At 38.3% G+C, this 72,089-nt stretch overlaps 1 protein-coding gene across 5 annotated transcripts; it reads right to left on the bottom strand.

Moving 5' to 3' along the window:
* Positions 1-36,229: 36,229 nt before the first annotated feature.
* On the bottom strand, positions 36,230-55,778 carry LOC104218883 (cis-abienol synthase, chloroplastic-like). Of its 5 annotated transcripts, none has more exons than XM_070165556.1 (14): positions 55,617-55,778; positions 55,430-55,527; positions 54,190-54,478; positions 53,630-53,810; positions 44,447-44,667; positions 43,152-43,272; positions 42,960-43,057; positions 42,491-42,708; positions 42,017-42,126; positions 41,413-41,511; positions 38,795-39,010; positions 38,062-38,203; positions 37,705-37,950; positions 36,230-36,808 (listed from the first exon to the last, which is right to left on the bottom strand). In XM_070165556.1, the coding sequence occupies exons 1-14, from the start codon at positions 55,690-55,692 to the stop codon at positions 36,500-36,502; spliced, it is 2,424 nt and encodes an 807-aa protein (XP_070021657.1). In that variant the 5' UTR covers positions 55,693-55,778; the 3' UTR covers positions 36,230-36,499. The 5 variants fall into 5 exon arrangements, with proteins under 5 accessions (XP_070021657.1, XP_009767772.1, XP_070021659.1 ...); XM_009769470.2 differs by having other exon boundaries at positions 55,430-55,491; XM_070165558.1 differs by lacking the exon at positions 38,795-39,010.
* Positions 55,779-72,089: the final 16,311 nt, after the last annotated feature.

The raw sequence follows: 72,089 nt of genomic DNA, 5'->3' as shown, positions 1-72,089 counted from the left end.
TTTCGAACCTGATCAAGTTACTCCTGAAATTTCAACAGTTTTTGCTCGAGTTGGGATGCATTTTCTTTGGAAACCTTAGTACCATGGGTGACCTCTACCCGTTCAGTTGAGTTTTCCTTTCTGGTGTTGCTCAAATCTTCCATCTTTCCTTTGTTCTTGTTTCTGACGGGACTAGGAGGAGAAGGAGTGGGTGGAGGGCCATTGGATCTTGTAGAATAGGATGATGATGCCAGAGTGCACGAACTAACCTTTGGGGAGGGGAGTAAAACTAAAAAGTAAAAACAAAAAAGGTAATAAGTTAGTGAGGATTATAAGAAAATGTTGCTATATTTAAACACAGTGCAAGAATGTAAATCGTGTCCTATTTTGGGGAACCTCTTTGTGCCTAAGGTAGGCCTAGCGACAAGTAGATTTGGAGAACTCAGAATGCTAAATGCCTCATTTTATTGATTAAAGTAGACGAATCCCAAAACGACACTAAATAACAGGGAATAAAATGTCACTACTGGCCATTGGCCTTACTACAAATCCTAAAGCAAAAAGAAAATTCCTATCTATGTTGTCCCAGAAGGACCTTCCCTAGACTCAGCATCTTTGGCTCCATCGACCAGCTTCACCAACTCGCGAAGTCCCAGCAACAGGTAGGCTCTAGCCAGGTGTCCACCCTCGTTTCCTTCATCATTCTGACAATCCTTGATTCTTTTGAGAAACTTCCTTTCCAGCTCCACTAAACCCCGCTCCAAGTATCCCAGTCGCTTGTTGGCACTGACAGCCATGTCTTTCCACCCTTCAATCAGCTTTTTATTGGCTTCTTGTATCTCACGGTGCTCTCTTCCTCTTGCGTAGTTGGTTGTATTTGACATGTGCTTCAGCCTTTTCATCTATGATCCTGTGACCTCGAACAAATCCAGGTTGACCCAGACCATTATGATTGTTCTCCAGCCAACCTGAATAGTATGGAGTACAACCAGCATGGTATCTGTCTGGCTCGATGGTATACCTTCCCATGATAATTTTGCAGTGCCACATATGCTGAGCTTGGCACTTATAAGGACTATCATCATCCTGAAATTCAGCCCAGAAGTGACTCATATTGTCGACCCTTGGTATAACCTGCCTCCTACTAGCCTGTCTCATAACTCTGAGAGGGACGTAAAGGTAGGTTCCTCTCAAACCAATCAGTATCAGAAATGGTGCATCCCTGGATCGGGCGATGAATTCTTTGATAGGGAACCACTCGAACATCCACTGTACTTGGTCTTCCTTTAGCTTTTCAAACAGCTCGACCCATCCCTTGGCATCTTCCGGCTGAGCAAACATGTTGGGCATGTAATTTATCCACCTTGGCTGATGGAAGGCTATATGATCTTCCCAATCCCTACACTAAATCTCTTTTCAGTATTCACCTTTTTGGAGATGCTCCATGAGCCAGAGCTGGAGTAGCAAATTGCAACCCTCAAAGTGTTTGGCTCCTTGTTGACACTTCTCCAAGGCTCGGTATATCTCTGCAATGATCATGGGTACTATGTTAAATTATTGTCCACCAATTCCCTCCATTAACGTTTTGGTGACCATAGCTAGCCTGGTATGGATCCTTACTTTCTTCATAGGAAACACTATCATCCCCAAGAAGCAGAACATGAAGACAAAGACCCTTCAGTGAATATGCCTTAATGATGTAAGGGCTAACTCCTCTGTATATGTACGGTAATATTTGCTGTGACCGTACCTCTCGTACAAAGAATGTACGACTCCTTTAAACATGTCAAGTCCGGGTTCTTCTTCAGACCCATCATTTTAAGAAAACTTCTACTCTTGTGGTTTTCCGGCATTAACAAACCCGGAGTTTCCCACGGTATACTAGCTAATCCTCCTATTTCCTCTAACAAGGGTGTCATCTTGATATCTCCAAAGCGGAACATAGACCTATCACAATCCCAGAACAGAGTAGCAGCTTCTACAATTTTGTTGTTGGGTTGGATTTCCAGGAGAGAAGGTAGATTTCCTAGGTATTTCTGGACAAGAGTCTGGTCACTAGAATGAATATCCTCCCACCAGCTTAGAAATTTTGGGTGGATGTTGGTGACCATGCCGAATTTGGGGACTTCGTGCCTCATATTTCTGCAAGACAAAAGGGTTAGGCCCTTACCCTCACCAGACTCAACTATTAAATATCAATAATTGGAATAAAATATTTAGTTCTCCAAATAAATGCACAAAATGTGGTAGTGTCTGTTTGGGTTTTAGGGAAACCCAATGGACTTTGGACAAGACTATCATAAAGAGTCATTATGCGGACAACATAATTGACTCGGCTAGGTTTAACCATGATGCATGCATGATTAAATAGAGTAAGGTTTCTTATGGGGTATTAGACTGGTACCCTTGAGCGGACAACTTAAGAGGAAAAGGCACGGAACCGTCGACTACACCGTTGATCGACTGGTTTTACCGCAAATATGCCTTTGCCAGATTTAGGGGATGATAATATCGAAAGAGCACAACCACTCATTATAAGCATTGCTATGGTATTTTGTTCGGCACGAGTGGAATATGATGTTGAAAACATGCTTATGCAATAATTAAAGCAAGTTGTCATTTATTTGCACGTTATGAAAGTAGTAAATACAATAGTTCATCAGAATATAAAACATTAATGAAGGAAAGCGGTAAAGGAAAGAAACAAAGAGACAAGTTAGTTTTGTAGTTGAAGAAGGAATTAATGCTTAAAGGTATTAAACAAATAAAGCCGCATAAAGAAATGTAAAATCACAGTAATAGTCTGAAATGGTAAAAGCCTAAAAGGTTTCCTCAGCAGAGTCGCCATGTTGTCGCGCCCCCTTTTTCTCGCGAAATCGGGTTTATGACATTTGGTAGGACAACTCGTTCCCTTTTCGGAATTGGGTTTTTGAATTGAAGAGTCGCCACCTAATGATTTAAGTGCATTAGACACTAAGAGGGTTTGATTTGAGTAACCAGAGATTGGGTAAGGACTTGAAATTATGCCAAGGGGAAGGTGTTAGTCACACCTAAGGATCCACTAGTGTGGTTCCCGGCCAAACTATTGTTGTGACTTTAGGTGCGAATAACACGTAAACAAATAAAGCTTCAAATAAGAGGGGATTTTCACATAAGGGTTTGCAAACAAATAAGGTTGGAAAGAAATAAAAAGAAGCTGATTTTCTTAAAAGAAAAAAGTTTGAAATTCTTTAAAATAGATAAAAAAAGAAAGGAAAGGGGGTCCTAGGTTTATTAATAATATGGATCACCCCACACAATTCCCGGTAATCACTGCTCGATGAGGGGTTACACGTGGCATTATCGCGTGGTCATCATCTCCATATCTACCCTTCCCACCCCGTTAAGGTATTAAAGCGCGAAATGGTCTCGTTTACTTATTATATGCTATTACCCACCCCAATCCTATCAGTCCCGGAGGCATTTAGGACTACTAATACTAAAGGGGGAGGATGTTAGGCTTATTTGTAGTTTCAAAGGCAAAATTCTAAGGCGACATACAAAAACATGTATAGCAGTTTGGGGGAAAGCACATAACAAGTAAAAGGGCTCAAATAGACTTCCTTTAAACAGAGAAATCAGGTAATTAGCACGACTTACACATACTGTTTAGGGTCTGATTATGAACTTAAAAGTTGAGGCAGACTGATTTATTACATAATTCAGATAAGAAACCCGAATCAGGCCTGCCTGCTAGTTTTAATTAATAAAAAAGATTTCGTTTACAATTTTTTACCCTAAGTCTTGCCTAAGTGTTGGACAAGGATCCTATACGCATGATATCTACTGATTTCATAAAAATAATGAAATAAACTGAATGTGTACTGGTTAAGAGAGGTTGCCAGATTATTAAAGAAAGGCAAGTTTTAGCAAAAGGTTATAAGTTCTGCAGATGATGACACATCGTTATTACTGGTTTTAGCCTTATAAGTGAATGAAGCGATTCAGATTCGATTAATAGTTCCTATGGACATGCTTTCTATGCGTTGTTGATTTTAAAACCTTTTATAGGCATGGTAAAGAATGCAGAAGTCTTATAGTCATGATATCTAGATACTGAATTTTGTTTAAAACCTATAAACATGATTGCTAGATGAAGAATGTATATACGGAATTTAGAAGGACCTATAAGCATATTTCTCTCTATGCATATGCAGAATTCAGATTTCCAAGAACTTATGGACATGATTTCTATATGAGAGCATACAGAATTCAGAAATACTTATAGACATGGCATCTATGTGAGAAAATACACAATACCTATATGCATGATATATATGTGAGAATGCAGAATTTCAGAAATATCTATAGGCAGGATATCTATGTGAGGATGCAGAATTTCAGAAATACCTATAGGCAGGACATTTACGTGAGAATGCAGAATTTCAGAAATACCTATAGGCAGGATATCTACCCTTTGCATACATAGTTACCCGCCCCTTTTCACTAGCCATCCTCAAGAGTTTATTACAAATTATTATATTCCAAAAATAAAGTAAAAGAATACATCAGAAATTAAAAAGTACAACCAAGGGGAGCCTGATTCAGGCTTCATGTTTGAAATATGAGGTAAACCAACTCCAAGAGATCATGATCCAAAGCCTTTCTCCCATTTGGATGTGTCAAAGTTCCCTAAGAGCCTCAAAGGGGACTCCGGGCAATGCTTACACCCAAATACATTATCAGATTAAGACAAGTGCAGTGTGGAAGGGCCAGCCCTCAAGTGTCCAAGTTCAGAGGGAGCTCAAGGACCCAAGGCAAGGCTCACAAGAGGGGGGCAAAACTTAAGGACTAAGAGAGTGTGCAAGTGCAAAAATAGAATTCTGAAAGGGGGAAAGGGAAAGGGAAACAGCTACAAATAAGTACACATAGGGGTACAAGGGGGAATAGGGCAATTGAAAGAGGCAAAAGCAGACTGTGGGCATACCCAGCCATAGGGAGTGCTAGCACACCCATAAGCTTGTTAGAACACACTATTTAGAGGTTAGGATCCCAAGGGATCAAATTTAATTCATGGACAATAACTTTTATATTGCCATGTCTTAAACCATAGCTCAAGCACATAAGGGGGCAGGGGTTTATGATTCATAATAGAAACAGGCAGAAGGAAATCTGCATGCTAATTTAGATGTTGAACTATACAGAAACAGTAAGTAGACACGGATACAACAGCAGTAAATTCACATTGTTGTGGTGCTAATGATTAAATCCTGACATACCAATTTCAAAGAGACAAATTGAGAAAAGTAGTAGGTCTTGCAAACAGGCCACAGTACAGACAAGAAGAGAGAATACTATTGTGTATGAATGTGAGTTTGGAAAGATTGTGAATGTGTTCTTGAGTTTGTGAAAGAGGCATGCCTTTATAGTGTGAAAATCAGGTAGAAATAAGGTAAGAAAACAGTTAAGGAACTGAATATCAATTAAGAATCAATCACACAAGACTTCTTTTAATTAAGGAATTCAGAATCAAACAGGAAAACTAATTAAGGGAAGAAGTCAAATAAACATCTCGTGCAAAGCATGCAATTAGGGGAAAATACATAAAAGTTATTTAATAACAAAATTTGAAATACACGGTTGTACAAATAAGGTAAGAAAATCAATTAGAAGCCAATAAATTAGGAGTCAGAGATTTTGTAATTATTGGTCCATGAATGAACCAAGTCAGAAAAGCTGAAAAAGGTTTTAACTTAAGTCGAATCACAGGGAAATCAGCAAAAAATGGAAAGAAATCAATCAGACCCATTAAGAAGGAAGTCTGAACTAATCACAAATTTGAAAGCTATTTTAAAGGGAAGTTCATCACATATAAAGAGCATACAGACATGTTAAGCTGAAAGAGGATTTCGTGTCATTGCAAAATCAGTAGATAATAGACTATAGGAGCATGGTTGTTACTTACGTCAGCAATGTTTAAGAGAAGTAGCATCTAGTAGCATATAAAATATCCAGTGTAAAAGGCCTTAGAAGAGTTTAGCAAAAAGTCAAAATCATATGAAAAACAAGGATGTCAAAACTCAGTTCAGAAACTCGAAATAGTTATGAAAGAGTTAAGGTTTCTGAAATAAAACCAGTTCAGGTAAATCACATAGCCAATGGCTTCCAAACTTGGAAGAAACCCCCAAATTCTAGGGTTTCTACCATCAATCAAGTGCAGAGATGAGAGGACAAGTAATTAAGTCGAAACGGGTTCAGAGGTTTCAGAAAAGAACTGAAACCTTTAACATGTGTCTTTCAGCAACAGAAACTCATGAGAAACATGATAGAAGAGTAGTATGCGAAACACTAATACGAAACATACTGGAGAAAGTGATAAGAACAGTAGGAGAAACATATTAAAAAATATTAGAAGAAACTTAACTAGAACATAGTATAGGAAACTAAATAAGAAACACTCAAGAACACAGTAGGGGAAAATACAATAGAAGAAACACACAAGAACACAGTAGAGGAAAATACAGTAGAAGAAACATACAAGAACATAGTAGAGGAAAATATAGTAGAAGAAACACATAAAAGAAAGAGAAAATCAGAGACAAATCTAAATATTTCAGAACAACCCTAGATCGGAAAAAGAGTTTGTTTCGAAAGTATAGTTTTTTGAAAGAAAATCCAGGAAATAGTTTAAAACTTAAGGAAAGCATAGAACTGGAACAGATCTAAAGAGATCAGAAAAACCTCAAAGCTAGGGTTTTCAGAGGGACCCAAATGGTGAGAAAGGCTTGGATCTAAACAGAAGGAGTCGTAGCCAGGCTCAACGTAGACATAGCTTGCCGGAGCAGGGTCGGAGATGGTCGTAAAGCTTGAATCAACAGAGGTCTAGAACCAAATATTCATGGTGGAGTCATGAAGCTTCAGTTAACCAAACTTGAGGAGCCATAGGTGGTTTGGTGGGTGGTGAAACCACCTTAGATTTAGGTTAGAAGGTGGCCGGAGAAGATGAACAGAACCCATCGGAGAGGAGAGGAAGGGGAAGGTTCTAGATGTTGCGCCCCCTTTTTCTCGCAAAATCGGGCTTGTGACATTTGGGAGGACAACTTGTTCCCTTTTTGGGAATTGGGTTTTGGATTTGAAGAGTCGCCACCTAATGATTAAGTGCATTAGGACACTAATAAGGGTTTGAGTTTGAAGAACCAGAGTTTGGGTAAGGGCTAGAAATTATCTCGAGGGGAGGGTGTTAGGCACCCCTCAAGATCCACTAGTGTGGTTCCCGGCCATGTTACAATTGTGACTTCGCGTAATCAAATAAGCAATTAAGGGCTCAAGTAAGAAGGGGTCCACATACAACATATCAAGTAAGTCAAAAATTGAGAAAGGGTAAAAAGGGGCAGGAATTTAATGAAAGATTTAAACAATTCTACAAGGAATAGAGGAAAACAGATAAAAGGGAAGAGGAGGTCCTAGGTTTATGATTAATATGGATCACATCAATGCAATACTCGGTAATCACTCCTCAAAAGAGGGGCTACACGTGGTATTAGCGCACCGATCATCATATCCATATCTACCCTTCCCACCCCGTTAAGGTATTAAAGCATGGAATATTATCGTTTCTTATTGCATGCTATTACCCGTCCCATTCCTATCAGTCCCGGAGGCATTTGGGATTACTAGTACTAAAGGGAGGGAGGTTAGTCCTTTTCAGAGTTTTAAAAGGACAAACTTCTAATGCGACAAACAAAACAAATAGCAGTTAAAGGGAGAACAAATAGCAGTTAGGGCTCATACAGGCCTCCTCAATTAAAAGAGAAAATACAGCATGACTTCAGATACTGGGTTGGTCTGAATTAAATTAAGGCATAGGGTGGGCTGATTCATCATATATTTCTCAGATGATGAGTCTGAATTAGCCTTGCCTGGATGTAGTTATCAAAGACTGACACAATTAATTAGTTACCTACTTCTTTCCTAGGTGGAATTATAATGATTTTAAAGAAGGGTTATTGATTATGTTAGCTAAGATCTGCAGATTTATGATTGATTTTAGACTTATAAACGAAATAGACGAAGTGGATTCAATTTATTACTCCTATAGGCATAATTTCTATGTGTCATTGGTTTTAAGCGATTGCATAGATGCAGGAGTCCTATAGGCATGGTATCTAAATGAAGTAGATTATTTTAAACTTAAAACTGTTTGCCTAATGACATGCAGAAATGCAGAAAACCTAAGATCATGATTTCTATATGCAAAACTTATAGGCATAATCTCCAAGATGTAGAAATGCAGAACTTATAGGCATGAGTTCTAAAATGCAGAAATGTAGAAACCTATAGACATAATTTCTAAATGCAGAAATGCAGAAACTTATAGGCGTAATATCTAAATGCAGAAATGCATCACTTATAGGCATAATTTCTAAAGTGCGGAAATGCATAAGTTATAGGCATGACTTCTAAGATGCAGAAATACAGGAGTGCAGAAACCTATAGCCATGCGTTGCTAAAAGTGCAGAAATGCAGAAATTATAGATAGCCTATAGACAGGTTTTCTACCATTTCTGCGTGCATTCATCCCTATCCCTTTCCACTAAACATCCCCAATAGTTATTACAAAATTATTACAGACCCGAATGAATTAGAAAAAAAAAAGTAAAATTACATCAGAAGCTCCAGCTACATCCAAACAGCCTAATTCTGACTCAAAGTCCAACAATATGAGATAAAAAAACTTCTGGGATCAGATTTCCAAAAAAGCCTTTCTCATATTTGGGGTGTGTCAAAGTTCCCAAGAGTATCAAAGGGACTTAAGGCAGTGCTTACACCCCAAACATATTGTAGAATTAAGAGCATAGTGCAGTATGGAAATGCCAGTTCTCAGATGTCCAAGTTCAGAGGGAACTCAAGGTCCCAAAGCAAGGCTCATAAGAGTGGGGTAGAACTTAGAATCTAAGAGTAAGTGTAAGTGCACAGGGGGGAATCAGGGAGATCCATGGCAGGCTAGTGGTCATACCCAGCAATTGGAAATGTTGGCACACCCCTGACCATCCTGTTAGCCAAACTTGGGAGTTAGGATCCATTGTGGATCAGGTTATAGCCTGGGCACTAATTAGGATACTGCCAGGCCAAGACCTTAACTCAAGCACATAAAAGGAAATAGGGGCAGGGATTCATAGTAGAAAAAAATGCAGGGAAAGAACACAGCTAACATAGATAATTGAACATGGGCAGTAGAGTAGACAAAGATGCAGAAACTGTAAAGTAAACACATAGGGATGAGGCAGAAACTTAAAATAAAGGACATACCAGTTTCAAAGGAAAACAAGTAATAAAATAGTAGTCTTGAGAGCCAAGTTGCAAACAAAGTGATTCCAGAAGATCCCAAGCAAGCAGAGTGTTGAATTCAAAACAGTATTGCAAGTGTGCAAGTACTGAGTTGGAAGTTAAGAACTAGCAGTGTCAAAGTGGTGAAGATGAAATCGCAAGGTGTAAGGTTAAGTTCTAAGGTGTCTTAAAAGTGCAAAAGGGCAAAAGGGCATCCCCTTTTATAGTGCATAGAAGCAAGCAAGAAAGGAAAAGAAATACCATTGAAATCAATCTCCCTTTGGTTAAGGGATTCTGATTCCAATAGGTAAAAATTAATTAAGGAAAGAAATTTCTGATTAAAACCTTTCAAAGTAGCATAAAAGGGGCAAATACATAGAAGTTATTTAATGAAAATAGTCAACGGTACACGGTTTGTGCCAAATATGGCAAGGGGGTCAATCAAACAGCCATGAAACCAAAATCACAAGTTCAAATTTGAATGAACCAAGTCAAGAAAGGTAAAGACGGTTCAATCGAAGAAAATCAGTGATAATTCATCAGCCTTATTAAAGGGATTTCAGAATCAATCACTTAGTTGGTAAAAAACTTTTGAAAGAGGAATCTTCTTATATATAAAGCACACAGCTTCAAACAAAAAGGAAGAGTCTAACATTGAAAGTTTTAGAGTCACAAGCAAAGAGATTCAGGTTCAATTACAAACTCATAGTGAGTCAGAAAGACTAGGGTCCCAAAATGGAATCCTAATGCCATTTACTCAAAGAAAACCCCAAAACCTAGGGTTTCTAATAGAGTCAGACAAAGAGGTGAGAAAACAAGGTCATTGAAAGAGGCTAAGAAGTCTCTTTCAAAGACTTATGAGAGGCAAACACACACGATAGAAAGAACACTAATTCAAAAGTCATGAGAACAAGTCTGAGAGAACTTGGGGTCGAAACAAGTTTGAAAGGAAGGAGATGATACGAGTTCTTAAACAATAGTGGAGAAAATATGCTTAGTAGGAACACGAACAGAACTCAATAAGGTGAACTAGATCAAAGAGCTCAAACATAAAGACACGTAGCAAAGAATAAGGAAAACAATACCGATTAATCACGCGAGTAGGAGAGTGACAGCAAAGAACAGAAAAGTCTTGCATAATAGAAAAGAAACAAGAGAGCAATCTCAAGTATAGTAAGAAGCAAACACACGAGTATAAAACACACATAAAGAAAGAACAGGAAGAATAAAAAATATTTGAAGAAACCTTTTTCAGAAACCCTAAAATTGAAATTGAACGATTTTAAAGAGGAAATTTGGGAAAACCTTTAAAAAGTCAAGTAGAACACAAATACGTCACAAATCTCAGAAAACAAATAGGGAAAGAACCTCAACTAGATTAGAGTTGCAGAGAAAAACCCTAGAATGAGAAATGTCTTGAGGAAAGTCGGACCCTGAGTCGAAAAGACTCATATTGCTTCAAAATGTAGGAAAATAGCCGGAGCCGCCATAGATCTACAGGTCTGAGAAAGATCTAAAGAGAAACATCAGAGTCGGCTTCCAACCTCGAGAAGCTTAGGTTTAATGGTGATAGATAGTGAGTATAGGCCACCCATGGCCTGAAACGCCATGGATTCTGGTGGGATTGCAGAAGGAACAGGTAGGAATCGATTAGTGTTTCGGAGAGGCTAGAAAGGATTTGGGAGATGAAGAGAGTTCAAAGGAGGCATCTCTGATAGAATGAGTTAGGGTTAGGTAGGTTAGGGGATTAAAAAGGAAAGGGGGGATCTTGGCCGTTGATCAAAAATGATCAACGGCTTGGATTAAATGGGAGCCGGCGGGTTTTACAATTAGGTCAGGGGCCGGGTTAAATTAGAATTGGGCTGGCCTCAATTTGGGGCGGAATTGGGGTTAAATTGAGGCAAAAATTGAAAAGAATTGAGGCTGTAATTGAAATAGAAATGGGCTAAATGTTAAATAGCTAATTTTCCCCTTTTATTTTATAAAAATAGCGAAAATTAATTTTAAAAACAAATTAAAAGCACTGAGCTAATTAATAATGTATAAATATTAATCCAAAAATACTGGAAATCATTTTATAATTGCAAAATGTTGTTAATCCTAAAATAGGCTATAATTACAATTATATGCAATTTAGCCTTAAAAATACCAAATAAATTTGTAAAAAATATACAAAATCACCTTAATTATATTTTGGTGTAAATATGAGAATAGAAATAAATTATTCACCAAAATGATAATCTTGGGAATAATTATTGAATTTTGTACTGCTAAGATAGACAATAAATTGATTTTAAAATCTTTAAAAATTAGGAAAAAAATACTAAAATTCTTGGACATGCTTATATATGTATGTACATGCTATTTTGAAAGAATTTGGTATATAAAAATACATAGGGAAAAAATTGGGTAACAACAGCTGCCCCTCTTTACCCGGGAAGGATGAAAGAGTTGTCGGGTAAAGATATGATGGACAATTTTGACCGAATGAAACGATTTGAAGAATTTTGACCGAGATCTAGTTCCTGAGTTGCCTACATATCCCTGGTCTTACAGGAATTAGGCCATATGTAGTTCAGGATCCATTGGCGGAATATGCCGATGGAGATTTCGAAAAGCAGACGCGATGTTCGGGTTGAGAAGGATGGTCGGAGTCTGATAAGCTGCGAGTACTGGAGCAAGATCGCCCCTGCTGAAACCGCCGTTACCAGCCAGTTTACCTGCAAATGAGCGTATATTGTGCATAAATTTAAACGTGATGCAAGTTCCCATTGGACCATGAATGCTGTCATTAGACGGTTAGGATGACGTCCTGGGCCATGAAGCGTATGATAAAGGTTTCGCAGGCTATGACATGATGTTCTCGGGCTATGAGAATGATGCCTCCAAACTATGATGCCTTTGATTAATGATATGCAAGAGATAAAATGGGGTCCTCAGGCCATGGCATGGCGTTCTCGGGCTATGCAAATGGTTCCTCCGAACAATGACGCCTTTGGACGATTTGGCGATCTTTCAGCCCATGAAATGCAGAAGGTGGAGATATTTTAGCCGAGCAAGACATAAATAAAAGGTGGCGATATTTCAGCCATGCAAGACGTAAATAAAAGGTGGCGATATTTCAGCCATGCAGGATGGGGATAGAGCTTAGTCTTGGAAGGCAGAACAGTACCCTTATGCAATGTAGAGAAATGCAGGATGGTGACAGTGCTTAGTCTTAGAAGGCATAAAGGTAGCCTTATGCAATGCAGATGGAGGTAGAGCTTAACCTCGGAAGGCAGAAAGGTAGCCTTATGCAATGCAGAGAAATGCATATAGAGGCAAAGCTTAACCTCGGAAGGTAGAAAGGTAGCCTTATGCAATGCAGATGGAGGTAAAGCTTAACCTCGGAAGGCAGAAAGGTAGCCTTATGCAATGCAGGAAATGCAGATGGAGGTAGAGCTTAACCTCAGAAGGCAGAAAGGTAGCCTTATGCAATGCAGAGAAATGCAGATGGAGGTAGAGTTTAACCTCGGAAGGTAGAAAGGTAGCCTTATGCAATGCAGATGGAGGTAGAGCTTAACATCGGAAGGCAGAAAGGTAGCCTTATGCAATGCAGAGAAATGCAGATGGAGGTAGAGCTTAACCTTGGAAGGTAGAAAGGTAGCCTTATGCAATGCAAAAATGCAGATGGAGACAGAGCTTAGTCTCGGAAGGCAGAAAGGTAGGCTTATGCAATGCAGAAAATGCAGATGGAGACAGAGCTTAGTCTCGGAAGGCAGAAAGGTAGCCTTATGCAAGGAGTAAAAGGGCAAAATGATGATAGAATTTTCTTAGCTGATAGCGGATCGAGATATTGCGGCTGCTGGGGATACTATGTCTGCTGGGAGCACTGCGTGCGGATAGCAGTTGTGAGTAAGTGCAACAGTTTTAAGAGTTATATTTCTGAGCAATGTGAGTCTCGTGAGGGTATAGTATATTTGATGATTTTGCAACTCAAGTGCCTGCATTCAAAGAAAAATTGTGAGTTTTGTAAAGGGGGGAGGTTAGTTTGTCTTCCCGCTGGCTCTACTTGACCTACCCGGCTCTGTTCCGATGATATTGGGCATATCATTGGGGTAGCGTTGCTAAACAAGGCAATTTTAGTAATGAACATGCATGTCTTAGTAAAAGCATAATATAAGTGCATAATTAAGAATAATTTTCTTTAGATGAACCGACGACTGCGACGTGGTTCAAGACATTGCAACTTCGCTTGCTCCGGAATTTTGAGGGTTCTCCTCAAAATTCTGCCCCAGTTTATTGGGCTGCTGCTGCTTGCGTCAAATGGCTGAAATAACTTCGGAATTTTGAGGGTCCTCTTCAAAATTCTGCCCCAGTTTCCAATAGCGGGGGGGGGAATGAAAATTTTATTGAATTATGACCGAACCCATAGGGCTGCCTACGTATCCCCTCTTAAACAGGAATCAGGTTAGGCGTAGTTCAAATTACATCATACAGGAAATAATAAGAGTTACACATAGTATCGCTTCATTGCATTTGAATTGATCGGCTTCGGCCAAACTTCACCGTCCATTTCTGCAAGTATGAGGGCTCCTCCTGTGAGGACCCAGTGAACCATGTATGGACCCTTCCAGTTGGGAGAGAACTTCCCTTTGGCTTCCTCTTAATGTGGGAAAATCTTTTTTAACACCAGCTGCCCCGGTGTAAACTGTCTCGGCTTGACTCTTTTGTTGAAGGCTCTGGACATTCTATTCTTATATAGTTGACCGTGGAAAACTGCATTCATTCTCTTTCCGTCTATAAGAGCTAGCTGCTCGTAGCGACTCTCTACCCATTCTGCATCGTCAAGTTTTGCTTCTTGTATGATCCTTAAGGAGGGAATTTCTACCTCGGCGGGAATGACTGCTTCTGTACCATAAACCAACATATAGGGAGTTGCCCCGGTTGATGTGCAGACTGTGGTGCGGTATCCCAACAAGGCAAATGATAACTTCTCATGCCACTGCTTATGATTTTCTATCATCTTCCTTAGTATTTTCTATATATTCTTATTGATGGCTTCTACAGCTCTGTTCATCTGAGGTATGTGAGTTGTAGAATTCTTGTGTTTGATCTTGAAGGTTTCACACATGGATTTATTAGTTCACTGTTGAGATTGGAACCATTATCGGTGATGATTGACTCTGGAATTTCGAACCGACAAACAATACGGTCGCGGACAAAATCTGCTACCACTTTCTTAGTCACTGCTTTGTACGATGCCACTTCAACCCATTTGGTGAAATAATCAATTGCCACTAGAATGAACCTGTGCCCGTTTGATGCGGCAGGCTCGATAGGTCCGATAACATCCATTCCCCAAGCAGCGAACGGTCATGGCGAGCTTGTTGCAGTATGCTCATTTGGAGGCACCTTTGTCATGTCTGCATGTATCTGACAGCGATGACATTTTTGGACATACTGGATGCAGTCCGTTTCCATAGTCATCCAAAAATTACTAGCTCGGAGTATTTTCTTGGCTAAGACAAAGTCGTTCATATGCGAACCGCATGTCCCTACATGAATTTCCTCCAATAGCCTGGATGCTTCCTTTGCGTTGACACACCTTAGTAACCCCAAATCAGGAGTCCTCTTATACAAGATTTCTCTGCTATGAAAGAAGTTGTTAGATAATCTCCGAAGTGTGTGCTTCTGAGTAGGATTTGCGAGTTCTGGATATTCTCCCTTTGTCAAATATTCCTTGATATCGTGAAACCAAGGTTTTCCGTCTGCTTCTTCTTCTACGTGAGCACAGTAAGCTGGCTGATCATAGATCTTTACCGGAATAGGATCAATGAAGTTCTTGTCTAGGTGTTGTATCATGGACGATAGGGTAGCCAATGCATCGGCAAACTCATTCTGAACTCTGGGAACATGTTGGAACTCTCTCTTTGTGAACCTCTTCCTCAATTCCTGTACATGATGCACATAAGGGAGTATCTTGGAGTTCTTGGTTTCCCATTCTTCTCGGACCTGATGTATAAGCAGGTTTGAATCTCCGATCACTAGCAACTCCTGAATGTTCATGTCAATGGCCAGCTTGAGCCATAAGATGCAGGCTTCGTACTCGGCCATATTGTTGGTGCACGGGAACCTGAGCTTGGCAGACACCGGATAATGCTGGTCAGTTTCTGATATTAGGACCGCTCTTATGCCAATTCCTTTGAAGTTTGTTGTTCCATCGAAAAACATTCTCCAACTATTATAAGGTTTTGCAATATCTTACCCTATGAAAGATACCTCTTCATCAGGAAAATACGTCTTTAGAGGCTCGTATTCTCCATCCACGGGATTTTCAGCAAGATGATCTGCCAGTGTTTGTCCTTTGATTGCCTTCTGAGTCACATAAACAATGTCGAATTCTCTCAGCATGATTTGCCACTTGGCTAGCTTGCCAATGGGCATGGGCTTCTGAAAGATGTACTTCAAAGGATCCATTCTTGATATGAGATAAGTAGTATAGGCACAGAAATAGTGCCTCAACTTCTGAGCTACCCAAGTCAGAGCACAACATGTGTGTTCTAATAGAGAATACCGAGCCTCGTATGGGGTGAACTTGTTGCTGAGATAATAGATGGCCTGCTTCTTTCTTCTCGTTTCATCACGCTGCCCCAGAACACAACCTAAACCTCCATCCAATACTGCAAGGTAGAGTAACAGAGGTCTAATCGGCTTGGGCGGGACCAAAACTGGCGGCGTTGACTGGTATTCCTTGATTCTGTCAAAGGCTTTCTGACAATCATCAGTCCATTTGGTAGCGGCGTCCTTCTTCAACATCTTAAAGATTGGCTCACAAATGATAGTGGATTGAGCTATGAACCGACTGATGTAGTTAAGTCTTCCCAATAAACTCATAACCTTTTTCTTATTCTTCGGTGGTGGCAATTCTTGGATGGCTTTAACCTTTGATGGATCCAGTTATTCCTCGACGGCTCACAATGAACCCAAGTAGTTTTCCGGCAGGAACCTCGAATGCACATTTGGCGGGATTCAGCTTCAAGTTGTACCTTCGTAGTCTGTTGAAGAACTTCCTCAGATCTTCCATGTGGTTATTGGCTCTCTTGGTTGATGATGACGTCGTCTACATATACCTAGATCTCTTTATGTATCATGTCATGAATAATAGCAGTCATGGCCCTCATGTAGGTGGCCCCAGCATTCTTTAACCTGAACGGCATCATCTTGTAACAATATATCCCCCACGGTGTAATGAAAGCCGTTTTCTCCGCGTCTTCCTCATCCATCCATATCTGATGATATCCAGCAAAACAATCAATGAACTACTGCAGTTCATGCTTGGTGCAGTTGTCAATTAGAATGTGTATGTTTGGCAAGGGGAAGTCGTCTTTCGGACTAGCCCGGTTGAGATCCCGGTAGTTGACACAGACTCTAACTTTCCCGTCCTTCTTCGACACTGGCACAATGTTGGCTTACCATGTTGTATACTCTACCACCTTGAGAACCTTGGCTCTGACTTGCTTGGTGACTTCTTCCTTGATTTTCAAACTTATGTCAGGCTTGAACTTCTTCAGGACATATCGGATCGGTTGGCAGTTTGTGAGCTATAATAGATGTACTGAGACCAGTCATGTCATTATAAGACCAGGCGAATATGTCATTATATTCCCTTAGAAATTCCTTGTACTCTTTCTTTTTTGATGGTGACAAATGAACACTGATACACATTTCTTTGACATTTTCTGCATCTCCCAGGTTGACAATCTCAATTTCGTCGAAGTTAGACTTAGGTATGTTCTCAAAATCCTCAACCTCTTTAACAACCTCTTCTGGTATATCATCTTCTTCTGAGTCTGTATCCGTTTTTTGCGTTGTCTTGTTGCATATCACAATCGTCGGTTCATTAAGATGAGTAATAGTAATGATGTGTAAATAAAGTAAACGATAGAAAGTAGTAAGGGCAAGATTTATAAGAAACTGAAATGCTTTGATAAATTTTGTTTGAACATTGGAGATCTTATTTCAATATTAATACTGTGGGAAGAAAGTCAACTAGCGAAAAATAAAGATAATGCATGGTGCTTTGTTCAGCCTTGCTACCCCGAAGCTTTTCGGGCCCTGGTAGTTCTGATGGACCAATTGTTGAGGCGTGCTCCTAGGCTCACAGCTTGTATAGAAAGGCCTTCCTCCCCCTCCTCCTCGAAAATGACACAACAGTCCATATTATCATCTTCCAAAAACAAATTCCTCATTGCTGCCAGTGCTTCCTCTTCTTTCGACCCATAGATAACATCGGCTGGTTGGAAAGTCTACTCCAAGCGAGGTATCGGATGCTCCAGTGGGTGGCAGGGACTGCGCCATGGTGGCGACCAGTGGTTGAACTCCTCCCAAGTGTATTCATATCCCAAACCGAAAGTGGTACTGTGTTTCTTTAACTTGATAGGCTTAGCGATTCCTTGGAGATTCTTGCCAAGTCCCTTGCCAGGTTCGTATCCCCGCCAATTTAGTATACTTTCAATTTTGTTATCCCGCCATTTGTCCTTGTCCACGGCATTGACTCGCTCAATGTGATGGTAGGTTTCTTCGCCTATCTTCCTTCTTCCTCCGATTTATGTGATGGTTTGGCGACTGTATATGGGATTGCTATTGTCGCCGTGAATAATTATCTATTGGTGATTCCACTCGAATTTCACTGCTTGATGTAGGGTTGATACTACAGCCCCAGCGGCATGGATCCAGGGACGTCCCAATAGCAAGTTGTGAGATACTGGGACGTCTATCACTTGAAAATCAATGTCGAATCAAGTCGGTCCCATTTGCAGACACAAACTGATTTCCCCAATAGTGGACCTTTGGGATCCATCGAAAGCTTTGACATTGATGGCTTCATCCTTGATCTCATGCAGGCTCTTTCCCAATGTTCTAAGAGTCACCAATGGACAAATATTGAGGCTGGACCCTCCGTCAATCAGGATTCTGGTAATGAAATAATCTTCGCACTGCACAGTGATGTGCAATGCCTTGTTGTGGCTTAGCCCTTCAGGTGGCAGCTCATCTTCGTGGAAAGTGATTTTGTAACTCTCCAATACTTTCCCTACCATGTTTGCCATTTCTCCTCCAGTTATGTTGTTGGGTACATATGCATCGCTCAGCACCTTCAATAAGGCGTTCTTGTGTGCATCAGAACTTTGTAGCAGAGCCAAGATAGAGATCTAGGCCGGCGTTTTGTTCAACTAATCAATGACCGAATACTCGTTGGCTTGTATCTACCTCCAAAGATTATCAGGCCCAGTTTCAGTGATTATTGGTCATCCAGAGGCCTGCTTACTAGACTCGGCTAGATGTTCTGGGGTATAAACCCTGTCAGTTCTTGTCATACCCTGTGCTGCAATTGCTTCTTCACATTTGGTTTTCCCTTTTCTCCTCGCCTCGGCTATGTAATCCCAAGGGATGGCCTTCGTATGGAATGGTGCTATGGCTGACATAGATACTGGAATGGGTACCTTTGCCGTGGATAGAAGCACAGCCACTTCAAATGGTACAGGTACCTTTGGGGGGCGAAACTCGACCTCAATAGGTCCGGGCGTCTTTACAGAAGAAGGTGCTTCGAACTCAAGTGGTATGGACATGTTTACTTCAGTGTCTTCAGAAGGCTGAACCTGGACCACAATCGGATTAAGTGTGACTGTTGGTTTCTTTGGCTCGTCACCTTTAACGATTAATCTGATCGACCCTTCGGGGTCCCAATCGTCCTCTATCTCAATCATGTGAACGCTTTCACCCTTGTGGTCAGGCAGAGGGTTGTTGCGGACATTTGGAGCTAGCTCCTTTACTACGATGATCTTGTTGTCAATCAAAGCTTGGATCGTATCCTTCAGAGAGAGGCACTCATCAATGGTATACCCCTTCATACCGGAATGGTATGCACAGGTTTTGTTTGGGTTGACCCATTGGGAGGGGTTTTTGGGGTTTATGGCAGGGATAGGGGTGATGTAACCAGCAGCTTTGAGCCTTTCATACAGTTGGTCGATAGGTTCAGCAATGGCGGTATACTGTTTGGGAGGTCTGCGGTCAAAGTTTGATAGGGTTCTAGGAAGGTTTTGGTGGGTAGGAGGTGATTGATAGTGAGAGGGTTGAATATTGTAGGTTTGATAGACATGTGCGGGTTGGGAATATCTGGGTGAAGTAGGCTGATATGTGGGAGGTGGAGGTGATTGGTAAGTAGGTGGTGTAGTTTGGTAAGAGGGCGAGTGTGCTTGGTAATTTGGGGTAGGTTGATATGTGAGTGGAGGTACTGGGTAGGTTTGGTATTCAATTGGGGATTTTGTTCTTTGTGCAACCATCACGGTGCTCACGTCCCTTTTCTTGGACATGCCGCCAGACTGTCGAGCCTTGTTGATGGCCTGTAAAGCTTCCAACTTAGTGACCATACCACTTTTGATACCTTTCTCTATCCTTTCCCTTAGCTTGATGATGTCAGAAAATTTCTGGCTTTCAATCAGCATTAACCTTTCATAGTATTGTGGGTCTTGAGCTCGGATGAAAAACCTGTTCATTTGTTCTTCTAAAGCCGGTCTGACCTTAGTAGCTTCTGATCTCGAATGAGTGGAATACTCGCGGAATGTCTCTGTGGGTTTCTTCTTTAAGTTCTGGATGTAGAACACATATGGTGCATTTTTCGTGTTGAACCTGAACGTGTCCATGAAATTGGATGTCATACATACCCAATTCGTCCACTTCTTCGGGTCTTGGCTAATGTACCAAGATAGAGCGTCTCCTTTCAGGCTTCTCATAAAGAGTTTCATGCGAATCTTTTCATCCCTTCCTACTCCGACCAGCTTGTCGTAATATGTCCTTAAATGGACTCTGGGATCCCCTGTGCTATCAAACATCTCGAACTTGGGAGGTTTGTACCCCTCAGGAAGTTCGACATCTGGCTGAATGCAAAGGTCCTCGTAATTCAGTCCCTCAATCCCCTTTCTTTCTTCGACACCCTGAACTCGGCTAGTCAGCTTCTTGAGTTCCGCGGCTAGATTCCTAAAAAGAGTCTCTTTATCATCAGGCTCAGGTGTGCTTGAAATAGGTTGAGTATAGTGTGGTGTGATTTCCACATAGATGGGGGTGTTGTGGGGATGATTATTTGTGGAGTTTAGTGGTTCAGGAATGAGTAGTGGGGTGTTGTTTTAAGTGTGGCATATGTCGCAGTGGTGATGGGGAGAGGGTTGGTTTTGTGGTTTCGGGATGCTTTGTGGAGGTGTGGGGTTTTGAGTGTTGGCAAAGTTGACATTCGGGGTAGTGAGGGAAAATGACAAATTCGCCAAGTTCCGAACTTGGTCCAGTTCTTCCTGAAACTTCAATAACTTCTATTCGAGTTGGGAGGCACTTTCCTTGGACACCTGAATACCCTGAGGAACCTCTACCCTTTCGATTGAGCTCTCCTTTTTTATGTTGCTCAAATCTTCCATCTTTCCCTTGTTCTTGTTTCTGATAGGACTCGGAGGAGAAGGAGGTGGAGGGCCCTTGGATCTTGTGGAGTAAGATGACAATGCCAGAGTGCACGAACTAACCTTTGGGGAGGGGAATAAACAAAAGGTAAAAACAAAAAGGTAGCAAGTTAATGCGGATCATGAGAAGAAAACATTGCAATATTTAAACACATAGTGCAAGAATATGAATCATGTCCTAATTTGGGAGCCTCGTTGTTCCCGAGGTGGGCCTAGCGACAAGTTGATTTGGAGAACTTATAATGCTAAATGCCTCATTTTATTGATAAAACTAAGACGAATCCCAAAACGACACTAAATATCAGAAAATAAAATGTCACTAATGGTCTTTGGCCTTATTACATTTTTAAAGAAAAGACTCCTAACTACTTGGTCCCAGAAGGGCCTTCCCCAGACTCGGCATCTTTAGCTCCATCAAACAGCTTCACTAGCTCACGCAGTCCCAGCAGCAAATAGGCTCTAGCCAAGTGTCCACCCTCATTGCCTTCAGCATTCTGGCAGTCCTCAATTCTCTTGAGAAACTTCCTTTCCAATTCCACCAAACCTCGCGACTAGCGCTCCAAATACCCTAGTCGCTTATTCGCGCTGACAGCCATATCTTTCCATTCTTCAATCAACTTTTGATGGGCTTCTTGAATTTCACGGTGCTCACTCTCGCATTCCTGAATCCTCTTGCACAGTTGGTTGTACTTGACCTGTGCTTCAGCCTTTTCATCGATGATCTTGTGACCTCGAACAAACCCAGGTTGGCCCAGACCATTGTGATTATCCTCCAGCCATCCTGAATAGTATGGGTTGCAGCCAGTATGGTATCTTTCTGGCTCGATAGTATCTCTTCCCATGATGATCTTGCAATGTCATATATGCTGAGCTTGGCACTTATAAGGACTGTCATCAGCTTGGAAGTCAGCCCGGAAGTGACTCATCTTGTCGACCCTTGGTATAACCTGCTTCCTACCAGCCTGTCTCATGACCCGGAGGGGGATATAAGGGTAAGTTCCTCTTAAACCGATTAGTATCAGAAATAGTGCTTCCCTGGATCAGGCAATGAACTTGTCAGTAGGGAACCATTCGAACATCCATTTTATTTGATCCTCAATCAGATTTTCAAACAGATCCACCCATCCTTTGGCATCTTCTGGCTGAGCAAATATGTTGGGCATGTAGTTTATTTGCCTTGGTTGATGGAAGGCTATATGATCGTCCCAGTTTCTCCGCTGAATCTCTTGCCGATATTCACCCCTTTGGAGATGCTCCATGAGCCAGAGCTGGAGTAGCAAGTTGAAGCCCTCGAAGTGTGGGCTCATTGTTGATACTTTTTCAAGGCTCGGTACATTTTTGCAATGATCATGGGCATTATGCTAAAGGGTCGCCCACCAATTCCCTCTATTAAGGTTTTAGTGACCATAGCTAGCCTGGTGTGAATCCTTGCTTTCTTCATAGGAAACACTATTATTCCCAAGAAGCAGAACATAAAGACAAAGACCCTTCTGTGGATATGCCCCAATGAGGTGAGGGAGAATTCATCTAGGTAAGTGCGGTAGGACTTACTATGGCCGTACATCTCATACAGATAGTCGAAAGGAATGTAGGAATCCTTCAAATAGGTCAAGTCTTTGTTTTTCTTTAGTCCCATCATTTTGAGAAAACCCCTACCCTTACGATTTTTTGGCATAAGTAAACCTAGAGTCTCCTACGGAATACCAGCTAATCCTCATATTTCCTCGAGCAGAGGTGTCATCTCAATCTCCCCAAAGTGAAACACAGACCTATCACAGTCCCAGAACAGAGTAGCACCTTCTGTGATTTTGTTGTTGGGTTGGACCTCCAGGAGATAAGGCAAATTTCCTAGGTATTTCCGGACAAGAGCCTGATCACTGGAGTGAAGATCCTCCCACTAACTTAGCAACTTTGGGTGGATGTTGGTGACCATACCAAATCTGGGGACTTCGTGCCTTATTTCTGCAAAACAAAGTGTTAGACCCTTACCCCGCCAGACTCGACTATTTAAACCAATAATTAGCATAAGCAGCATTTAGTTCTCCAAATAAATGCACAGACATGGTAGCGTCTATTTGGGTTCCCAGGAAACCCAGTGGACTTTGGACAAGGCTATCTTAAAGAGTCATTATGTGGACAACATAACTGACTCAGCTAGGTTTGATAGTGATGCATGCACAATTGAACAGAATAGGGTTTCTATAGGGTATTAGACTGGTACCCTTGAGCGGACAACTCAAGAGGGAAAGGCACAGAACCGTCGACTACACTGTTGATCGACTGGTTTACCGCAAATATGCCTTTGCCAAATTTAGGGGGTAATGATATCGGAAGGGCACAACCACTCATTATAAGTGTTGCTATGGTATTTTATTTAGCGCGAGTGGAATATGATGTTGAATTTGCAATTACAAGAATGAAACAAGTTGTCATGTATTTGCACGTTCATAAAGTAATGATTACAATAATTGTTCGTAATTACAACAGTATTGAAGGAAAGCAGTAAAAGAAAGCATTAAAGAAAAGAAACAAGGATCCAAGTCAGTTTCGTAATAGAAGAGAAATAAAGACATTAAATAAAGGCAATATAGAAGCAATAAAGTCACAAATAAGATGAAATGGTAAAAGCCTAAAAGAAATATCCCCAGTAGAGTCACCACGCTGTCGTGCCTTTTTCTCGCGAAATCGGGCTTGTGACATTTGGGAGGACAACTCGTTCCCTTTTTGGGAATTGGGTTTTGGATTTGAAGAGTCGCCACCTAATGATTAAGTGCATTAGTACACTAAGAAGGGTTTGAGTTTGAAGAACCAGAGTTTGGGTAAGGGCTAGAAATTATCTCGAGGGGAAGGTGTTAGGCACCCCTCAAGATCCACTAGTGTGGTTCCCGGCCATGTTACAATTATGACTTCACGTAATCAAATAAGAAATTAAGGGCTCAAGTAAGAAGGGGTTCACATACAACATTGCAAGTAAGTCAAAAATTGAGAAAGGGTAAAAGGGGCAGGAATTTAATGAAAGATTTAAACAATTCTACAAGGAATAAAGGAAAACAGATAAAAGGGAAGAGGGGGTCCTAGGTTTATGATTAATATGGATCACATCAATGCAATAATCGGTAATCACTCCTCAAAAGAGGGGCTACACGTGGTATTAGTGCACCGGTCATCATATCCATATCTACCCTTCCCACCCCGTTAATGTATTAAAGCGCGGAATAGTATCATTTCTTATTGCATGCTATTACCCGTCTCATTCCTATCAGTCCTGGAGGCATTTGGAATTACTAGTACTAAAGGGAGGGAGGTTAGGCCTTTTCAGAGTTTTAAAAGGACAAACTTCTAATGCGACAAACAAAACAAATAGCAGTTAAAGGGAGAACAAATAGCAGTTAGGGCTCATACAGGCCTCCTCACTTAAAAGAGCAAATACAGCATGACTTCAGATACTGGTTTGGTCTGAATTAAATTAAGGCATAGGGTGGGCTGATTCATCACATATTTCTCAGGTGAGGAGTCGAAATTAGCCTTTCCTGGATGTAGTTATCAAAGTCTAAAACCATTAATTAATTACCAACTTTTTGCCTAGGTGGAAGTATACTGATTTTAAAGAAGGGTTATTGATTATGTAAGCTAAGATCTGCAGATTTATGACTGATTTTAGACTTATAAATGAAATAGACGAAGTGGATTCAATTGATTACTCATATAGGCATGATTTCTATGCGTCATTGGTTTTAAGCGATTGCATAGATGCAGGAGTCCTATAGGCATGGTATCTAAATGAAGTTGATTATTTTAAACCTATAACCATTTGCCTAATGACGTGCAGAAGTGCAGAAAACCTAAGATCATGATTTCTATATGCAAAACTTATAGGCATAATCTCCAAGATGTAGAAATGCAGAACTTATAGGCATGAGTTCTAAAATGCAGAACTTATAGGCATGAGTTCTAAAATGCAGAAATGTAGAAACCTATAGGCATAATTTCTAAATGCAGAAACTTATAGGCGTAATTTCTAAATGCAGAAATGCAGCACTTATAGGCATAATTTCTAAAGTGCGGAAATGCAGAACTTATAGACATGACTTCTATGATGCAGAAATACAGGAGTGCAGAAAACCTATAGGCATGCGTTGCTAAAAGTGCATAAATGCAAAAATTATAGATAGCCTAGTCTATAGGTAGGTTTCCTACCCTTTTTGCATGCATTCATCCCATCCCTTTCCACTAACCATCCCTAATAGTTATTACTAAATTATTACAGACCCGAATGAATCAGAAAAGAAAAGTAAAATTACATCAGAAGCTCTAGCTACATCCAAACAGCCTAATTTAGACTCAAAGACCAACAATATGAGATAAAACAACTTCTAGGATCAGATTTCCAAAAAAGCCTTTCTCGTATTTGGGGTGTGTCAAAGTTCCCAAGAGTTTCAAAGGGACTTAAGGCAGTGCTTACACCCCAAACATATTGCAGAATTAAGAGCATAGTACAGTGTGGAAATGTCAGCCCTCAGATGTTCAAGTTCAGAGGGAACTCAAGGTCCCAAAGCAAGGCTCATAAGAGAGGGGCAGAACTTAGAATCTAAGAGTAAGTGTAAGTGCACAGGGGGGAATCAGGGAGAGCCATGGCAGGCTGGTGGTCATACCCAGCAATTGGGAATGCTGGCACACCCCTGACCAACTTGTTAGTCAAACTTGGGAGTTAGGATCCATTGTGGATCAGGTTATAGCCTGGGCAGTAATTAGGATAGTGCCAGGCTAAGACCTTAACTCAAGCACATAAAAGGGAATAGGGGCAGGGATTCATAGTAGAAACAAATGCAGGGAAAGAACACAACTAACATAGATCATTGAACACGGGCAGTAGAGTAGACAAAGATATAGAAACTGTAAAGTAAACACATAGGGATGAGGCAGAAAATTTAAATAAAGGACATACCAGTTTCAAAAGAAAAAAAGTAATAAAATAGTAGTCTTGAGATCCAAGTTACAAAGTAAGTGATTCCAAAAGATCCCAAGCAAGCAGAGTGTTGAATTCAAAACAGAATTGCAAGTGTGCAAGTACTGAGTTGGAAGTTAAGAACTAGTAGTGTGAAAGTGGTGAAGATGAAATCACAAGGTGTAAGGCTAAGTTCCGAGGTGTCTTAAAAGTGCAAAAGTGCAGCCCCTTTTATAGTGCAGAGAAGCAAGCAAGAAAGGCAAAGAAATATCATTAAAATCAGTCTCCCTTTGGTTAAGGGATTCTTATTCTAACAGGTAAAAATTAATTAAGGAAAGAAATTTTTGATTAAAACCTTTCAAAGTAGCACAAAAGAGGTAAATACATAGAAGTTATTTAAGGAAAATAGTCAATGGTACACGGTTTGTGCCAAATATGGCAAGGGGATCAATCAAACAGCCATGAAACCAAAATCACAAGTTCAAATTTGAATGAACCAGGTCAAGAAAGGTAAAAGAGGTTCAATCGAAGAAACTCAGTGACAATTCATCAGCCTTATTAAAGGGATTTCAGAATCAATCACTTAGTTGGTGAAAAACTTTTGAAAGAGGAATATTCTCGTATATAAAGCACACAACTTCAAACAAAAAGAAAGAGTCTAACATTGAAAGTTTCAGAGTCACAAGAAAAGAGATTCAGGTTCAATTACAAACTCATAGTGAGTCAGAAATCCTAGGGTCCCAAAATGGAATCCTAATGCCATTTACTCAAAGAAAACCCTAAACCTAGGGTTTCTAATAGAGTCAGACAAAGAGGTGAGAAAACAAGTTCATTGAAAGAGGCTAAGAAGTCTCTTTCAAAGACTTATGAGAGGCAAACACACATGATAGAAAGAACACTTATTCAAAAGTCATGAGAACAGGTCTGAGAGAACTTGGGGTCGAAACAAGTTTAAAAGGAATGAGATGATACGAGTTCTTAAACAATAGTGGAGAAAATATGCTTAGCAGGAACACGAACAGAACTTAATAAGGTGAACTAGATCAAAGAGCTCAAACATAAACACACGTAGCAAAGAATAAGGAAAACAATACCGATTAATCACGCGAGTAGGAGAGTGACAGCAAAGAACAGAAAAGTCTTGCATAATAGAAAAGAAACAAGAGAGCAATCTCAAGTATAGTAAGAAGCAAACACACAAGTATAAAACACACATAAAGAAAGAACAAGAAGAATCAAAAATATTTGAAGAAACCTTTTTCAGAAACCCTAAAATTGAAATTGAACGATTTTAAAGAGGAAATTTGGGAAAACCTTTAAAAAGTCAAGTAGAACACAAATACGTCACAGATCTAAGAAAACAAAATGGGAAATAACCTCGACTAGCTTAGGGTAGCAGAGAAAAACCCTAGAATGAGAAAGGTCTTGAGGAAAGTCGAACCCTGAGTCGAAAAGACTCATATTGCTTGAAAATGCAGGAAAATAGCCGGAGCCACCATAGATCTACAGGTCTGAGAAAGATCTAAAGAGAAACATCAGAGTCGGCTTCAAACCTTGGGCAGCTTAGGTTTAATGGTGATAGATAGTGAGTATAGGCCATCCATGGCCTGAAACGCCATGGATTCCGGTGGTATTGCGGTAGGAACAGGTAGGAATCGATTAGGGTTTCGGAGAGGCTAGAGAGGATTTTGGAGATGAAGAGAGTTCAAAGGCGGTGTCTCTGATAAAATGAGTTAGGGTTAGGTAGGTTAGGGAATTAAAAAGGAAAGGGGGGATCTTGGTCGTTAATCAAAAATGATCAACGGCCTGAATTAAATGGGAGCCAGCGGGTTTTACAATTGGGTCAGGGGCTGGCCTGGCCTTGATTTGGGGCAGAATTGGGGTCAAATTGAGGCTAAAATTGAAAAGAACTGAGGCTGTAATTGAAATAGAAATGGGGTAAATGTTAAATAGCTAATTTTCCCTTTTATTTTATAAAAATAACGAAAACTGATTTTAAAAACAAATTAAAAGCACTGAGCTAATTAATAATATATAAATATTAATCCAAAAATATTGGAAATAATTTTTTAATTGCAAAATGTTGTGAATCGTAAAATAGACTATAATTGCAATTATATGCAATTTAGCCTTAAAAATACCAGATAAATTTGTAAAAATATACAAAAATCACCTTAATTATATTTTGGTGTAAATATGAGAATAAAAATAAATTTTGGAGATGAAGAGAGTTCAAAGGCGGCGTCTCTGATAAAATGAGTTAGGGTTAGGTAGGTTAGGGAATTAAAAAGGAAAGGGGGGATCTTGGTCGTTGATCAAAAATGATCAACGACCTGAATTAAATGGGAGCCAGCGGGTTTTACAATTGGGTCAGGGGCTGGCCTGGCCTTGATTTGGACGAAATTGGGGTCAAATTGAGGCTAAAATTGAAAAGAACTGAGGCTGTAATTGAAATAGAAATGGGCTAAATGTTAAATAGCTAATTTTCCCCTTTTATTTTATAAAAATAACGAAAATTGATTTTAAAAACAAATTAAAAGCACTGAGCTAATTAATAATATATAAATATTAATCCAAAAATATTGGAAATAATTTTTTAATTGTAAAATGTTGTGAATCGTAAAATAGACTATAATTGCAATTATATGCAATTTAGCCTTAAAAATACCAGATAAATTTGTAAAAATATACAAAAATCACCTTAATTATATTTTGGTGTAAATATGAGAATAAAAATAAATTATTCACCAAAATGATAATCTTTGGAACAATTATTAAATTTTATACTGCTAAAATAGACAATAAATTGATTTTAAAATCTTTAAAAATTAAGAAATAAATACCAAAACTCTTGGGCATGCTTATATATGCATGTACATACTATTTTGAAAGTATTTTATATATAAAAATACGTAGGGAAAAAATTAGATATCAACACTAGAGAGAATCAGAAGTAGAGAGATAGAAACGAGTGAGGAATGAGAGGGGTATTGGGGGGTCGTTTAGTTAAAAAGGTAAGGACGGATGAGGGTCGTTGATCTTTTTTATCAACGTCCAGGATTTAATAAGGTTTTGAGTCGGGTAGGGGTAATTGGAGCCTCGGTCGGGTTTTAATTGAAATTGGGCTGAAATTGGGATCCAATTAGAGGTAAGATTTTAGGCTAAAATCGAAACAAATTGGGCTATTATTTAAATAGTCAATTTTTCACATTAAATATTATACAAAATAGTATATTAATTTCTGGAAATAAATTAAAGCATCAAAATGATTTATAATACATAATTATCAATTTAAAAATATAAAATCTCATTTTATGAATATGAGACGAATTTAAACATAAAATGGCTAATATTGCAATTATGCAATTCTATCCTTAAAAAATACCAAATAAATTTGTAAAAATATGTAAAAAATACATTAACTATATTTTAATATAAACATAAGACTCTAATAAATGAATCACCAAAATGATAATTTTGGGGATAATTATTGGGGTTTTTTGATAAAATAGGGCAGTAAATTAATTTAAACATCTTTGATATAAATTAAGAAAAAATAATGTAGCCTTGGAAAATACTCATATATGCTTATACATGCTATTTTGAAATGTATTTTACATATAAAAAATATAGGGAAAAAAATTGGGTATCAACAGGTGTAGGAAGAGCGCAAATACGCCAATCCGAATTTAAAGGATGATATATAGGAAGAGCGCAAATACTTATCAAGTGTTGATATAGGATTGATTACGCACGAGTGGAATATGGTGTTGAGCATGATTTATGCAGCAACAAATAGCATGTTGTCAATTATTTGCACGTAAACATGATAAATGCAGTATTTAAATAATTGAAAGACAGTTACGAAAAAAGAAGACAAAGAGACAAGTCAATTTCAGGAAAATAAAAAATCATGAATGCTTAAAAATAGACAGTTCAATTCAAATAAGGGGAAAGGGTACGTGGGATCGAACATGCTTGGACTAATTTAAAAAAAATAAGTTTGTTATGGTAAGACTCTAAAATATCCCCAACACAGTCGCCATACTATCGCGCCCCCTTTTTTTTATTTTTCCGGGGAAGTCCGGGTTTCGACATTCATGGGGGAACAACTCGTTTCCTTTTGGGAATTGGGTATTTTAAGAGTCGCCACCTAATGGATTATGGTGCGTTAGAGCACCTACAGTGATTAACTCATGTAACTAGTTTGCATTACCAGATATTAGGGTAAGTGCTCGAAATAACCTTGAGGGGAAGGTATTAGGCACCCCTTGCGGTCCACAACTGTGGGTCCCGGGCGAACTTAAACTATGTGAATTAGTCATTTTAACAAGTAAACGGTTTCAATACATATTTGCAAATAAAGGCATGTTTTCACGTTCTAAGTACATGTATGATTCAGGTAATGAAAGTAAGAGAGAGGTATGAACAGCTTACACATGCATATGTAAGGAAAAGAAAGTTTAGAGAATTTAAACATATATGGGAATTGGGAAAGGGAAGTCCTAAGTTGATTAGCCTACAGGATCATACCCATGCAATGACCGGTAATCACTCCTCAATGAGGGGCTATACGTGATATTAGCGCGCAGTCATCATATCCTTTTACCACCCATTACCCTCCCCTTAGTGGTTATATAAGTGAGTTTAATTAACGACCTCTAAAGCGTGCTGCTACCCGTCCCTTACTTATGGTCTTGGAGGAATTTAGGACCTCTAAATCTGGACAGTTCTAGATGACCTAAGGTTTTAAAAGGTAAAAATCTAGGCGACAGGCAAATAACATGTAGGACAAGTAAATAGGAACAAACAGCTAGAAGGCTCATATTTACCTCCGCATGTATATAGGCAATCAAACAGCACGTCTAAAACACAGATTTTCAAAAGACGTTCAGAAATCTTAAGAACATGATATCTAGATGAACATCACAAAAACAGAACATGCAGCGTTTGTTTTTTAGGGAAGTGGCTGGATCCTAACCAGTTTGCCTATTGGTTTTACAGCTTGTTAAACCTGGACAATTTCACATATAAATAGAACTTGTTTCACGATTATTTACCACCCTAAGGCCAGCCTAAGTGCGTATATGCAGTCACAATTCTGAGAAGACATTTTTTGAAGTCATTTATCCTACAGGCATGCTTTCTAATGAAATTAATTAACATAACGCTGAAGGCTATTAAAGAAACGAGTAGGATAATTGATTAAACTGATTCAGAACCTACAGGCGTGAGTTCTAATTAACTGGTTTTAGATCCTATAGATATGATTTCTAAAGAGACAAATTTGAATATATGTCGTAAATGAAATTGAACCTTAGTTATTTTATTCCCTATAGGCATGGTGTCTAATCATGTAAAGTAAAGCAGGCAGAACGTATTTGACCAAAGCAAAACCCTATAGGCATACTATCTAACAAAACACATTTGAACCAAAATGAACCCTATAGGCATGTTATCTAACAAAACACATTTGAACCAAAAATGAACCCTATATGCATGTTATCTACCCAATGGCTATCCTGGGCAGTGCTCATACACAGACTTTCTCAAATAAAGACTGATTATGTGCAGTGTGAAAGAACTAGCCCTGATATGCCAGAGTTTAGAGAGATCTCATGGATCTCTAAGTAGTACACATACCAGAGGGCCAGGACTTAATAAACTAAGAATAAGTGAGAGTGCATAATTTTGAAAAGGTTTTGGTTAACAGTATAAAGAAGGGTCTTAGGAGTGAAAAGATTTTCTAAAAACAGTACTAGTTTGGTAAAACAACAGTTAGAAAAGCATGAAAAATATTTTGAAATCAGAACACAAGTCACAGAACAAACAGCTTCAGAAAACACTTTGGAAAACAAATTCCACACAAGGAGATAGGGGTTGGGGACACATAGAATACACCTTAGTGTATAGTGGAGCATATAAACAACAAGGTACATAGAATTCTCATGGGGTTCTACAGAACTAATAGGTCAGCTATAAGGTAGGTCATTAAGACAAAGAGCAAGGATTACAGTAAAGCCCGATTGAAAACACATGAACACTAGACAAAACCAACAACACAACTAAAGTTACCTAAGGGACTAGATGACTTAACATGAGCAATACAGAATGGGCAAGAACTTAAATGGACAGGCTAGGCAAATATCAACAAGTAGACATAATGTAGGCATGTTGATCAAACAATATTTAAACATGCTAGGTAAACAATAGACAAGCCAGCATAATTTAGACATGCTAATCATATATGGAACCAAGCAGTATTAGGCATGTTAGATAAACAGTAGACAAGCAAGTAAGTTGAGACATACTAATCACATATTGAACAAGGTGTATTAGGCATGCTAGATAAGCAGTAAACATAAGCAGGAATGAACTCAGGTCTGATGAACTAAAGCAATAAATAAACACATAGGTTTAGATTCTAAAATTTAATTAGAGGCATACCAGTTAAGGGAAAGAGAATACAAGATGTAAGACAGGTGTTGTGCAGAGATTCGAACAATAAAAATCATAGAAAGCGAAACATGAAGTAGCGCAGTGCTTAAAAATCGGTTAGTAGTAAAGAAGTAAAAGGACCCAAAAGAATAGCCATGGAAGTTTGAAAATACTTCAGATACCCAGAGGTTCGACCAACAAACAACAAGAAAGTAAACCCTAATATAACAAAAAATGTTCAAAAATTGATTAATCAGTAAAAAAATGAAGGAGTCTTAAGGAAAAAACACTAATGAACTCATATTGCTCCAAATCTACAAGGATCTGGACGGATTCAAGTCCAAATGCTAAGATTTTGAAGAAAAGAGAAAGGGTTAAGAGAATGTGGCCTTTGAATCAAAGATTTGAGCCGTGAAACTTTGATAGAAAGCACTCACAGCCCATGGACAGGCTCTTTGAAGAGTTTTAAACGAGATCTGGACCAGATTTCTTCGAGGTCCTTCCACAAAACCACACAATCGAGCAACCAGGGGAGATAGGAGATAAGTAGAGGCCTCGTACAGCCATGGGAAGCCATAGGTCGAGTAGTAATCACAGGGATTAGGGCTAGTTTTGGGTGGCGGCGGATAGGGTTTAGCTTGGTTTCAGAGACAATTTGAGAGGAGAGGGTTTCATGGGCGGCAGATATAGGCAAATGATTTAGGGTTAGGGGTTATTAGGAATAAAAAAGAAAAGTTTTACGGGGGCCATTGATCAAAGGGATCAACGGCCACGATCTGATGGGGTTTTGAGTCGGGTATGTGTCATGAGTTTGGGTTGGGTAGATTTTAAGCCTAGTTTAACTGAATTGGGATTGAGGGGAGGTTGAAATTGGGCTATATAATTAGGCTAAATCCGAAAATAAGAGGGTCATTTATTAAATACTCATTTAATTGGTAATACAATTTTAAAAATAGTTAATAGGTTGTAAAAAATAATTTTCTTGCCTGGAAATATTTTAAAAAATATAAAAGTCTATTTGTGCAATAATTGAAACTTAGTACAAATGCAAATGATAAAATTAAGCCACAAAAATTATTATAAAACTATTTGTGATGCAATCAGTGATTGTTTTATAAATAAAATATTGGGAGAAATTAATTAAAATATTTTAAAATGCAAAAATTGTATGAAAAAAATATTAATTGATGTCCAGGCATAGTTTTAATATATTACGGAAAAATTGGGTATCAACAATAGTAATTAAGGTCCGTTAAAGGAGATTAGGGGAGAGGTTTATATAGTAGTAAAATTGAACGAACAAATATGGAAAATAGTAAATCAAGCACAAATAAGGGAAAAATTATCACATGCAATCACTAATAGAACCAATGAAGGAGAAATCGGAGTTCAAACCCTAATCGGAATCGGATTCAGGGCATACTGTTCACAGACCCTAATCACGACGGAATCAACGGAGATATGCCACAAACTAGAAGAAATTTACTCTTTCTGAGTGTATAGAATTACAATCTCATCCAGAACCATAGAATCGAAGCCAAATCTGTTAGAATCGAACTTGCCATAAGTATTAAGGTAACAAAAGTTACCAAAAGTGAATGATGATAGCAAAAAAGGTAAGTAAGATCCATGTCTAACGCGTATGAGAAAGGGAAAAAGGGGGTATTTTAGGTTGGTTAGGGTTTGGTATCTGAAGGAGAAGAGAGCAGGTGAGGGCGGCTGCGGAGAGATGAGTGAGGGCTTAGGGTTTGGGTGAGTGTAATTAAAAATGGGGGAATGATTGTGAGTCGTTGATCATTTAAGATCAACGGTCATGATTAGAGGAAAAGCGGGGCGAGTCAAATAAACGGGTACCGAACGGGTTAAGATTAAAGGGGTCGTCTGGTTTGGGCTGGGGAGATTGGGCTTAGAGGTTTTGGATGTTTGGGCCATTAAATTGGTCCAGAATTGGTTTCGAATTAGGCTACAAACTAAATGCACAAAAAATTATAAAATATTTATGAAAAGTAATTAACAAATAGTAAAAATTATTGTTTGTCTAGTAAGATGCTTGAAAATAATAATTTAACATTATAAAAATATAAAATACTATTTGGACACAAATAATGTAATAAAATGTAATTATGCACGACATATAGGCTATTATTGCAAAACTGGGTAAATAGCTTAAAAATACAAATATACTTATATGAAAAATGAGATAAAATATTATAAAATATATATATATGGATGCAAATAATAAATTTGAATGATTGAGTCATCATAAAATAATTTAGAGGGTAATTAATAAATATTCGAACAATTTAAATGCAAGAAAAATCAATTTTAAAGCTTTGAAAATTATGAATTTTTTAGAAAATAAGTATGTGACTCTTGTAAATTAGGTAATGATGCAAAACGATATTTTAAAAGTATATATAATATTTGGAAAAATATGAGGGCAAAATTGGGTATCAACAGCCTATGCTAGATTGTTGCTTTTGGATTGAACACGGACTGAGAAAGCCATGATTAAATCTCTCATTTCTGACTACACCTCCTATACCAGCTCTATCAGTTTCCATAACATAACTTCCATCTGTATTAACCTTTACCATAAGGATGAGAAAATTCCACAGAATTAAAATATCTTGCTAATTCTCGGGATTAATGAAATAAAACATATAATCCTAAAGATAACCAAATTACATTTAATAGCAAGATTGATTAGATTTCTACAATGTTTTCCTTTTTTATTGGTTGTTTTGATCTTTGCTTCATTATTCCATGAAAATAATATGAATACAATGTCATAGAAAATCTTGTAATCTAATGCATCTTCTGGATTTTCTGTTTCTATTTAAAAATAATAATAAAACCTTGGCTACTCTAAGGGATATAAAAATTATTGAAGCAACTTCAATGAAGTTGCCCAATTTATCCTGGAATAGACATATTAATTGACATATCTTGTGAGTGTACGCGTGGTACTTTACAAGATGATCGTGCGTGCATAATTAGCCAGGCCAAACCTGATTCCAGAGGAAGGCTTCTGTCTTTGGTTAGCCAGTACCGTAAAGGCTAGATTCAGATTCAGAATTTAAATTTAGGATGTATTTGGTATGAAAAAAAATATTTTTCAATTTTTTTATATTTGGTTGGCTTAAATATTTTGAAAAACATTTTCTTCATCAACTCATTTTTCTTCAATTGGAGGAAAATATTTTCCTTATCTAGAGAAGGGAAAACATCTTCCAAACATCTTTTTTAACATTCCCCACCATATTCCCCATCCCTATCAACCCCCCCTCCCCACACCCCATCACATCATACCCCACGTCGCCCCCACTCCCCACCCTCTCCCCCACCCTAAATAAAAATATTATTAATAGTACTTTCTTTTCATGATGTATAAAAAGTGTTTTATTTCATTTCAACAAAATAAGTTTTTTCTTTTTATCTTGAGCCGAAGTTATATTGGAAACAATTTCTCTATCGTCACAATGTAGGGGTAAGGTCTACGTACACAATACTCTACCCAGTCCTTACAGTGTTGGATAATACTATGTATATTGTTGTTGAGTTTTTTTCTTTTCATGATGTAGAAAAAGTATTTTCTTTTATTTCAATAAAATGATTATTTTATTTTCATGTTGTAGAAAGAGTACTTTTTTTAAACCAAAAAAGAGTATTTTCTTTAATAATTATGGAGCATAAATTTCAATGTTATTTTGCGCAAAAAAGTAAAGCAACACATTAGTTCTTTTGTTTTTATATGAATTTTTAGAAGAATAATTAAATTATTGAAGAAAATAAAATCCTGAAAATGTTGGGTATTTAGAGGAGGAGGGGGGGAGGCAATGAAACATGGGGACTTAGGGGAAGGGGGTGAGGAGAGTAGCATAAAAATATATTTTCTACTCTCTAAACAAACAATAGAAAATATTTCATGGAAAAAGTTTTCCACTCACCAATCAAATAAAGGAAAATAAGTGATAAAACCACTCATTTTTCATGAAAACATTTTCTAGGCAAAATATTTTCTTTCATACCAAACATACCTTTCATGGGTTCGGTTTTTAAGATTTCTAGCATTGAATTCATTAAAATTATCCGTTCAATTCAAATATATACTTGTCGAGATTATAGTAAGTTTTTACATAAAAATTCATAATTCATGTCAAAAATTATGGGTTCAATTGAATTCGTAGCTGAACGACTACATCCGACATCAATAAGGCCGCAAGCTATCTCTTTTACCCGAAGCTTTTCTTTGATTTGTCTCTTTATAGATCCATGGATAGAGTTTCTCTTAGTTTCACATTCATTTTCAAATAAGTAAATCAAATATGGCTTCAGGACAGGCATGTTATGTAGAAAGATTGATTGGTTTGTAAATTACTTCAGTAATATGGTTTTTCATTTTCTCCGGGAAGCGAAACTCATCGCCATGTGAATATAAGCAATAACACAATTTGCTTGTCTTCCAAAAAAGATCCCTGCAAACTTGTGGCAACTGTCTTCCTCTTCTTTGAGAAACAACCATCCCTAGCAACTCTCTTCTTTGACTTTCTAGCATTTCCTTTATTTGTCTTGTAGCCACTTCTTCAGACATAGTTCCTTGACTTTGTGTTATTAAAATTGAGACTATATTCGGTGACCTTTCTGCTTGTTCTCTCTGCAGGAAAACACAAGAGGATTTAAATTATACTTCTATACGCTTATAGTGTAATAATATTCTTATACTATCAATATAGATTATAACAGTTTACTTATCAATTATTCCAGGTGATGAACAATAAAGTTCAGTCCTGTGCACTAAGTTCCCACTATTCGTGGTGTCGGGGGAAGAGCTGGACCATAAGGGTCTATTATATGCAGCCTTACCCTGTATTTTTGCAAGAGGTTGTTTCCACAGCTCGAACCCGTGAACTCCTGGTCACATGGCAGTAATTTTACCAATGTCAACAATCAATGCTAGTACTAAATAGAGCTACTCACAATTACCTTTAAGTGACCATGTTGGGTGTGGAAATAAAGTCTCATATTGGTAGCTGAAAAGATTGAGAAAAACCAAACAGGCTTGGCGCAAAGTGGACAATATCACACCATGCGAAGAGTATATTCGGGCCGGTTGAGCCCAACAGCTGGTATTAGAGCCCAAGTTCAGAGGGACGAATATGGCGATGGATGAGCGATGGTGTGGGGCTCGGTTTGTTTACCCTTACGAGTTTGGAGACGCGCATACAAGATGAAGCTAGTGGCGGGCTTCGGTTGCCATAATACTCTAACAATGTAAGTTGCAAACAGTGAATCTCGGAAATTGGTTCGTGGATCATAGTAATAGGCATCCACATTGGTAGCTGAAAAGATCGGGAGCCTACAAGTATATAGATTTCCTAATCGTGTGAGGCTTTTGGGAAAACCGTGCGTGCTTGACTGAAAGCGGACAATATCACATAATATTAAGAGTATCTTCGGGCTAATCGAGACCAACAGACCAAAGTAGTGTTTAATACTTTTTACACCTTTTAATTCAAACTTAAACGCTAAATGAATTAGCAGTAGAATTACCTTGTAAGTTCGTATATCATTATGGAGTCGAGCCACCATACTTGTGCGATTGCATAAGGCACTGACCTCAGAACATTCTATGAAATTTTCGGACAATTTTGGTCCAAGAAGATATTGTGTTGTGAGGACAACACACGGAACACCAATAGTCACACATGCAACAGACAAGTACTCTTCTATGCTTGGGGTTGTCTTACTTTTCCACCAGTCGAATTCCATCAGCATACACTTCACCAAATCAAACCACTATACAAAAAATACGCATATATTTCTAGTCAATTGAAAAATATATAATAGGAATATATATGCATGAATTTTTTTACAGAATATATAATTGCTGCATACACTTTTTCGTACCATCTTAATAAAATGATCTTTGACAGATTGACCTTGTCTAATTTCTGCTTTTGCCGCAATGTCCTCTATTGTTTGATAAAGTGCTGAAAAGAAAATGTTAATCCTCTCTGAATGGAATCCGACAGTTGAGTATTCATCCCACCTGTAATAGGTAAAGTCTAATCATAAGCTCAAGTGCCTCCACAAAATGTGAATTGAACAATATAACACATGCAAGTTAAGGATTTAGAGCCGGTGCAAGAATGAGTGTGACATTAAGATATGTAAAGCCGACCCAGGATTTGAAAATGGAGGGCACCACTATCGAATAAATATTTGTGAAATGCTAAAGCTGGAATCGAGCCCAGGCAAGGCACAATAAGTCAAGTTGTGTCCCCTAAATCGACCAATTCAACTGCCTAAAATTTGAATCGTAGGGTGTCAATCAAAATATATAGTTATTCTAGATATATACATATATATACATACATTTTTTCAAAGTTACCGCGTGCCAGTGAAAGTACTCTAGCCAAAAGATAGGTCCGCCTCTGAAGATATGAATATACCTATATATATATATATATATATATATATATAATTCGAGCTAAAAGGAATATGTTCAGTTGAACTCACATATCATTTTCTAAACCTACCTTTGAGCGCAATGTGAGTTGAACGACGTGGTTAAAAGGATTTTCAATATATATATATATATATATATATGTTATATCATAACGGATACGGAAACAAATACCTCTCTAGTAATTCTATGATGTTATGCAGTTCTTCTTTGCAAGCAAAACCATCGAAGAAATCATCCACTAAAGTTATAAGCATGGTGTTCTTTGCATAAGCGAGACGAGCATCAGAGTATTCAGGTTCGAAGAGAGTGGAAGCCATTAGGAAATAAGAAGTATATAAATGCTGTTGTGAAAAGTCAACTTGGTCCAGTCTGCAATCTTCGAACCACCTACAATCGTTATTTATAAGAATGACAAATTCGTGAATGGTCACTAAAGTTTCAGTTTATTGCACCAAGAATTGCTAAATATTATATATAAAAAAAAGTCACTCAGCTTTACCTGAATATCATAAAAGTCACGAAGCTATTTTTTTGTAAGCAAAAAAGTGAGTATACTTCGGTTACATAGCACAGAAAGTTGTCGGTAGCAAACAAAGGAGGTATTTTTATGATGTTTGGGCAAAGTTGAGTGACTTTCAGATTTAAAAAAGATAGTTGATACTTAGGTAACACATAAGTTGAATAACTTTTTCATTAAATAGTTTAATAACGTAAAAATTGCACAGGCGTCTTATTTGGTCGCCCCCATTTAATCTATACCCATTTTTTAAAAAAATTTTAATTTGTACCTACTTTTTAAACAATTTCAGTCCCTTTCTCCTCCTCCTCCTCAAAGTTATTTCCGCTCTCAATCCGATAGACCACTCCTTTTTTTATTGCATGGACAAAATTGAGCTAAAATTTTCTCCATATAGCCTAGGGTTGTTATTCAGCTGGTCCCACTGAATGAAAATTACAGTTGAAAAGAGAGTAAAAAAGTCCTTACGCACAAATAAAAAGGTAACACTACCAAATGAAGAGGTTTCAATTCTATGTAGTAAAGTGTCACAGGGGTGATTTGTGTCACTCGAACTCAGCCCGAGGTTCACCTCCGTGCGGCAGTCAAGCCCAGCCTTGACTTCAGCCTTTCCAACACTTAGTTTTATTTTTAGGGACGTTTGAACTTGGAATGAAAATAGGCAGCAAAAATCTGTAAATAAAGGCACACGATATACAGGAATTTCTTCCCAACTTGTATTAATAAGTGAATACAAGAACACAATAGCCAACCCTATGGCCAAGACAAAGAATTCCCTAATTCCCTGCCCAAAATAGTTTTCCCACCCTTAGGAAAATAACTTAGACGAATTTTGGCTAACACAATGCCTTAGACTAAGTTTCTGCCCCGTTTTGGGACAGCCTAGGCAAATATTTAAAGCCTACAATCAGTTGACAAGCCCCCAACTGATGGGCAACAAGTTAAGACAAAGTACAAAAACGTGGGCACACTTTTAGGCCATGATTAGCATGTCTTGGAAGAGGTTGCAACTGCCAACGGCTTCCCATGTGTTTGGCACATGTTTTCCAACTGCTGCTTGTGCACAGCTTGGTCTGATTTTCGCCCAGCTGCTTTGTGCCAAGGCTGGCATTGCGCCCAACCTTGCCTTTGACACTGCTCCGCGCCAATGTCATTGCCACAGCTTGCCACCCACTGACTTAGCCGCACACGTTCATTGTCAAAGCTGCCCGCCCATGTCAAGTCGCCCCCGACTTGATCAAATCTATCCGTATCATTTGCCTTTGCTTGTCCCGTCTTGCCTTGCCTTGCCTTGCCATGTCTTTGCCCCTGCTTGACATGGCTTTGCCTAGCCATTGTTTTGCCAACCCGCACATCTAAGTAAAATGCGCCTTGCTTCCGTTCAAGGTGCCTTTGTCGAACTCCGCATTGTCCGTCATGCCGAGCAGCCCTTCATGATGTTGCCCCATTTTTCAGGTTGTGTGCCAAGGCCATCATGAAAATCCTTGTCACAATCCACACCTGCCGAGGACCTTTGTCAGGGGGTTAACATAAAGTAATATAGCACTATTTTGTGAGGTTGATAGTTCAGTCTGAAAAGACCAGCAAAAAATGAAAAAGGAATGGTAATGGCAAAGATAAAAAATCAAGATTCTGTTTGTACCGAAGAAGTCTATCGGAGGGTTTGAAAGGGATGATTTGTGATTGAAACTTGACAAAATATCAAATGTAAGTTACAAAAAAAAAACTTTAGCTCTAGAGCTGAAGTTCGTCAGTTACAAAACAAAAACTCGCCAGTTATAAAAACAAAAACTTCAGCTCTAAAGCTGAAGTTCGCCAGTTAAAAAATAAAAATTTCAGCTCTTCGCCAGTTACAAAAACAAGAACTTCAGCTCTCGCCAGTTACAAAACAAAAATTTCAGCAATTACAAACAAAAATTTCAGCAGATAGAGAACAAAACTTCAGCTACTATGCTTAAGTTTAACAATTACAAACAAAAACTTCAGCACACTTGCTACTTCAGTCTCATCTACTAGAATGCTGAAGTTTTGCGTGATTGCCTTTGCTACTTCAGCCCCGTATGCTGAAGTTACGCGAAAAAGTGGGTACGCTTGCAATTTTTTTTTTTGCAAAGCGGACACAAGTTAAAAAGTGACCCAAAAAGCGAGTATAGATGCAAATGCCCCTTTAATAACTGTGATACAAAATAAAAATCGAGCACACAACACCTAAGAAATTACCGTTATTTAAGAATGTCTAGTTCTAATTAATCGAGTTAATTAGTGGAGATACCTCTTGAGTTGTTGAAGTTCTTCTTTGTATCGGGCTTGGCACAAGTTAAAATCGTGTAATGAGAACCTTTGTAAGTCTACGTTTTCAATGTTACGAAACCTAAAAATGAGAGAAAACATAAAAATGTGACCTTTTTTCATATAACATCATGTAATCTAACATATATATTTAGAAACAACTCGTGAAAAAGCAAATGAAACAGCAGTCCAAGAATGTAAGGTGTCCCTTCTTTTTCAGGGTAAGAAGAAAATACCTTATGTTCGAATATCAAGCGCTACGATGAAAGAAGGTGTCCAAGTAATTACCAACTAATTAAAAGTAATGGGTTATTCTATATTCTAGTCCGCCTATAAGTTTGAATGCATAAAAGCTCAAAACAAAACAAAAAAAGCATATACTTACTCTGCCTAAATTTGTGTGTTTTACTTTCCATTTTAATATTTTTAGTTCAAGATCATAATATTCACAAGTTCCCTTACTTAAATTCGGTGCTAGTCAAATAAGATACATAAAATGAAACGAAGGGAGAAGTAGAACTATACAATATATGATATAAATATTGCTTGAAAGAAGGAAAAAAAAGACACTGGTGCTAGAATTGTACCTGTAAGCTGCTTTTAAGATTTTAAAATTGTTCACTTCATATGACTCGATGTATCGCCTGCTTTCTACCCGATCATGTGTGGCATAAAATTTCCTCAAAGCAAGTTCCACCTGATATATTTCATAAGTTAGTGATGGAATATCAAAAAATTGAGGTGTAATACATAAACAGGCCCTTAAACTTAGCCTCGGCTGGCAAGTACGCCATTTAACTTTGGATGTGCATAAGTGGGCAACTCAACTTGTATAGAATTGAACACGTAACACAAATGTTGGCGTGGCACTGATGCGGCACATAAATTGTGGAGGTGTCTAGACGATTTTGTAAGTTGGAGTGTTCAACTGATAAAGTAAAGATAAGTTGAGGTACTTACTTGTGCACACCCAAAATTGGAGGACATAATTACCGGCTGAAGCCAAGTTTGAGGGCTTGTTTATGTACATTCTTTATTGATTAATATATTACAGGTGATACCTCCTTCTTTGAGCTATCAACGATGTCCTTGTCTAAGAGTTTTTGCTCCATAAAAGTTCTTGTCCAAGTATTAATTTTATCTAAAATGTGATCTTTCTCGTCATGAGTAGCCATTTGTGAAGCTTTGTGGAGTTCAAGAATTGCAACATCACTCGCAAGTTGCCCTCTTGATGTTCTAAAGAAACATTCTTCATTGACAAATCCAAATAATAGTTTTTCTGCACAAATATATAAAATTAATTTATTGACAAGGGATGGTTGCTCATATGGTCAGTTTCCCACATCTACCATCTCAGAGTCGTGAATTCGTTCGAGTTATCAAATAAGCAATAGCTCAAACAAAGAAAAATCAAAGGGTTGGTCGAGAAATCAAAAAAATTATATATATCAAATTAATCTATTGATGATGCATTAGAAAGAAAAAAAAAAGAAATTACTGTACTAAATTTTGTGAGATTCAATTACGGACCTGTGGAAACTTCATAGTTGTTCATCCGTAAAAGTCGAAACGCCATGGCACAACGGGCAACATCAGAAAAAATTTCGTCATTCTTTTGTTGCCAAAGCCTATTCATAGTTTACCATTAATATAATAATTAATAATTGGAGGTTTTTGGAAACAAATTGTACAAAATAAACGATGATTATCAACTCTAATTACCTGTAAATTTCATCTAGAACACTTTTGACTTGTGTTTTAAAATACCGATCTACTCCAAGATTTTGAAGGGCATCAACCAAGCAGAGACATGAATGTATCTTTGTAGGGTATATAGTGGGAACTATAAGACCATCAATTGAAAAAAAAAAATTATATTAGTAAAGCTAACGATGGGTGTATATTACCAACACACATACGAAATTTAATGTGCTGAACATATGGAATTTTCAACTTATTCCTATATACAGCAACCCATTTAAATCTTGTCAATTAATAATATTAACATCATAATATAATTTCTTTTTTTGTTTAACCATCCTGTATCCACAGCTCACTAGCCCGACTATTAAGGATTTGGGTCGGGTAGTCCCTCTACAAGAGTAAATTGCTCCTACTAAGAAATTTCGGATAATTGCACTGGAGGGACCTTTTTACAATCATTGTTGAAATTTGGATCCCATTAAATAAAGTTTTAAAAAATAGCCTTGTGTCAGAAATTTAAAGCACATTCTTCAAAATGTTGAAGCACTATAAATTGTGACGATCAACCGAATTTTTCGCCACAAAAAATCATAAAAATAGCACGGTACAGCCAGGTTTCGGATTGGTAATTCAAAAATAGTCAGTATTTACCAAGTCAATGAAAAATAGCCACTATTTTGCTGCAACAGAGACCGGTCCAGCATAATATACTGGAGTTCGGTGCACCTGTGTATTAACTCCAGCATATTATGCTGGACCGGTATACTTTGCTGGCACCAGTATAATATACTGGAGACTGGAGCACCGGTGCTCCAAACTCCAGTATATTATGCTGGACAGATAGACTTGCTGGAACTCCAGTATATTATGCTGGAGTTCTAGTATACTTATGCTGGAAGTCCATCATATTATGCTGGAGTTCCAGCATTCTTATCCTGGAACTCCATCATAATATACTGGAGTTCCAGGATAAGCATGCTGGAACTCCAGCATAATATGATGGCGTATTTTCCGGGTTTTGAATAGTGTTTTCGCTCAGATTTATCTTTACATGAAAAGTAACTAAATTTCGATTACTTTTGAAGCTGGACTATTTTTGAACGACAAGGGCTATTTTTGAATTTCTCCCCAAAAAATCCTGCTGGCTTTTCTACCAAAACTTCTATTACTGGGCCCAAAAAATCAATAGTGACGCGGAATAATCCTATTTAAATCTCCCCCGACTAGTTCCTATAACCACATCATATATGGAGTAATATATTTGTTTGCTTAAACAAATAATCTCAAGGTATTACAGTGAACATGGTACGTACCCCAATTTTTGTGCAGTTCCAAGATTGAATTTAAATATTCAAAGCATTTATCATCGTGCTGATGGTAAATCAACGCAGCTGCGGTAGTGGCTGGTGAATCAAAAAGCGACCCGTTGTTTCTTTGATGAAGCATTGTTGTTTTCCAATTACATAATTCCCCAAGCCCTTCAGCAAAATATTCAAGATTCTCTATATTCCCCTTCAAATCATTCTTTAGGGCTCTAGAAATGGCCCAACAAATTAAAATAATAATGAGTTTAGAGAAGTAAGATATGTTCATTAGGATGCAATTATATATGATGAAGTCTAGAGTATCAAATATATAGTCTGTCACATATTTGCAATATCCTCTCTTTTTTTATTCTATAATTAATTAAGTACTTAGGCGTCATTTAGTTATCGGGATAAGAATATTAATTACGGCGTAAAATTTTGGATTGTATTTATCTCATGTTTGGATATGAGTAGGGGTGGCAAACATGCAGGTCGGGTTGGATATGGATAAGTTGAAAACGAATAATGTTAAAATAGATAAATTATCAGACCCTATTCATATTTAATACGAATAGAAAATGGGTTAACCTAATATGGATATCCGTATTAATTATGGCTTTTTGAATATGACACTCTTGAGAAAATTCCATATTTGACCTATTTTTAAAAAGTTCATTATCCAACCTATTTTAGCGGATAATATGGGTAGATAATTACTTTTTTTTTTATCGATTTTGCTACCACTAGATATGGGTATTAGCTAATATCGATATAAATTTAATACTATAAGGATGGTATTAGTTACCCTAAAATCATATTATTTATCTCATATAGAAAATGAGATAGCTAATCTTATGGAATATCCCTACCTATGAGATATCTTTGTCTATCCCACAATTGAACCAAACGACCCCTAATATATGGAGGGATGCTCGAATCATATTTTCATTGGGGCAAAATGTTGCGGAAGCCAAATGTATATAGTGTGAATAAGTCACAACTACTATACCAAAAATTATGACAACCACCAAATAATAAATAAGACAATAAAACAACAATAAAGGAAACACCAGAATTTACGAGGTTCGGCTAATTTTGCCTACTCCTCGGACACAACCAATATTTTATTCCACTCCAAAAATACAAGTGAAATAATACTAAAGAGAGAAGATACAAATGCCTTAAACAGATGAGAAGGCAAATGAGAGGTGTGTTTCAATCCTAAACATTAGGCCTTCTTTTATAGGGGAAAAATCCCCCCAAACTTAACTCCCAACCAATGTGGGACTTTGGCATTTTGCCAAACTTCAACAAATCTCCACCTTGGCAAAATTCCACATTTTCAATTCTCTCTCAATAACAAATTTTGGTTGTGTCTTCATCTTCAATCTTCAGTGTTCAACAATGTTGATCAAATCCAAACAATGTTGAAACTTGACCGCAGTCACCACCTTTGTCAGCATATCAGCAGGATTCTCTGTAGTATGAATTTTCTTCACCGTGACTCCACCTTCTTCTATGATTTCTCGTACGAAATGATACCGAACATCAATGTGCTTCGTCCTTGCATGATAAACTTGGTTCTTCGCTAATTGAATAGCACTTTGACTATCACAAAAAATTGTGATACCTTTTTGTTCAACACCAAGCTCCTTTAGCAATCCTTGAAGCCAAATTGCCTCTTTCACAGCATCTGTAATAGCCATGTACTCTGCCTCTGTTGTAGACAAAGCAACTGTTGACTGCAAAGTAGACTTCCAACTAACTGGTGCCTTTGCAAAAGTAAACACATAACCAGTAGTTGATCTTCGTTTGTCCATATCACCCGCAAAATCTGAGTCACAATATCCAACTACAAACTGATTGTCTTCCTGCTCAAAAACTAACCCGACATCTACAGTATTATGAATATACCGTAGAATCCACTTCACAGCTTGCCAATGCTCCTTCCCTGGATTGTGCATATATCTGCTAATAACTCCAACAGCTTGTGAAATGTCAGGCCTTGTGCAAACCATTGCATACATCAAGCTACCAACAGCATTTGCGTATGGTACCTTTGACATATACTCTCGTTCAGCTTCATCCATTGGCGACATAGTAGTACTTAGCTTAAAATGGGAAGCAAGTGGAGTACTAACTGGCTTAGTCTTGTCATCTATGCCAAAACGTTGAAGTACTCTCTTCAAATATTCCTTTTGAGATAAACAGAGTTTCTTTGAACGTCTATCTCTAATTATCTCCATGCCAAGAATTTTCTTTGCCTCACCCAAATCCTTCATCTCGAACTCCTTCTTCAGTTGAATCTTCAACTTATCAATTTCTTCCGAATTCTTGGAAGCTATCAACATATCATCAACATATAGGAGAAGATATACAAAGGAACCATCTTTAAGCTTGTGCAAATACACACAATGATCGTATTTGCTTCTCTTGTACCCTTGCCGCAACATAAACTCGTCAAATCGCTTGTACCATTGTCTAGAAGATTGTTTCAATCCGTACAACGATTTTTCAAGTTTGCACACCATATTTTCTTTTCCAGCAACTTTGAATCCTTCTGGCTGAGTCATGTAGATTTCCTCCTCCAAGTTTCCATGTAAAAACGCAGTTTTTACATCCATCTGAACTAGTTCCAAATCCAATTGTGCTACCAAAGCCAACATAATTCTAATGGAGGAATGTTTTACAACTGGAGAAAACACTTCATTGTAATCAATTCCCTCCTTTTGAGCATATCCTTTGGCCACCAATCTTGCTTTGTAGCGAACATCTACTTGGTTAGGAAATCCTTCCTTCTTTGCAAATACCCATTTGCACCCAATTGCTTTCTTTCCCTTCGGGAGATTGGCCAATCTCCATGTATGATTCTGATGAAGGGACTGTATCTCATCATTCATGGCAATCCTCCACTTATCTTCTTCTGAACTTTGAACAGCGTCTTTATAAGTAGTAGGAACATCATCAGCTACAATTGAGGTTGCACAAGCAACCGTCTCTATGAGACGAACAGGTTTCGTTATTGTTCTTTTTGGCCTGCTGGTTGCTATTGATTCAAGTTGTTGTTGAGATTCCTGAGTTGGAATCTCCTCTACTGGCTCTCCTTCCAGAGGGTAATCTTCATTTGTTTCCTCCTCTGCTTCTTGTGTAGGAAAAATAAATTTTCCCTCAAACTCCACCTGCTTAGAAGCACCTTCATTTTGTTTGGTATCTTCTGTTACCTTATTTACCATAGCAAATTCATCAAAGGTAACATCTCTGCTGAATATTACTTTCTTTGTCATAGGGCACCATAAGCGATATCCTTTGACTCCAGAAGTAATTCCCATAAAAATAGCCTTCTTTGCCCTTGGATCCAATTTTGACTCCGTCACATGATAATATGCAGTTGAGCCAAACACGTGCAAAGAGTTATAATCTACAGCAGGTTTTCCGTACCATTTTTCAAATGGTGTTTTGCCATCAATAGCAGCAGATGGTAGACGATTAATGAGGTGGCATGCATATGTAATTGCCTCAGCCCAAAATTCTTTGCCCAAGCCAGCATTGGACAACATACACCGTACCTTCTCCAGCAAGGTCCGGTTCATACGTTCTGCCACTCCATTTTGTTGTGGTGTATGTCTAACAGTGAAGTGTCGGACGATGCCATCATTTTCACAGACCTTATTGAAATGATCATTTTTGTATTCACCTCCATTGTCTGTGCGAATACACTTGATCCTCCTGCCTGTTTGATTCTCCACCATCGTCTTCCATTTGAGAAAAATTCCCAGCACTTCATCTTTGTTTTTCATTGTATACACCCACACTCTTCGAGAAAAATCATCAACAAAGGTTACAAAATAGTGCTTCCCACCCAATGAAGGTGTTTTGGAAGGACCCCAAACATCAGAGTGTACATAATCCAAAATGCCTTTAGTATTATGGATCGCTGTACCAAATTTAACCCTTGTCTGTTTCCCTTTGACACAATGCTCACAAAACTCCAAGTTGCAAGCCTTTACTCCTTTTAACAATCCTTGATCTGATAGAGTTTTCAAGGATTTTCCTCCAGCATGTCCCAAGCGCATGTGCCATAGCTTGGTTGCTTCTGCCTCTTTGTCGTCACTGGATGTTACTGTCGCTGTCCCAATAACTGTACTGCCACGATAGCGGTACATATTATTATTCTTCCGATTAGCCTTCATTACCACTAGTGCACCGGAGCATACTCTCATCACTCCATTTTCTGCAATGATTTTGAACCCTTTTGATTCTAGGGCTCCCACAGAGATGAGATTCTTCTTCAAATCCGGTACATATCGAACATCTATCAATGTTCTGATCATTCCATCATGGTTCCTTAATCGTATTGAACCAATGCCATATGAGGTAAGAGGGTTGTTATCCGCTGTGTGGATGACTCCATATTCTCCTTCTTGAAATTCCATGAACCAGTCCCTGTTGGGACACATATGATAGCTACAAGCCGAGTCCATCAACCATATGTCTGATGATGTTGATGACTCTGTTGTAACTAATGAGAAGTCTGAATCATCACAATCAGCTACATTTGAATCCATAATAGCCTTTCCATTGTTATGTTTGGCCTTATTCTTCAACTTCGGACAGTCTTTCTTCCAGTGCCCTTTTTCTCGACAAAAGGCACATTCATCTTTACTGGGTCTGGATCTTGACTTGGATCTTCCCTTCTTTGTCCTCGTTTGATTTTGAGGACGACCCCTCACAAACAGTGCTTCTCCTTCTCCGCCCTTCTGTTTTTCTCGCTTTCTTTGTTCATAGCTGTACAAAGCTGAACAAACTTCTCTGAGAGAAATTTCGTCATTTCCATGGAGTAGAGTAGTTTCAAGGTGCTCGTACTCATCAGGAAGTGACGCCAACAACATTAAGGCCAAGTCACCATCATCATAAGTTGTATCCATATTTTGCAAATCTGTGACCAACTTATTGAAACTGGTGATATGTTCATTCATCGTGGTACCAGGAACATAGGTGAAGTGAAACAGTCTCTTCTTCATGTACAATTTATTTTGACTGTTTTTCTTCAAAAATTTATCCTCCAGTGCTTTCCATAATTTACTTGCAGAAGTTTCCTTTGTGTATGGATATTTCTGCTCTCTAGCAAGGTAGGATCGAATGGTACCGCAAGCAACACGGTTGATAATTCTCCAATCTTCTTCTCCAATAACATCTGGTTTCTTTTCTTCAATGGCCAGATCTAGCCCTTGTTGAAAAAGGACATCTAGAACCTCGCCTTGCCACATCCCAAAATGTCCGGACCCGTCAAAAATTTCTACCGCAAATTTCGCATTTGACACAATTCTTGTCATAAGCGAAGATGCCAATGATGACGTATTGTTGACACTTGATGTAGATTCTTCTTGTTTATTGTCCCCCATATTTGACACAAATATTATTTAATAGCTGACGACACAAATCAAGATTATTTCCTTTCTGATGTAGAAGATCAGACTAAGCTGCAACTACAGAGCATACTCAGACAGAACCTTGACTCAGTTACCAAGATAAATCTTTTCTGATGTGGAAGATCAGACTATGCTGCAACCACAGAGCATACTTAGACAGTACCTTGGCTCTGATACCAATTGTTGCGGAAGCCAAATGTATATAGTGTGAATAAGTCACAACTACTATACCAAAAATTATGACAGCCACCAAATAATAAATAAGACAATAAAACAACAATAAAGGAAACACCAGAATTTACGAGGTTCGGCTAATTTTGCCTACTCCTCGGACACAACCAATATTTTATTCCACTCCAAAAATACAAGTGAAATAATACTAAAGAGAGAAGATACAAATGCCTTAAACAGATGAGAAGGCAAATGAGAGGTGTGTTTCAATCCTAAACATTAGGCCTTCTTTTATAGGGGAAAAATCCCCCCAAACTTAACTCCCAACCAATGTGGGACTTTGGCATTTTGCCAAACTTCAACACAAAATACATATTTTACCCATCGACCTTATACCCAAATCCCTCGTACACACCCGTTAAATGCGGGAATATTATTACACACCAAAACTTTTAAAAGTGTGTCAATTACACACCACTTTGGTGTTTGACCACATTTGCTTAAAGATTGCTATTACGTACACGTGTCAATCAGCATCTGACACATGTCATAAATTGAGGAAAAATAAAAGAAAAAATGAAAAAGAAAACCTCTGCCCCCCCCCCCCAAAATCTCCCCAAAAGAAAAAACAGAAAAGAAACCCCCTCTCTTCGTCTTCCCAACCCCATTATTTTCTCCACCACCGCCAACTCTTTCACCACAAGCACCTTCTGCCCAAACTACTGATTCAATTCTTTGTCGATTTTTAACAAGCTTTAACAACATTCATCACAAATTCTTATACAAATTTCAAATTCAAGTTCAAACCCAAAGCTTCAAATTTGTTAATGGTGTTTTTGAATTTTATCAAAATTAATCACCAAATTTTCAACATATTTTTAGTAAATTTTTACTCAACAATAATCACGAATTCAAATTAATTTTCTAGGTCATGGAATACCAAAATCAAATTCTGAAGCTTTTTCAAAAGGTCAATAATTGTGATTTTTACAAGACCCAATAGCTCCCTTTTTCTTCTTCTTTTTTTCTTCTTAGTCATGGGGGGTGAAGAGGCAAAATATGAGGGGTAGATAAAATTAGAATGGGGATTGGGGAAGAAGACGAATAGGGGGGGGGGAGAGCGCTGGGGTTTGGAGTTGAGGAAGAAGACAAGGGTTTATATTTTTTTCTTTAATTTAAAAAGGAAATAGTTGAAAACAGAAAAACAAAACAAAAAAAACTTAATTTCAGATGACTTTTTTAGTTTTCACGCGCCTCTTTTACGTGTAATGCACACGTGTGACACATGACAAAAGAGGTGTGTAATACTATTTCCGTGTTTAACAGGTGTGTAAGAGGGATTTGAGTACAAAATCAATAGGTAAAGTATGTACTTTGCCTTTCATTGGAAATAAAATACTGCACTCAATAAATTAAAATTTTCCACTGCTTTCTTGCTCCGTAAAGTACACCCGTATATTTTCATAATTTTTAACTTCTATATGTACTTATAGGATAAAAGAGTTTTTTACAACATGTTAAAATATATTGATAATGCAAAAATTTTTTTACGGAAAAGAGCCAAAATTACTCTCGGTATATTTGACTTAGTATACATTTGTCCTCTGTCTACCTATCGAGCCAAAAATACTTTTACCATTATTTTTCTGGTTCACTTATGCATTAAAACTAGCAGTCCTATCTATATAAAAAAATCAATTAATATCCACGTATCAATTTTCTATTATCTGAACTTAAAATCCACCCTGAATAGAATCAAACCCACTCGTATGTGAAGACCCATATGTGCATGGAGGATATTGTTGTACCAAATCCAATATCTAGGGGTAGTTTTGATCCCTTTGTTATTTTTTTTATTAATAATCTTCTTTCTTTTACATTTACTATTGGAACGGTCACTTTTTGAAAATGTTTGTCAAGAAACCTTAACTTTCACAGTCAAATGTCATTTACGATGATAAATCTCATTTCCTTTCTCATCAGGTAAGATGATCGAATAACCCATTATGAATCTATGGGCTTTAAATTTCTGAATAGTCTAGTTTTTTTGTTCACAATTTTTTTAAGTTTTGCAAAATCTTAGTAATATGCTAGATCCACATGATTTATTGTAGAAAATGAAAATTTTAAGGCCTAAGTACTCATCATTGAACGATATCCCAATTTCACAACAAAAAAAGACAAAAAAAAAAAAAAAATTCTAATCGGACAACCCTTTCGATTAGCATAACGTTCTTGCTGTTATTGTTTGGAAATGAAGGAATGGAGCAAACGTAAGAGTCATGCGTATGCTGGCCGCGTGGTTGCGATGGAGAAGAAGTGGTGGTGGCAATCATGGTAGTGGTACTGGTATAGTTGAAAATATGGAGAAACTAATTTTTTTTTGACAATCAAGAGCTTGACCATTTTACAGGCGGGTCGGATTTTTGAATTGGGTAAAAAATGGGTTATGAGTGCGTTTATTTAATTGGGGTCATCGTTTAAAATTAAACCACTAAGAAGTTGCCATGTATAAGTTAGATAAACTTTTTTATTTGGCGTTGACCGTTAGTCATAGGGGAATAAATTAGTCAGAAAGATAATGGTGGCGTCAATTTTGGATCAATAGGTGGACAGAGGGCATATTTGTACCAAATCGAGTAGTCTTAGTGCATTTCTTGCCCTTTTCAATACTTTTTATACTGTCAGTGTATATAAGTTAAATCTATATTAAAATACTATCATAGAAGCAGGGACGGACCCACGATAGTTCAGGGGGTTCATTTGAGCCCGCTTTGTAATTTTTCTCTGGAAATTATCTTTTCTGGCCCTCCTGTTTCTTAATTTGCACTTCACTATTTTCAAGTTTAAGAGTGGAGCCATGGTTGTACATTTTTTAAATGTATAATATTGATTTGTTTTTTTTATTTTTCTTCATGTTTGTTCCTTCAAAATTTGACACCCTCTGGATATGAAACTTTGATATTGCTTCTTCGTCTTCTTTCTTTTGTTGTTTATTTTAAATTAGTTTCTTTTCATAGTTTTGGAACTTTTTTAATAAAATTATTAATTTACATTTGCTTATAGCTTTCTTTCATTGTGTTTTGTTTACTATTAACCCGAGTTAAATTAGAACTAATAAGTAATTTAGTGTTTTAATATAGGTCACATCGATGATTGTACGGTTAAAGCTTGTCTAAGGTTTAATAAATTTTTGACTTTATAAAGGTAAGTAGATTTGTTGTTAAAATTTAGGAAGCGTTATTAATTCTTTTTTGAAAAGGTCGCTATTTTAAAATAAAATAAATAGTAGGTGGCAAACCTCTTTTCATGTTTTGATAAAAACCAAAATAAAGAGAGTATGGTAAATTATGTTTGTTAACTCAGCGTCGTTTGTAGTGTCGATTGTAGCCGAGGATTTTAGTATGTGTCTAAACCGTGTTGCATAAAGTTCTGGGTACTGTATAGGAGTTTTATATGTCAATTAACAGATCTGAGGAGTTTAGCTATAAATATGTGGAGTGCACTAATTAATTGTTTAGTAAATTAATTATAAATTCTATATATGTGAGAATATATATATTAACCATTTTACAAAGAAGAACCGTACCTTTCAATTGTCAAATCACGTTTAAGGATCATCAGATTTACAAGGTCAGGATCCAAAGGCAGATTCAAATTCAGTTCTTTTGCATAATTGATCATATTGGGAAATATGATATTAAATCCTTGAGGTGAAATCTGATTCTCCTCTTTAACTGCCCAACCATGCGTCTCAATAAAGCCAAGGCCTGAAAAAAATTGAATGAAGCAATTTTTTTTTTACATCATTCTTAATTTAAAAGGTAATACTAACAAGTAACAACTCAAAATAAGTGAAAATTGTACATAATATATATATAACCCTTAGAATATATGATATCTAGCTTGTTATAATATATAATTAGACCCCTCTATAACAACCTCTTCATATAACAGTCATTCACTATAAAAGCTAAGTTTTTCTCGAAATCGATTATTATGTTATGTTATAATATATGTCCTCTATAACAGCTCTTAACTATAGCATCCAAAAACTATCATAACAAATGAGTCTGTTATAAAGAGGTTTGAATATACTAATCGTATAAAATTCTAATTTATATAGTTTGTGTGTATAAGTCTAATTACCTCTCTCAACTTGTGTATCCCCAATTCTCCATTTGGAGAGGGCAAGCAAACATGCAAGAGTAGAAGAAAGAGAGTCCTTGACGAGCAATGGATGGCTAGGATTTAGCCCCCAAGATCCATCTTCTCTTTGATTTTCAACAATCCAATCCAAACACTGAGGAAAACATGGCTTGTTTAGGGAAACTCTTGAAGGGACCATAGCCACCCATGCTGTGTCATAGAAAGAAGGAGATAGCTCATTTTTTCCAAACGTTTCCCTTATTCTCTCCTTTGCATCATTGAAACCATCCTGCGCAAGCAAACATGTAAATATAAAACTTCAGTAATTGGTTGGTCGGGTGCCAATGGACGAGTCAGGTCGGATATGAACCGATCAAAAATGTATAAATAATTTTTGTTGTTGAGAAGATTGAAAATTGGAGAGGATTAGGCTAAACAATTTTTTATTTTTTTTTGGGGGGGGGGGGGGGAGGGTTGATAGAGCAAAGTTTGTTTATCGATGGGTTGTATTGAGAGAAGAAGATAAACAATTAACCCAAATAGTCGTCCACTCAACCACCTCAACTAAAAAATGGCAGTTGGAGGTATAATGTATGCATAATTTATGTATTATATGTGTATAATTATGTCTAATCAATATATAACCTATGTCTATAGCTAGAAAAAGTAAACAATGAATATGATCGAGTAAAGATCCTGAGAAGACACCTAGATAGAGGCGGATGCAAGGCATCAGTATCGGGTTCAACTGAGCCTAGTCAAAGGCGGATCCAGGATTTAAATCTTTGGGTTCAATCTCTAAGTCTTTTAGCATTAAACCCATTATATTTTTAAAGTTATAGGTTCATACCTACTATTCGTTACTATTTTAATAAGTTCTTATACGTAAATTATGCTTCGCGTTAAAAGTACTAGGTTCAGATGAACCCGATACCATAAGGCTAGATACGCCCCTAAACCCAGTACTTTTGGCGTGGAACATAAATTTATGTATAAAAATTTATTAATATTGCAATATATAGCAACATGAACCTATAATTTTAGAAATACAATGGGTTCAATGCTGAAAACATTAAAAATTTAACCCAAAAAATTTAAATCCTAGATCAGTCACTATACCTAGAGTGCCTCGATGATCTTAGCTGAGAGAAAATGGTTGTCTAAACGGACCGACCAAAGTTTGGTCCAAAAACTTTTTGGAATGACTTTAAGACATAAACCTATTTTTGGAGACTCTTACCATTGATGAAGCTGCATCGATGCTGCATCTTACTATAGATGGTCTCTGGTAAATTGCATATTCTTTGCATAATGAGCAAGAAAAACAAAAAGGAAACACTGAAATAATTAGAAATGAATAGGTATCTCAAGAAAACAAAAATATATGTATGTATGTATATGCAATAATCAAAGTGCCTAGCTCTTACTAAATGAATCCAATTTGTCATTTCCCAGTTTATGATCAGGGAGCCAAATGATTTTGTTTCTGCAGCCAAGTAACATTCTGAGATGCACAGTACTCCTGATGAAGAGAGAGAAAGAGCCTCGAGAAGGAGAGATCTAGAGAGAGAACCAAGAGGAAGACATATCAAGAAAAAGATAATGTATAAGCTATAATGTTCGCAGTGCCCGCCACCAATGGCGGTGTCAGAATTTTTATTAAGGAGTGTCAAAATATAAAAAAATAAACACACCAAGAAATCAAACGATGTCATTATATAATATATATACATATTTTAAAAAATAATTACCGAGCTAAATAATATAATTTTCTGACGAATGGTGTCGGTTAACACCCCTAATTAGGTGCATGTGGCTCAGCCACATTACACTACTGTCCAAGTCAACGAACTCCCAAATAGAAGTAATTAAAATATTACTTCCTTTTCGTATTTATGAAAAAGAGTTTGGCTAAACACAAAGTTTAAAATACAAATTAATGCTAGCTTTTGAAGTGTAAGATATATGCAAAGTACAAAGCTATTGTTACTACGAATAATTACATGATTGGTGTTTCACACGTCTTTTTATTTTCCTCCTCCTAATAAAATAATAAACTTTATATTAAATGGATTCAAACCAATCATGTTGTTAACGATAAAATTGTATACTAAATTTTATTTTTTTGGTTTCTATCTCTCTTTTTTTTCAATATTTTTCGCGGTCTTTGTCGCAATCTAAAAATCGGTGAGCCATGACCAACGTAACACCTAACGAGCTCTGAATCACATCGTTCAATTGTTATTAAAATTATCTAATCGAAAGAGTATGATCACAGATTGGTCAAATTCTAATTATATATTTTGTATTAATAAAAAGACAAATTAAAATAATTTTATTAAAAATAAAAGAAAATAAGCGCAACATCATAAACCACAACTAAAGGTAGTGTTGAAGGCAAATTAAAGGAAAGTCTCTAAAATAATTATTTCAAAAAATTAATACAAAATAAGATGCTTAACTTAGTTAGAACGTGGGGAGTATTATTTAATTGTCAAGTGTTGATGCATCTTTCTCCATAATTAATTACAATTGTACAATTTCATAACTTATGGAGTATTGTATTTTTTCGAGAAACATTTGTCTTTTATGTTGTTATATAGTGGTGGCTTTTTAATATACCGGCAGGAGATAGATTAAGTCTATAATAAAGTGAGAACAGATGAAGTATAGCCGAGTCCGGAACCAAAATGTGGTTCTTTTGGACTCAAACTATACAAATAGGTGAGAAAAAAGGTTACATTTTTATATATAACGTCACAATACCTGGCGCTATACATCAACAGTAACGACATCGTTACTATATAGCGCCAGATATTGTGGCGTTATACTGTAAAATTTGACACAGGCAGGTATAGCGCCACAATACATGGCGTTATACATAGAGCATTAATGTATATCGCCAAGTATTGTGGCGCTATACTCCTTTTTCCTGGCCCCACCAATAATTCCGGACTTCAATAATTCAAAAGCGTATAGTGCCAACTTTTTTGGCGCTATACATATAAAAAAAAATCCGGCTAGCCATTTCCTATATAAAGAGGTTAGGATTGTATAGAAATTCATCCAAAAATTTGTTAACTCTTGTTGAAACGTTTATTGTTCTTAAATTCTCCAAAAGTTTTTCATTATGTCTGAAGAACGTAGAATAAGAGTTTCATTATATTAGGGGGGGGGGGTGAGGCTGTGATGGAGAATAACACTGTGGGCTACAATTTACCTGCTCAGTGTCATGTTAAATTGCCACTTACAATATAGTACGATAAATTGATATCGTTGTTATGCAAAAAACTGAGTGTGAGGAAACGTTCAGTTATAGTTAAAGTAACCGGAAGATATCCGTATTCCGTCACTCCGTAAGGGGTTGCTTTTTACTCGGAGTTTAACATCGACGATGATGAAACTTTGAGTGATTTTTTGAGGACTCCGGACGAATGCCGGGAATTTCTTGTAATCACAATGTTGGAGATGTACGTGAAGGTCGAAGACGTTCCCAAAAACGAGGTTGTGTGTAGCAGAGATAACCCTCAGTCATCGGGTGGTTATTCTGGAGCAGTTTTTGCCGGACAGGTTCTGGATGAAAGAGTTTTCATTGATTTAAACTTATCACCGTCGGCGAATGAGCAACGAGAAAATAATTTATACCTTGCTTTCCATAATTCACAAGATGAGTGGTAAACTTTAGTTTTCATTTGTGTTAATTATGTATATTTTTAGCATATTGAATTTGTATTAACGCTCATATATTTAATAGGGGGTGCCAGCCGGATACGAATTTTAAAAGTGGCTCATCCGGTAGTCATCACCTAATTGAAAACACCCATCATAGAATTTCATCACATTACGACTTGTAAGTGAAGTGATATAAAGCCATATGGAAATCATTTATTAATTCAGTAGCTTATATTTTTGTTGGTTGTGCAGTGAAAATGTCACGACCCAAACTGGAGGGCCATGACTAGCACCCGACCATACTTGCCGAGCACCAACATACATTTCATCTAACCTTATTTATTATCATTTAAGGCTGACGAGATCAATATAAATGGTAGATCTGGATCATGGACAACCAGCAATAAGATATGACGGCATGAGCATACATAGCAGGGGATGACCAGACAATCAAGAAACTACATATAAGGTATGAGCTACCACACTACCATGAAAGACTATACAACAAAAACTAGCCGACAAGGCATACCAAACTATACATGAGTCGACACTTGTCTATGAGCCTCTAAAGGAACATAAATGCTGCAACATAGCCAGAACACGGCCCCGACATACCCATAATGTCTATAACAAAAATGCATACCAAGACCAAGGCAAGTCCGGAGAAGGGATCTCGCCAATCACCGCTGAACTGGACAACCTACTATGGTGGGGGAGCTGCACTTGCTTGTCTATTAGGACCTGCAGCACGACATGCATCGTCCACTAACAAAAGGACGTCAGTACGAATAAAGTACTGAGTATGTAAGGCAGGGAACCATAAATACGAACAGTAATGTAAGCAAGGATAGAGAATATACAACCTGTAACATCTTAGTACCTCTGAGGGCTACTGACATGAAATGCATGATACATATGTATAAATACATAAACCTTTAAAACATTCACCTCTGTGGGCACCATCATTATCATATCGTACCCGACCAAAATAGGCTCGGTAAAAAATGTACCCGGCCATCATAAGGCTCGGTAGAATCGTACCCGACCACGTGGAGCTCAGTAAAACCCAACTGATCAGTGGTTGCACAATAGGATCCGTACTCGGCCAACTATAGCGTGGCTCGGTAGAGTAAAATAGATACATATATATAATGCATGCTCGACTCATGGAATCACATTCTAAACCTTTCGGAGTAACGTAAGGTCGGTATCCTCTGTACACATTATTAGGACTAACTCTTCACTATGAACCTTATAAGAATTAGGAAGTACCAACAACATTGATAACATAAGAATAAGAGAAGCAACATTAACATCAATCGTTCCATAAGAGGGAAAGCAATGGAAGTACTGCTAGCTTCTAAGAGTAGAGTATCTTTGGAAGCTCGTTCAATACATTATGCACAATCGGAGTCGTGCAAAAGAAGAAAAGGGATAGCCTCACATACCTTGTATATACTGCCCCAATCACAAGCTATGCAATTGTCACAACTCCTTAGTCTACAATAAGAGAAACGATGCAATCGTTATCATTTAATCATCATAACTATTATGTATTGACCACAACCTATTTTACGTTGAAACGGACAACACCTCCCCTATATATATGACTTCACACCATTCCAAACAATCACCAAACATATTGAGCCTCCCAAAATAGTCCACGCACAGCCTAATCACTCCATACATATGACGACCACCGTAGTCGTGTCAAACGACCCGGAAATGTTACGAATAACTATAATACCAAAACCTATATATATATATGGTGTTTCTACACACCATTCCTCCTCCAAAACTCCACAAAAAAGTAGTAAAATACGCAGCCCAACAGCAACGCAAAACAGTCCACAAAACAATAACATTATTACCACGCCTTTCGATATATATTTCACAAGTTCTAGCTTCAATGGCTTAGCCGCAACTTCGATAATCTTAAATACATATAGAGTAAGAGGTTCCTTAACTTTATACAGAAAGAACAACTCCAATTTGACCTTAAATTTCCATGAAATATCCCTCTAATGCTGCCACAACCACAAAAAAGCGAAACTAGCGATCAATTAGTGTTTTTCGGCACTAGAATCACTTTAGAAGGCTTGAAATTACCTAGGATTGATATTAAGAACATGAGCAAGTATTTACAGAATATGAACCCTTTAAAACAACCTCCCACATGAGCTGGAACGACACAAAAATGAGCAACAACAAGAAGAACAAGAGACTTACTAGCGCCACAGAATTCCCGACACTTGATTTGTGTTGTTTGCATTTTTTTGGGGTCTTGAATCTTGAGAGAACCTTGAGAGGATGTTCCTAGGGTTCTAAGGTCTGAAAATAGTGAGAAGAAATGACTTAAAACGGGTTGGAGGAATCCTATATAGGTCCAAATATCTTAAACCGCCTTAGTGGGCCCCATAGAGAGGTGCTTGGCGCAGTCTCGCGAAAATACGAATATCTCTCTACTCCGAGATCGTATCGATGAACAGTTTAATGCGTTGGAAACTAGACTCATAGATCTTTAATTTTGTTGGTATATCACCCAGTAATTCCTTGTAAATTAGGAGAAAATGTTAGAAACATTTGACCTAATGTTTAAGTAAAATTATGAACCTAAGTTGCGACAACTTTTGTCGACTTTTGTTTCATAGCTCGTTAGACTTCAAAACTTATGATACGGATATTATATGATTAAAATACCTTAATCTATGACCTCTTGAGTGTATTAAGCACCGCTAGATTTACCTGAAAATACGAGTTACAGCATCCTTGATTCATTTAACTTCTAATACTTGTTAATCACCCTTATACACTCTTGTATCACTTAAGACCAATAGGATTGACTTCTTATCATCTCAAAGATAATTCCTTCTTGGATTTATGTTAACTAATATATGGAATTAACTAACACATGTGTATATGAGTTGTAACACCCTCCCCCCCCCTTAGGAACATTCGTCCTCGAATGTAAGGGTTCATGGGGAGTTTAAATCATCGTGGATTCCAATGGAAATTTCCGATCAATTTCCCCCTATAAAATGGTCACTAGCAAAACTTGCAAGCAATTAAGCCCAACATATGGCTTCACAAGGCTACACAAAGCATTATGCATATTTACATTCTCTACATATCACCATTTCGTATTAAGGAGGAGTATTCTCAAATTATTGCTTACCTCATAGAGCCGTTTCACCTTCCAATGTATCATGTCTTCCACCAACATCCTTGTTATCTTCATCCTGGAATAGGTAAGGGTATTTAGACTTCATCTCCTCTTCTTCTTCCCATGTCATTTCTTCCATATTTTTGTTCCTCCACAATACTTTGACGGAAGCTATATCTTTTGTTCTCAGCTTGCGGACTTGTCGATCTAATATCGCCACTGGCACTTCTTCATATGATAGGTCCTCTGTAACTTGTACATCTTTGATAGGGACGACTCGAGAAGGGTCTCCAATACATTTTCTCAACATAGATACATGGAATACCGGGTGGACAAATTCCAATTCGGATGGCAATTCTAACTCATAAGCAACCTGTCCAATTCGTCGAAGAATTTTATACGGCCCGATATACCTTGGACTCAGCTTACCTTTCTTCCCAAAACGCATAATACCCTTCATTGGTGAGATCCTCAGGAAAACCCAATCACCAACCTCAAACTCTAGATCACGACGTCGGACATCAGAATAAGATTTTTGCCTGCTTTGTGCCGTCCTCAATCGCTCCTGTATCACTTTCACCTTCTCAATAGCTTGGTGAATCAAATCTGGCCCATATAATTCTGTTTCACCGACTTCGAACCATCCAACTGGTGATCTACATCTCCTCCCGTATAGTGCCTCATATGGGGCCATTTTAATACTGGAATGGTAGCTATTGTTATAGGCGAATTCTATGAGTGGAAGATGATCATCCCAATTCCCCTTAAAATCTAGAACACATGCTCGTAGCATATCTTCCAGTGTCTGAATGGTACGTTCAGCCTGTCCGTCAGTCTGCGGATGAAATGCAGTGCTGAGATTTACTTGTGTGCCTAAACCCTTCTGGAAAGACCTCCAAAAGTTAGCCGTAAATTGAGCTCCTCGGTCTGATATAATAGATACGGGCACACCATGAAGCCTAACAATCTCCTTGATATACAACTTCGCATAATCTTCAGCCGTGTAAGTTGTCTTCACTGGCAGAAAATGGGCACATTTTGTAAGTCGATCAATTATCACCCAGATGGAGTCAAACTTATGATAAGAGCGAGGTAATCCAATAATGAAGTCCATATTAATCACCTCCCACTTCCAGGTCGGAATCTCTATATTTTGAAGCAATCCACCGGGTTTCTGATGTTCTATCTTTACTTGTTGACAATTGGGACACTGGGCTACAAATTCTGCAATAGACTTCTTCATATTATCCCACCAATACTGCTCCTTGACATCATGATACATCTTTGTCGAGCCGGGATGGATGGAATATCGGGATTGATGAATCTCATTCATAATCTTCTCTCGCAACCCTGCCACATTAGGCACACACAATCGGCTCTGGTATCTCAGTGCCCCATCTTTTCCGATCCCAAAAGCCATACTTTTACACTGTTGAATGCTTTCTCTTAATCGTACTAAGATAGGATCTTCATATTGTCGTGCTTTTACCTCGGCTACCAAAGATGATTCTGATGTATTCTGTACAGTAACACCTCCGTCATCAGAGTCTAACAATCTGATTCTCATATTGGCTAGTTGATGAAGGTCTTTAGTCAACCCTCATCTACCTTCCTTAATATGTACTAAGCTTCCCATTGATTTACGGCTGAGAGCATCTGCCACAATATTGGCTTTACCGGGATGATACAATATCTCGACATCGTAGTCTTTCAATAATTCAAGCCACCTACGCTGCCTCAAATTCAACTCTTTCTGCTTGAAGATGTATTGTAAACTCTTGTGATCTGTGTAGATGTCAACATGGACGTCGTATAAGTAGTGCCGCCATATCTTCAAAGCATATATTACTGCAGCCAATTCCAAATCATGGGTTGGATAATTCTTTTCATGCTTCTTCAATTGTCTTGATGCATAAGCAATCACCTTCCCACGCTGCATCAATACGCACCCCAAACCTATACCTGAGGCATCACAATATACCACATAACCTTTTGTTCCTTCAGGAAGAGTGAGCACTGGTGCGGATGTCAATTGATTCTTCAGCTCCTGAAAACTACGTTCATAAGTGTTAGACCACTGGAACTTGGTAGCTTTCTGTGTTAACTTAGTCAATGGTGATGATATAGAGGAAAACCCTTCCACAAACTGCCTATAATATCCTGCTAGCCCTAGGAAGCTGCGGACTTCTGATGGTGTTGTAGGTCTCGGCCAATTCTTTACTGCATCGATCTTCTGATGTCGACACTAATACCCTCGTCAGATATCACATGGCCAAGGAACGCTACTGAGTTCAGCCAAAATTCACATTTGGAGAGCTTAGCATATAACTTACGATCCTGAAGCGTCTGTAATACTATCCGCAAGTGGCCCGCATGTTCCGCCTCCGAACGAGAATATACTAGAATGTCATCAATGAATACAATCACGAACACATCAAGATAGGGCCTAAATATAGTATTCATGAGATCCATAAAAGCTACTGGGGCATTTGCTAGCCCGAACGACATCACCAAGAACACAAAGTGCCCGTATCTTGTCCGGAAGGCCGTCTTTGGAATATCCTTCTCCTTAACCCTCACCTGATGATACCCTGAACGTAAATCAATCTTGGAGAAATACTTGGCTCCCTGGAGTTGGTCAAATAGGTCATCAATTCTTGGAAGTGGATAGTTGTTCTTTATAGTAGACTTATTCAACTGTCGATAGTCGATACACATTCGTAACGACCCGTCTTTCTTCCGCACGAATAGGACTGGTGCACCCCAAGGTGAAGTGCTAGGCCTAATGAAGCCCTTATCCAGCAAGTCCTCCAACTGCACCTTCAACTCTCGCAACTCTTCCGGGGCCATTCTGTATGGAGGAATAGAGATCGGTTGAGTGTCTAGCAACACATCAATGCTAAACTCAATCTCCCTTCCAGGAGGAAGGCCTGGGAGTTCATCTGGGAAAACATCTGGGAATTCGTTGACCACGGGGATTGACTGTAAAGTAGGCGGTTTCGCCTCCGCATCCCTAACGCGAACGAAATGATAAATGTAACCTTTTGAGATCATTTTCCTTGCCTTAAGATAGGAAATAAACCTACCTTTTGGTGTAGCAATATTCCCTTTCCATTCAATGATGGGTTCACCAGGAAATTGAAACCTAACCATCTTCGTACGACAGTCAACATTTGCATAGCATGAGGCCAACCAGTCCATTCCCATTATCATATCAAAATCAACCATTTCTAACTTAAATAAATTTTCCGAGGTTTGACACTACAAATCATCACAGTGCAACCTCTATATACCCTTCTAGCAATCACAGAATCTCCTATCGGAGTAGATACCACAAGGGGTTTACTTATCAATTCAGGTTCAATGCCAAACTTATTAGCCACAAAGGGTGTAACATATGATAATGTAGATCCCGGATCAATCAGCGCATATACATCATAAGAAAACACAGATAAAATAACTGTAACAACATCTGGAGACGACTCGAGTCCTGTCGACCTACTAGAGCATAGGTTCGATTTTGACCACCCCTCAAACTCGGCACTGCACCTCTACCTCTACTACGACCTGTCGACTGCTGAAAACCCCGTGCTGGAGGTCGAACTGATGAGGAAGAAGCAGACACAGATCCAGTCGGCTGAGCCATACCATCACCTCCCCTGTTAGGACAATCCTGCATCATATGGCCAGGCTGTCCGCAAGAATAACATGCATCAGAACCTCGACAACACAGTCCAAAGTGGGCCTTGCCGTAATGATCACAACGTGGTGTTGTGGGTCTTGTCTGACTAGTATCCCTGTGATGTTGCGAGCCTGATGCCTGCGAACTCTAACCTGGACCAGAATGGGTAAATCGATCATATTGAGGCCTCTGAAACTGTGGGGGAGCACTAGCTATAGGTGGTGCCGAACTCCTCAAAGACTGGGGCCTGACGCTGCCTCTGAAGTCATTGGAATACCTTGCAAATCTCGCCCTCTTATGCTGGCCCCTATCCTGCTCCCTATCTGCCCTTTGCTGGCGCTTACGATCCTCTAGGGTCTGGGCATAAGCCTGAATACGGTAAATATCCATGCCCTCCACCAAGGAGGCTGTCGTGCACTCATTTATCAGATGTGGTCCCAATCCGTTCACGAACAAATGCACCCTATCACTCATCTCGGCCACCATATGGGGGGCATACCTTACTAAAGAATCGAACTGCATACTGTACTCTCGCACACTCATATTACCTTGTCTAAGGTTCAAGAACTTATCAGCTCTAGCTCGTCGTATCTCAACTGGCAAGTAGTGACGAAGAAAGGCCTCAGAAAATTCCTTCCACACAGCTGGAGGAGCGTTCGAACCCCTGGATCTCTCCCAACTATCATACCAGAGAACCGCTAAATCCCGTAGCCGATAAGAATCCAACTCTACTGCCTCTGTATCACTAGCATGCATAACCCGAAGTGTACGATGAACCTGGTCAATAAAAGTCTGCGGGTCCTCCTTGGGGTCTGATCCGGTAAACACTGGAGGTTCTAAATTAATAAAATCACGAACTCTCGTACTAACTAGTTTCTCAGCAGCACCTATATTCTGCATCTGAGCCTGAGCAACTACCAAGCTAGTCAATAACTGCAAAGCACTCTGCATATCCTGGTTTGGAGTGCCAGACAGAGGAACTGGAGGTGCTGGGTGCCTCCTAATATCCTCTGGAGGAGACGGGGTAGATGAGGTATGAGACGACATCTCACTCTGAGCCTCACTTTGGCCTGCTCTAGCTTGGGGCACCTGACTGGTACCCTCTCCCGCAGTTGTATCAAGCCGTCTACTAATTGTTTGCTTCCTAGTCAAAGGCATCGCTGAAAGAAAATAAGGTGAATATTAGAGACAAACACTTACGACTCAACTCTACGCACGATCTAGATTCAGGAAGAAGGTAACAACCCTAGATGTCATGTAGCCTCCTGATTATAAATGTGGCGCGCTACACATCCATAATCAAGACTCTACTAGACATGGCTCATAGACAATCCCTAGGACAGACTTGCTCTGATACCAAGTTTGTCACGACCCAAACTGGAGGGCCATGACTAGCACCCGACCATACTTGCCGAGCACCAACGTACATTTCATCTAACCTTCATTATTATCTTTTAGGGCTGACGAGATCAATATAAATGGTAGACCTGGATCATGGACAACCAGCAATAAAATATGACGGCATGAACATACATAGCAGGGGATGACCAGACAATCAAGAAACTACATATAAGGTATGAGCTACCACGCTACTATGAAAGACTATACAACAAAAACTAGCCGACAAGGCATACCAAACTATACATGAGCCGACACCTATCTATGAGCCTCTAAAAGAACATAAGTGTTGCAACATAGCCGGAACAGGGCCCCGACATACCCATAATGTCTATAACAAAAATTGCATACCAAGACCAAGGCAAGTCCGGAGAAGGGATCTCGCCAATCACCGCTGAACTGGACAGTCTACTGTGGTGGGGGAGCTGCACCTGCCTGTCTATCAGGACCTGCAGCACGACATGCAGCGTCCACTAACCAAAGGACTTCAGTACGAATAAAGTACTAAGTATGTAAGGCAGGAAACCATAAATACGAACAGTAATGTAAGTAAGGATAGAGAATACAACCTGTAACATCTTAGTACCTCTGAGGGCTAATGACATGAAATGCATGATACATATGTATAAATACATAATCATTTAAAACATTCGCCTCTGTGGGCACCATCATTGTCATATCGTACCCGGCCATAATAGGCTCGGTAAAAAATGTACCCGACCATCATAAGGCTCGGTAGAATCGTACCCAGCCACGTGGAGCTCGGTAAAACCCAACTGACCAGTGGTTGCATAATAGGTGCCGTACCAGGCCAACTATAGCGTGGCTCAGTAGAGTAAAATAGATACATATATATAATGCATGCTCGACTCATAGAATCACATTTTAAACCTTTCGGAGTGACGTAAGGTCGGTATCCTCTGTACACGTTATTAGGACTAACTCTTCACTAAGAACCTTATAAGAATCAGGAAGTACCAACAACATTGATAACATAAGAATAAGAGAAGCAACATTAACATCAATCGTTCCATAAGAGGGAAAGCAATGGAAGTACTGCTAGCTTCTAAGAGTAGAGTATCTTTAGAAGTTCGTTCATTACATTATGTACAGTCAGATCGTGCAAAAGAAGAAAAGGGATAGCCTCATATACCTTGTATATACTGCCCAAATCACAAGCTATGCAATTGTCACAACTCCTTAGTCTACAATAAGAGAAACGATACTATCGTTATCATTTAAGTGTCATAACTATTATGTATCGACCACAACCTATTTTACGTTGAAACAGACAGCACCTCCCCTATATATATGACTTAACACCATTCCAAATAATCACTAAACAGCCCAAACAACATCAATAATAAACATATTGAGCCTCCCAAAATAGTCCACGCACAGCCTAATCACTCCAAACATATGACGACCACCGTAGTCGTGTCAAACGACCCGGAAATGTTACGAATAACTATCATCCCACAACCCTACATATATATGGTGTTCCTCCACACCCTTCCTCCTCCAAAACTCCACAAAACAGTAGTAAAATACGCAGCCCAACAGCAACGCAAAACAGTCCACAAAACATTAACATTACTACCAAACCTTTCGATATATATTTCACAAGTCTAGCTTCAATGGCTTAGCCGCAACTTGGATAATCTTAAATACATATAGAGTAAGAGGTTACTTACCTTTATACAGAAAGAACAACTCCAATTTTACCTTAAAGTTCCATGAAATATCCCTCCAATGCTGCCACAACAACAAAAAGTAAAACTAGCTATCAATTAGTATTTTTCGGCACTAGAATCACTTTAGAAGGCTTGAAATCACCTAGGATTGATATTAATAACATGAGGGAGTATTTACAGAACATAAACCCTTTAAAACAACCTCCCACATGAGCTGGAACAACACAAAAATGAGCAACAACAAGAAGAACAAGAGACTTACTAGCGGCACGGATTTCCCGACACTTGATTTGTGTTGTTTGCCTTTTTTTTTGGGTCTTGAATATTGAGAGAACCTTGATAGGATGTTCCTTGGGTTCTAAGGTCTGAAAATAGTGAGAATAAATGACTTAAAACGGGTTGGAGGCATCCTATATAGGTCCAAATATCTTAAACCGCCTTAGTGGGCCCCATAGAGAGGTGCTTGGCGCAGTCTCGCGAAAATGCGAATATCTCTCGACTCCCAGATTGTATCGATGAACGGTTTAATGAGTTGGAAACTCGACTCATAGATATTTAATTTTGTTGGTATATCACCCCGTAATTCCTTGTAAATTAGGAGAAAAGATTAGAAACATTTGACCTAATGTTTAAGTAAAATTATGAACCTAAATTGCGACAACTTTTGTCGACTTTTGTTTCATAACTCGTTTGACTTCAAGACTTATGATACTAATATTATATGATTAAAATACCTTAATACATGACCTCTTGAGTATATTAAGCACTAGATTTACCTGAAAATACTAGTTACAACATCCTTGATTCATTTAACTTTTAATACTTGTTAATCACCCTTATACACTCTTGTATCACTTAAGACCAATAGGATTGACTTCTTATCATCTCAAATATAATTCCTTCTTGGATTTATGTTAACTAATATATGGCATGAACTAACACATGTGATTATGGGTTGTAACAGAAAATGAGCAAATTGAACCACCCGTACTCACTCAATTGACGAAAAATGACATATTACATCGGGATCTGGCAGATGCACAGAGTGAGGAACATAACAGTGATTACAATAACAATGCCGATGAATCCGGAGACGAGACACCCTTTGTTCGTGAGGATGGTGATGAATAGGATGAGGAGGAAGGACCTGATTTGAAGAGAGACCCCCCTAGACGAAGAGTGTACGAGTCCAATCTGTCGTTTCATTCAAGGGACATTCCTTACATTGATAACTTGCCAACCATGCCGGATGTGGAAGCTCTCACAAGGGATTTTGATGAAATCCGGACAGCAATATGGGATGAGTCTAGACCAACGGTGCTTGCAAAGGGGATGGTTTTTCCTGATAAAGCACGCTTAAGCAGGGGTTGTAAAATGCACAACGTAAAAGAGTGTCGTGAGATGCAGGTATGAGAGTCAAGTATGATGGTATACAAGATTGTTTGCCGCAGGTGGTTTTGGCCATGTAATTGGATGTTGCGTGGGACCAAGAAGAAGACAGGTATGTGGAAAGTGGGTAAATACATTACCACACACACATGCGAAATGGATACATTCAACGGTAATCACTTCAACTTGGATATTGACTTGATATCTCTTGTACTTATTCCGTACCTCGAAGCGTCCATAAGGTATACAATCAAAGAGTGTATTACATCAGTCCACCAGGAATATGACCATACCATTACGAAAATAAAGGCATTTCTCGGGCGCAAACGAGCGTTTGAAATTGTCAACGGTAATTGGGATAAGTCATTTGCATCTCTGCCAAAGTACATGGCCGCACTGCAACACTTTAACCCCGGGACAGTTGTTGAATGGAAGCTTGAGCAGAGTCCGGGAACACCAGAATACATATTCAATTACGTGTTCTGGGCGTTTAAGCCAGCAATTGATGGTTTTTTGCATTGTCGGCCCGTAATATCCATAGACGGAACTCATGTCTATGGAAAGTACGATATCAAGCTATTGATAGTCGTGGAAGTGGATGCTAATGGACATATATTTCCTCTAGCTTTTGCTGTTTGTGCCAATGAAAGCAAAGAGACGTGGACGATGTTTTTGAACCACCTGAAAGAGTACGTTGTCAAACAGCATTCAGGTATTTGTCTAATATCTGATTGGCACGGTGGTAGATTAAGTTCTGTGGAGAACTTGCCTGCATGGAAAGAACCTTATGCATACCACCATTACTGTGTGAGGCACTTTAAGGCCAATTTCTAGAAGGCACATCCCAATAAGGATCTATATGATTTGATGTAGATAGTAGCAACAGACCACCAACAACATAAATTCCGGAGGCATATGGATTCTATCAGGCAAGAAGACGAGGCAGCCTATCGTTGGTTAATGCGACATGACCTTGAAAAGTGGACGTTGCATGCGGATGGTGGCAGACGATGGGGAATTCTTACTATAAACGTGTCAGAGTCCTTCAACTAATCAAGCTCGTGGTGGGTGTTCTTCTAGTGTACTTAACTACCCATGAGTTTATGTTGTAATAATTAGTTGTTATGTCTATGTTGCAAGATTTATGAAATAAAATTATATTTGTTAACTATGATTTGTACTTTTCCATTTTACCTATTTAAATAATAATTTAATAAAACTATATGTATATTTATTATGTGTGTGTTGTCTTGTCGAACAGAAAAATCTGACCAGCTGACATAAAATTGTCTTGTCACCATCATAATATTTAACACGCAAAATATAGCGCCATTAGATAGTACGTTATGTATGTGTTGTCTTGTCGAACTGAAAAAGCTGACCACCTGACATAAAGTTGTCTTGTCAACATCATGTTATTTAACACGCAAAATATAGTGCCATTAGATAGTACGTTATGTGTGTCTTCTCTCGCCTATAAATAACGGGCTCATTGTAATTATTTTGTGTGCTCAAAATTTAGTAAAAGCAAATATTTCATTACAAGTAAGATTTTTTTTTTACTAAAAGCAAATATTTCATAAATGGCTCAACCTCTTCGTCCACCAAAGTGCAACTGTGGAAAAGCATGCTTGATGAAAAATTGTTGGGACGGTGGTGAAGTTGGACGCTGCTACTAGCACTGTATGAACCAGTTTTACAAGGTTCCCGGCGAACCTATTTGTGATTTTCAGGAATGGGTTGATGAACCATATTATCAGGAATGTTACAGAGAACAACTGTAGTTTCTTTATAATACGTGTTTAAGACAACGAGAAAATAAAAAAGAAAGCAATACAATTATTGCAGACTTGAGGGCGAAACTGAAGGAGGTGGGAGAAGAAAAATGGAAAACGCAATGGAATTGTGAAGCACAAAAGGAACGTAAAAATAAATATAAATTGGAACTTGCAGAGGTGAAGGAGAAACTGAAAGAGGTAGAAGAAGAAAAAGAAAAACTGCAAGAGCGATTTAAGTGATTGGAGCGGAGAATAAATGGCAACAGGGGCTAAACAAGCCATGTATGTGTTTAGTGTATTTTTCATATTTCATGTATTTTGATTGTGTTGGCCTGCTATGTTTGTGTTTGTTCTGTAGTAATGTTTTCCTTGTTTGTTGTACTAAATTTTATTTTAATTGAAGTAGAATTTAAGTTTAACTGCTTGTGTTGTTCTAAATTTTATTTTATGAAACTATCAAACGAATGGAGAACTAAAAAAAGTAGTGAGCATATTCGATTAAATATTATTGTTAATGTATACAAAAATATTGTCTGGGCAATGTCAATGTGTCCCGTATCCGGTGTGTATCAATGCAGCTGTTGGCCTGAGGCGCATACCCTCCCGCCCGGGTACGCTATCAGGATCATCATCATTAAGTCGTATCCTTATAGCTGGATACGGCGTAGGATGACATGTATCCGTGGTGTTGTCAGCTCCAGTAGAAGGCTACATAATAATATGAAACTTAGTATAGGAAAATACATAACAATTCACAACAATTTATATTGTCTTACCATCATCGTGGCTGGGGACCGCCTCCTCTCCGCCCACGACCACGTCGTCCGGCACCACCTGCTCGTTAGGCACCACCAGCTCGTGGGATACCACGACATTGATGGTACTGCGCTGGGTCCATATAATCAGCCTCGTGTTACAAACACTGATCCGATCGGGCTCGCTGGAGTGTCTGGGCAGCCACATCCATGAATCGACGACTATACTCCTGCATGGCCATAGGATCGTGTACATAACTCTGCATCTGCTACCCCATATGATAGACGGTATGCAATCCAATTGCCTGCACAAAGTAACAAAATATAAACTACATATTTGACACTAAATTACAGGTATATAATTAATAA

This window comes from Nicotiana sylvestris, chromosome 12 (assembly GCF_000393655.2).
Source record: "Nicotiana sylvestris chromosome 12, ASM39365v2, whole genome shotgun sequence".
NCBI lineage: Eukaryota > Viridiplantae > Streptophyta > Magnoliopsida > Solanales > Solanaceae > Nicotiana > Nicotiana sylvestris.
The sequence above is the reverse complement of the archived record's forward strand: the minus strand, read 5'-3'. Positions and strand labels throughout refer to the sequence as shown.

Excerpts from the sequence above, each read along its gene's own strand:
- LOC104218883 (XM_070165556.1), bottom strand. The coding sequence starts at position 55,692 with ATGTTACTTGGCTGCAGAAACAAAATCATTTGGCTCCCTGATCATAAA. Across the intron at positions 55,528-55,616 it reads TGACAAATTGGATTCATTTA|TGTTTCCTTTTTGTTTTTCT; the intron begins GTAAGAGCTAGG and ends TAATTATTTCAG. Across the intron at positions 41,512-42,016 it reads ATCTTAAAAGCAGCTTACAG|GTTTCGTAACATTGAAAACG; the intron begins GTACAATTCTAG and ends TCTCATTTTTAG.